Below are 60,556 nucleotides of genomic sequence, written 5' to 3' on the forward strand. Positions count from 1 at the left end.
CCAAATCCTTGAGGCCATCTCCATGGCCAGTACATGGTTTTCTATCTTTCATGAGAGTCCAGCTGTGTTGGGGCATGTGTGTGTTTTGCATGTCTATGGTTAGAACTATACTTTCCTAATCCATCTCCCCAGACCCTAGTTGGGCCAAGAGAGGATACTGTTCCATGGAGAGTGTTCTGTTGGCTTTGGGGCAGGCCCATTTTATACCATGACGTAGGGGCAATGGTAGTCTTTCTTCTGACTCACACAGAATTCTTACTTTTAAGTCTATAGGACCCACTCAGCAAGTCCCAGGACTGCAGGATGTTTACACTGGCCAGGATTTCAAAGACCTTGTCATCTAGCCCATGACACAGGGAGCCAAAGAGCCCCAGAGGGAGACCCTAATGAGGCCAGAGCCTCTTGCTACCTCCTATTTAATGTATTTCCTTCTTGCAGGGATGGGAGAGCTTAAATAAACTGCAATTGGGTCTTTACCTAAAGTTGCCCTTTCTGTAAGGCACTGAGGAAGAGTAAATGACACACACAAATCCCTTGCCCAGAGCTCTTTTGACATAAATATTCCAACAACTAATGAAAGCAAGGTCTTGTTTTTATCTCCCAAAGGAAAAGTCTAACAGGAGATATGACTGGCTAAAATCTGGGCACTGGGGAAGACCACTGTTATGATCAAACGGTCATAACACCTGGTCTCTTGGCTTGAATGGTGGCCAGGAAAAGTCTTAGGAGGAGCTGGGCTCTGGATTGGGCACCTGCTTTCACTCCTTTCTTACTGACTGCCAATCACAGAGAGCAGAGCCAGTGTCTGGGACAGGACCTTTGGTATGATTGAAAGTTCTTATCTTCACATGGATGCAGGACATCTAGGCATGGCTACATATCACTAAATACTACCTTAGATAAAGCGTAAAGGGTGGGTGGAAATATTTGACTGGCTTAATTCCTTGGAGTCCTGGCGTTCCCATTTTTCACAATGACCGGGATCCAATTGTGACAGGGGCAGAGAAGAGCCTCTAATGTGGCGGGTCTTAAAGGCAACCAGACTCACGGGGCTGCTGGTCACCCCCAGCCCTCAGGGAAGAGCCCATCAGCTCCCTGGGTTCCAGAGGAGGAGCTTGATATGCTGAAGGGTTCCACACTGGGCCATGTTCACAGCCTCACTTTGCCCCTCTGGGATGATACAGCAGGCTGAGTCAGGAGGAACCCTGGAGGGCAGGGCCCTCCCAAAGTGCAAAAGCCTTGGGGTTATTAGGCTGCCCTTCTGGGGGCTGCACTCTTAGCTCTCCACTGCCCTCTGAGCCTTCTCCTCCCTGCAGCCAGAGTAAACTTTTAAAGAACACATATTGGATCCTGACGCCATTCCACCTCAAAGAAACCTAGATAACACTCAGCAGAGAGGTCAGAAGTTTTCGATGGCTTCCAAGAGCGTAAGTGGTCAAACCTCCCCTCTTGTGTGATTTTTTTTTTTTTTTTTTTAGGTACTGGGGATCAAACTCAGGACCTTGTGCTTGCCAGGCAGGCGTGGTGCCACTGAACTAAATCCCTGGCCCAAACCTCCACTCTCAGAGCTCATTCAGAAGGATTTGGTGTGGTACTAATGAATCTGTGGAAATACTCAGTATCCTTCCCTGGACAGAAACATAGTGCCTCATTTCTCTTCTATTCCACTCCACCCTTCTTTTGAGATAGGATCTAAATTGTCCAGGCTGGCCTTGGATTCCTGGGCTCAAGTGATCCTCCCACCTCGGCTTCCTAAGTAGCTGGGACTACAGGCACACATTATGATGTTTTCCGCTTGAATCCTTGATCAACCCTTGCTTACTGGGGGCAACAAACCAGGTCTTTGTTCTAAGGGAGAAAGCAGGTATTGCTTCTAAAGTAACCTGGCTGGCTTTATCTTCTTATCTCCTGGGCCTTGCCCTCTCTCCCTCTGCTTCAGAAGATCTGTGGCCACCACCCTGTTTCCAGTTTCCACCTTCCATTCTTGCAACCTCGAAATCCCCACCATCTGCCTGCTAACTTCTATCCCCAGCCCAGCTGGCCAGGCCACCCCTTCTATACTATACCCTAAAGAGCTCCAGAGTGAGCTCACCTTCTCCAGGCCTCCCACTCTGCAGTTCCCAGGGTCCTCCCTTCCCTGCCACTCTCAGGCAGAGTCTTTGGGACCACATTGTCTTGTCTATCTGGTCTGTGACTAGCTCTCAAAGTTCGTTGGCTATGTGGTACCACTTTGAGGTATGATTCTCCAAAAGAGAGTGGCTTTACATGTCTGTGTGGCTAAAAGGCCCCAAGGGATGAACGTAGCTAAAACTTTAAGGCTTTGGATGATGAAATTGCCCTTGCTAAGAGCCATCAGTGAAAGGAGGCATCAGAGTGCAAACTTATGCTCAGCTGATCTGGCTAAGGGTTTAAAGTTTTGCAAAATGAGGAGCTGAATAGGCAGATGTCATTAAACCCTTCCATCTCTGACCTCCTTCAATGCTAGTGGAGCCCTAGGGGGCCCTGACCGTCCAAGCCTGGGTGAAGGAGGAGGGAGGCAGGGTGAGTGGGAGGGGCAGAGGGAGCCAAGGTGCCTGCAGTGAGCTACATCTGCTCCAGCACTGCCTGGCCACCACCAGACGGTTCAGAGCCTCTGGCAGCTTGTAGCAGCTGGATGAGAGGAGGAGGGAGTGGACAGGAGGCTGCCGGTGCACCCAGGTAAGTGGGCACCGCACATCTGGCTGCATGTCCAGGCCAGGAAGAGCAGAGATGGAGACACTGACCTGTTCTCTAACTTTTCTAGTCATGGAAAGGGCAGACAAGAGGCATAAGAGCAGCCCCAGAAACATTCTCTGGCTGGCTGATCACGCACTGGGGTGCATCTGTGTTCCTCATAGATAACTCTGCAGGATATTTAGAGGAGAGATTTTAATGAAGCCTGTCTGGGTGATTCTTCCCTGGCTCTGATTTTCCAGGCACTACTTGGTTTAGAGTGATGACCAGATTACAGAGCTCACTAGCAGTCCGGGATAGACACCTCAGGGCTGGGACTTGTAATATCTTGATTAATAACATGATCAGAGCAGTTGTGAGAAACCCCATTTGGCTCTTCCTACCAAATGAAAAGTTGGAGGTAGCAGGGACCTGAATTTGCAGAACACAGCAGCAGTTGGGGCCCAGGGTGAGAGAGCTGAGCCATGGGTCTTTGAGAGCAGCCGAGGACAGAGCCTGGGGTCCAGGCTGAGAGATGTGTTGGGATGGGCTGAAGGGAGGCCACAAGCTACTGTGTTTGCTGTAAGGAATTAAGAATCTTCTCAGATGTGGGGATGAACCATCGAGGAAAGAATTCATTTCCTTTCCTGTCCCCTCTAATTCAGCCTACATCATTTTAGTCTCCCACCAAACCGACCTCTTATCTGTTGCCACCAACCTTGTACCCGATCTAGTGAGTTTTTGGATTTTTTTTTGTGGTACCAGGGATTGAACTTAGGACCTTGCACTTTCAAGGCAGGTGCGGTGCCAGTGAGCTAAATCCTCAGCCCTCTAGCATATTCTTGAAGAAGGTAGAAGTCCAGAGGGTGAATTAGATTCCAATCAGACCCTGAGCTCCTTCTTCTGGTTCTCCAGCTTCTCAACTTGACCTGTAGGCAGGAAGCTAAGGAGAGGCGCTGGCATTTACCTTATATTTCTTGTGTGACAAACAGCCCAGGCATCTGCTGATCCCTAGCTGGTCGTGATGATGATGAAGAGGGTCACTAAGACAGTTGTGTTGAACTCAAACTACTTCAGGGTGGGGGTCATGGCTGTCTAGGGATCGGGGGGGGGGGATGGAGACCTTGGTGTCTCTCCCCTCAGGGTGGTCCATTGGGTCCTCCTCATGAGCAGCTGTCCTCCCTCCATATCCTTTCTCATGACTTCTTTCAGCATGGGGGCTGTGGTCCATGGTGCCTGTGACTGCTCCAGAATGCGGCTGGTACACAGTGGCATTCCAATATGCTGAAGGGCAAGTGGCAGGGCTGTAGAGGGGATGCACTGGGTCCAGAAGTACCAGGGGGTGGGCAGTTGTGAAATGGAAGTGTATCAGTTGGAGTGAGGAATTCTCTCTGTTATCTGTGATTCTATATTGACTGCCGGGCTCTTTGGGCAGGAAATGGAGTCTCCTAAATGGAAATGCTTGGCCATGGGCCAACCACACAGGAGGTGGGTTTTCTGGAGAGTTCTTTCAAGTTTCCTCCAACCCATTGATGGCTCACATCCTGTCCCAGAGCCAACTCTGCTCCCTCTCTTGTGTGAGACTCCCCATTGGGCATAAGAGATGGATGCAATTAAGAGGACAACGAGAGAGATACTGGTGGTGGTGGCAAGAAACTGAGTGAGGCTGAGAAACATATGTGTTCACTTGTCACTATAATTTGCTGCCTCAGAGGAGAGTAGACAGATTTATGGTGATCCCATTGGCCTGGGCATGGAAGAGTTCATGAGCTGCCAAGTCATGGACTCTCCTCCTCCACAGACCTTGAGAAGTGAAGGATTCCAGATAGGTTGAGGATGGGAGGTAGGGAGATGCCAGGCTGTAGAAAATCTCAGAGTTGGGGAGGAGTCAGGAGGCCGAAGAATTTCCTTGGAGGATTCACACTCCAAAGTCAAGAGGTCAAGGCTGTTAAACAGCTGGAAGAACCCTGAATGAGATCTGGAAAAGCTGTGACTCACTCTCTTGGGGGTCACAGGCCTAGGTCCCGCCAGAAGGCTGGGTCACCAGTCCAGTAGGCAGGCTCAACATTGTGTTTCCTTTACCAGGGAAAGGTAAATTGGGCAGCAATCTACCCCCTGCCTTGTGTCTGGAAAGCTGGTGTGCTGGAGCCAGGGAATTGTGGGAGACTGCTAGTGTCTACTTAGGGTTAGACAAGCTCTGGGGACGGCAGCTTTTCCCAATGTGTTCATCTAAGATATTGGCCGGGGTGAAGGGCGCACAGGGAATGGGGAAAAATAAGAACCAAGATACATCATGTACAGGTACAAGCACCCAATGATAAATGTAAACGTATTGTATACCTTAAATGTACCCATAAAAGAACTGAAGCAAAAAAAAAAAAAAAAAAAGGGATATTGGCCAGGGCACTGATGGTGTGGGATGGGTGGGCAAACCACCCTGGACCTCTCCTCAGCAACTTATCTTCCATCCTCAGGAGATCAATTTCTACCTTCAGAGGAGCCAAAGAGGAGCCAGAACAATGGCGGGTGAGAGAACTGATCACCCCTCCAGTCCCAGGCCTGTGGTTCTCCTTATGAGGGGGAGAGGGAGGAGGGGTGGAACCCACCCACGTCTTTGCTTTGGGTTTTGATTTGTTTTCCTGAGTAAAGGGTGCAGGGCTCCCACATGGGTTCCAGCTTCCTGGGAAGGAGCAATTGCTCTCTCCTTCTGCAGCGTTTCCTCAGTGACACACTGAGAGTTTTCCCAGGGTGCCCCCTGCCATTTCTGGGGGCTCCATTCAGACCACCAGATTCCCACTGGAAAGTTAAGAAGCAATATTCCCAGGCAGGAGGGAGGCTGGACAGCCCTGCTCCAACAATGGGAGAGGGAAGGAGCTTTGCTCCTTGCTTGAGTTGGTAGGTGCTCCAGTCTGAGTTGGTAGGTGCTCCAGTCTACTGACGCGTATCCAAGAGAGGGGAGGCGGGCAATCTCTCTCTCTCCCGCCTTCCCCAGGGAAGCCTGTGAAGAAGTCCTCCATCCCTGGGGTGAGCATCCGGCAGCTGGTGCAGGAGATCCCTGAAGGCTGCAGCACGCCGGACTTTGAGCAGAAGCCCATCACCTTGGCTCTGCCGGAGGGTGAGCCTTGGGCGGCGCTGCTGAGGGAAGGCATGATCCCTGCTCTCCTACCTCCCAGCATGCACAGAGAGAGCCTGGGCACCCACCTTCCTGGGGATCCTCCCTACATCCATCACCAGGCTGAGTCTTATCTCCCTCGTATGCTTGACGGGTGTCTGCCTGCCTGGATCCCTATAAGGGGCAGGGAGCCTGTGAGAAGAATGGGCAAAGGGCATGTAAGAAATGCCAGACAAGGACGGGGAAATGAAGGACTGGGGAGCAGGGAGAGGTGGTAGTGTTTCCTAGTCCTCCCTTCCCCTGGCTGCCTCAAAGCCATTGTTGCAAAGAGGCCTAGTCAAAATCTCTCCTCTCAAACTGTCCTCCAGTCGGCCATGCCCAGTGGCTCGGGGCAAGGCTCAGGAAGGCCGTTCTAGAAGGCCCCAGGAAAAAAGTGCAGGGAGGATGACATACATGAAAATCTCAGTATACTGCGAAGCCACCCCCACCCTTTCGGTCTCCCCACCTGCCTCTTCTGGCTGCAGGGAAAAATGCCATCTTCCGGGCTGTGGTCTGCGGGGAGCCCAGACCCGAGGTGCGTTGGCTGAGCACCAAAGGAGGCCTCAGCAACTCCAGCAAGTACCAGATCTCCTCGGCCCCAGGCAGCAAGGAGCACGTGCTGCAGGTGAGTGCTGCAGCTCTTCTCTCCTCTTCTTGGTCTCCCCAGCAGCCTCCAGTCCCCGGACAAGTAAGAGATAGCAGTTAAGTCCATTTGGTGCTTTCCCCTGGCTCAAGGTTGCCTGAGCCAGGAGTGGATCTGGGGGCTCAAAGATGCATTTCCTGATCGCCGGGGGCTGGGGGCTTGGCTGGAGCAGAAGGGCTGCAGCTGTGGAGCCACACTGCCCAGTTACGATCACAGTCCACCCGCTAGGCTTCGGAAAGTTGCTGACCTCTTTCTACCTCTGTCTCCTCATCTGGGAAATGGGGCGATATTACAATACCTACACTAAGGAGTTTTTATGAGGATTAAAGGTTTACCTAAAGTGTCCAGCCAGTGGTTGGTTCTATGGCAAGTACGGACTGTCCTCAGGTTGGGATGGTTTGACTTGGCAATTTTTGGCTTTATGATGGTGCAATAGTGAAGTGCATTGGGTAAAAAATGTACTTTGAATTTTGCATTTTGGTCTTTCCCTGGGCGGTATGCAGTGTGGTCATGTGATGGTGAGGGAAGACACGAATTCTGTACTCTACAGTATATTCTGGTCAGTGAATGACACAACACACCCAGTGCCTCGTTAGAAAACAGGCTTTGTGTTAGATGATTTTGTCCAACTCTAGTGCTCTAAGCACTCTTTTGTGTTTCTTTCTTCACAATTTCATATTATTTGTTTTTTTAAATCAATGAATGTTTATTAGTATGCACTTTTGGTAGTAATGATACATTCATCATGGAAGTCGGTGTGTCTACATATCACATCATAACCCTTTTCACTTCCCCTCTGCTCTTTTTCCTCCCTTCTCCTGCCATCTCTAGATCCCTTCTCATCTGCAAAAGGTCTACCTCCCTGCTCCCTATCGTCTGTCTTTTAATTTACTCTTTAAATTATTTATACTTTGGGTTTCTCATATAAAAGTAACCATGCAACTTTTAACTTTTGGTGCCTGATATGAGCACATTTAAGGTAGGCTTAGTTGAGTGGTGAAGCCCAGTAGGTTAGGTATATATTTTTGTTGTTGTTGTTAAATTCTTTTATTGGTACATTTTAGGTATACAACACAATTACATTTGTCATTGGGAAACTTGTAAAAGGGGGAACAATTTTTTTTTTTTTTCCGGTACTGGGGATCGAACTTGGGTCCTTCCTTTTGTGAGGCATGTGGTGGAACCACTGAGCTAAATCGCCAGCCCTAGGTTAGGTATATTAAGTGCACTTTATTTTATGATACTTTAAATTCATAGCAGGTTTATTGGGACATCACTAGCAAGTCAAGGAGCATCTGTCCTCAAGCAACGTTGGTTAATATTAGTAGTGGTATACATACCAACCATGCAACACCTACGTGCTGGGGCATGGGCTAAATACTTGACATAGATTACATGATTTACTCCTTAGCAGTCATTACTTTCTGAGCACTATTGTCCCCATCTTACAAGTGAAGAAACTAAAGTTCAGAGAGGTTGGGTAACTTGCCCCAGGTCCCACAGCTAGTAATACAGGACAGAGGTGTTTTCTGTCCCATATCCACCTGACCCACAGAGCCAGCTCTTTCTGCTACTCCACATTTCTTCTGGTAGCAGAGACAGCCACCTTCTGTCCCAGTTTTTGGTTTATTGGGGTGGGGGCTGCTGTCTGCATTTCTTAATGAAAAGTGAGGGCTCCTGTGGGCAAGGACTGTGTGCCATTCATTCATCTTTACGTGACCGATGCACAACCATGTCTGGAAATGAGGGAAGGGGAAGTGCTACCCTTTCTCCCTTGTCCTTGGTCTCTCCTGCAGATTAACAAGCTGACGGGCGAGGACACCGATCTGTACCACTGCACAGCTGTGAACAAGTACGGAGAGGCCACATGCTCAGCGAGGCTCACTGTCATTGAGGGTGCGCTTTCCACGGAGGGTCTCGTCGGGCATGGGCCCCTCCTAGGAGCCGGGGCCCACGTGTCTGGTGAGGGAGGGGAGGCTGCTGCTGCCTCACCTGGTGCCGGAGTCCCGGGCTTCCTCCCCTGTCCGTGAAATCTGCTGGTAAGGCAGAGGCACAATCCTCTGCAGACACCCTGCTGCAGATGTCCTGAAAGACACTCTATTGGCCTAACAGGACCAGACCAGAACCTGAAGTTAGTTTCTAGTCTTCTCTGGGCCTCAGGTTCCCAGATGTACAGGCCTACATCAGAGGTAAAAACAGACAACACAAAGCGAAAATCCCGTCTCAGACATATTTTGTTTGGTTTGCATGGTGTTTGCTCTTTTTAAAGTTAATTGTCAGCTCGTAATATTTGGGAAGTAGATAGATACCTCCTGAGGAAGCAGATCCTGTCTCTCAATTAGTTATGCTTACCATTGGTTTGCCAACAAGTACTAAAAAGTCCTACTAAGATAATCCCAAGGAATAAAGATATTAATTACTTCACATGGTAAGAAGTTCTGAGATGGGAGTCCAGGGCTCATTCTGCAGCTCAGGGCTGGCACCAGGGGGAAAGAGGTGGTTCCAGGTACATCTGCCCCTCTTATCAAGGAAGGAGCAGCTTTCTCAGGAATTCCTGGGGGCTTCCGCTTGGGCTTTATTGGCCAGAACTGTGTCACAGGGCTATGGCTAGTCAGTTGAAAGGGGAGTTGGGAAGGCAAGCATTTAGTTTTTCCAGCCTATCCAGTGGAAGCAGGTGATGGAGAAGAGGATTACAAGTGACTGCGGGAACAGCCAAACAGCAGGGCCGAACATATTTGGCAACAGTGGGCCCTTTCCCTGGTGCACAGCTCTCAGCACAGTGAAGGAGCAGCTGTCCCTCTAGATGCCCTTCAGTCCTCTGTGGTTGCCAGTGCTACTTCACTCACTTGTACCACCTCCCTGGCCCCTGTGAACATGTGAGTGGACCTCTGCTTCACCAGGCCATACACCCGCTGGTTTCCCTGGGTCATGCGAGGCTCTGCAGTACCACAGCCCCTGATGGGCATCCTTTTGTCCTGTTTTATCCCTCCTGCCGGGAGGCTGCTGTGCTTTAGAGCAGCGGGCAGGTCAGGGCTGTGGGGCTCATTTTGTTTCTCAGGCAGATCACTGACGTGTCTCGCCTCTCTCCCTGCCTGTCTGCATCAATGCCCTCCTCGCCTCCCGGATGGTCCAGTTGGCTTTCGGAAGAACCGGAAGAGGCAAAAGGAACCCCAGGAGGGTAAATGAACTCATCCGAAAGCTCCTTGGAGCCTGTGGGGGGAGAAGCCACTCCTTGCCTGGTATTCCCACCTGATCACCCATCCCACCTGCAAAGGGCTCTCATTCCTTCTCCTTCTCTAGACCTCAGGAAGGAAATCATGGACTTCAGAAAGATGCTGAAAAAGAGGTGAGTCTGGGCCTGTCCCAGGGGCAGTTTGGACCCTTTGCTCCTCCCATAAATAAACTGCACTCAGGCCCTGTCTCCCCTTCCAGCACAGGCAGGGAGCTAGGCTGCAACTAGCAGATGGGAGGATGGGATGAGCGCTGAGCTGAGATTGTGGCTCCAGCTTAGTCACTTTAAAACGCTCCTTGAGTTAGTCATCTCATCTCTCTGGGTCCTGACCTCATTTGCAAAAGGGGGTGGACCACTAAAACAGTGTTTTCCAAAAAGAAAAATTTAAAGCAACAGAACAATTCAATCCCGCCCGTGTCCCTGCTCAAAAACATCTTGCTCAGAAATCAACAATTCAAGTTATTAGGAGCCGAGTTTCTCCTGGAAGCTGGAGCTATGGCCTGAGGTTGGGTCCTTCAATGTCCAGGTCCTTCCAGTCTGGACAGTGGTCAGTCCCAGAGATTTCAGTCCCTGTGTTTGCTTCCACAAGAGTACATAGAGCAGCTTCCCTGGGCTACTTGGAATGGCAGGGCCAGGTGGCCAGCACCTGGGGCTCCTCTTGGCTCTGACCTGCCAGCCCTGCTCCCCAGGTCCCCACCTCCAGCTCCTGAAAACAAGATGGAGTCTGATCAGGTGTGGCAGCTGCTGATGAATGCAGACCGGAAGGATTATGAGAAGATCTGCTTAAAGTACGGTATTGTGGACTTCCGGGGAATGCTGCGCAAGCTGCAGGAGATGAAGAAGGAGCAGGAGGATGAGATGGCAAAGGTACCGTCGCCCGGCCCCATCCATACACCTGGCACTCGGGGACCTGGAGGGGCACCTGGAGTTGGGCCTTGGGGAAACTAACACGGTTGGGGTCTTCCTCCATCTGGCCCCTAGTGAGGTGTCCCACCAAGGGCCCAGGCTTCCAAATTGACATCTTGGCTTTGAAACCTGGTTCTGATAAAAAGTCTAAGGCTTTGGAAAAGTTAGTATCTCTGTGTCTTGTTTCCTTCACCTGTAAAATGGGGATTATAGTCACACCTAATTCGTACAGTTAATGAGAGCACAAATACAAGAATGTACTTAAAGCAATTAGCCTAGTGCCCAACTCATCATGAGGCCAGATGTCAGCTATCATCAGCATCAGCCTCATCGCCAGACAGGGTGTACATACTTTATTTCTCAAGGTTTCCAGGAAAGAGAATTTCACAGTTGCTGTTAGTACTTCGATTCCAGTGTCCTCTAGACTGCATAGGAAGGGAAATTCTTTCCTGTATCTAACATAACTGTAAGTCTAATTTTTCTTCTGGAAATGGAAAACAGGTAGTTTTCATTATCCTGAGAACAGCATTTTATCCCTTTGAAGGTGATTCCTCAAAGCTCCCAGGTAGGGCCTCAACCCTCTGAGCTTTCTCATCTGCTTTAACACAGGACTCAGCACAGAGCTCTTCGTACCCGAGCTGTTCAACTGAGGTTCATTAGCTGGAAGGACAGATGAATGGGAACCCCTAGCATGTTCTCAGAGCACCTGGGCATCTGGGGTCCTTTCCTGTCTGCCTTTAGACCTGATCTGTCATTTAGAGAACTTCCTTCACTGGGGGCTAAAGTCTCCCTGCTTGAGAGACGGGCAAAGGCTTGCTCAGCTGGAACACTGTGGCCAGAGAAAGGACCAGGATCCCTAAGGGTTTGGAGGGCCCCAAAGAGAGAGTTCTGAGAGCTGCCCTGATGGGTTTGTCTGCCCCTTAGTATGTCAACGCTGTCTCCAACTTGAGACACATCAGGGTCACCAAGGAAGGAGTCGCCACGTTTGACCTGGAGCTCGATCTCAAGGACCTTGAGAGCAAGATTCACTTGTATAAGGTGAGGCTGGGTCGGCCGTGGGGCAGGGACACTAGAGGGAGACTGCAAGTCCTAGGAGGGAAAACAGTGGATCCCATGGGTCCCCCATGGAACACCAGAGCACCCCATGGAGCTCTTGCTTGGAATTAAGTCAGACTCTGGTGTGGACTGTCCACAGGAACTTCTCTCTCACCGAATAACCGGGCTTTCTAGCTGGGCCTGTTCACTCCATAAACTGTGCCTACAGGGGTCTAAAAGGCAAGTTATGAGAAAGTGCATTCCCTTCCTGCTGAGCTCCTGCTGCAGACTTGACACATTCCTACCTGGGCTTGAGGAACCATTCCCTGGCAACCATGTGGCAACAAGCGTATGAGGCTGTGGGGCAAAAAAGGGTAACAGTTCTGTAGACAAACTCATCCTGGCCCCATCATTTACCAAGCTGTGTGACGCAGACAAGATGCTTATCTTCCCAGCGCCTCAGTTGCCTCATTTGAGAAGTGCAGGTAACACAGGAGCTGTCTCCTGACATATGGAAATGCAAATGGATCAGGCAGGAGTTGCTTCTCCCCTCCCCTCTCTCCTTACTACTCCTCCTCCTCTTCCCCTTGCTCCTCCATTCCTTCCACTCAGGCCTCATCTCAGTTCCTTTGCTCCAGGTGCGCCCTGGGCCTGGCCTGCTCTTCCCCGACATCCACAAGGCAACTCCCTCACCTGCGGTGATGCTTCCCTTGATGGCCCCATGCGATTCTGCTGTGTTCTCTTAGCTCCACCCTGGCATCCCTGAACCCTTACCCTCTTGCTCCTCTTTGTTTTTCTTAGTACTCTGTTTTTAAACATAAATTATTGCTTATTTATAATGTTTATAATTTGTCATAGGATTTAGGCCCCTGAGGACAGGAATCGTTGTCCGTTTTATTTACCTATGCCCAACACACAGTGGGCACCTGTAAAGCATTAGCTATTGTTAATATTCAGCAAAGAATGAATCTATGTAGGGCTTAGTAAAAGTGGGTATATGTATAAATTACTGGGTTTTGTAGAGCCTTAAATATATTCTCTGAAGGTTCCCCTTGGTTAATGAAGGAGCTGGTGCCCCCAGGGACACCAGGGTCCCTCTTGCCTCCCCTGCTAACATGGTAGGGCTGTTCTGGTAGTAGCTCTCCTCCTAGCCTGAGCCGGATCAACAACCCAGGTGCCTCTTGGCATAACACTTGCAGATATTCCACGGTGAGAGGCATGGACACACTTAGAACACATTCCCACCCACCTCCACCGGGCCCTGCTCTCTGCCCGGCCCCTCTATGTACCAGGACTGTTGTCTGAGGCCTGGGCCAAAGGGAGAAAACTGCTGGCTAAAGCCAGAGTAGGGCTGAGGCAGGAGGCTCTGGGGATCCTGGAAGCCCTGAAGCACCCTTTTCCTTTCCTGACCTCAGGATGGTGAGATGGTCCCCTATGGCTTCAATAACCAGAACAAGCACTGCCTTCGGCGGCTGGGGAAACGGTACCACTTCCAGGTCCAGGACCTACGCCCAGAGGATGCTGGCCTTTACCAGGTCAAGGTGGAGGACACTGTGGTCTTCTCCACAGAACTGGAGGCTGGTGGTGAGTGGTGCTCGCTGCTGAAGCTTGAAGGGGGAGATCTGTTAAGTGTGGGGTTCCTGCTGCTGCTATGTTGGGAGGGTAAGTGTGACATGGCTCCATTGCAAAGATAATGGGGGAGAAGGACACACACCCAGGCTCTGTCTTCTACTGGGGCCAAGCTGGGCAGCACTAGATCACAGTCATGGCGAACATAATAACTGTCATGCTCCTGCCCATAGATCTGCTGCCACACCTGGTTGTTTTCAGATCAGATCCAAACTAATGTCACAGCCTCTTGCTGTAACTTGGCTCCCTTCTGATGCATGGCCTCATGGCTCACACCCCCTAGCCAGAATCTCCACGTAGGTTGGGCACACTTGTACCTTGCACAAGCCTCACCCTACCCAGCTTCCCCTGTGTCTTCCCCACCTAGGAGCTGCCCCGCCTCCCTCATTAGACTCTGCCCCATACCCACAAGGACTTGTGTCTACATCACCCACAGCAGCTTGAAAGGGCTCCTAGAAATGCCTTGGGAGAGAAGGTTTTAGGCAGATAAGTCATAAAGAACATGGCTGGCTCAAGGTTGACAAAAGAGAAGGGAGTGGGCTCTGAAAAGCCTGAAATCAGTGTGGGCAAAGTGTGAGTTCTGCACTGGCCCTTGGTTTACTGGTTTCCTTCATGTAGCCCTCTTGTCCCTAGATAGGACTCTTGAGTTTAGAATTATGGAATTCCAGGGCTGAAAATGGCCCTGGTGAGCACAATCTCACTATAACTCTCGTTCTTTGGCTGATAGCCTGAGTAAGGGAATGACCCATCCAAGGGCACACAGGGAGTCTGTGGCCAAGTGGAGCAGAACCTGGGATTTCTGATCTCCCAGCCCCACTGCATTAGTTCCCACTGTCATGGCACCCAACTGATGACCACACTTCTGCTTTCTTGCAGCCATCCCCCCCAGAGTTGTGGTTCCGCTGGCCGAGGCCCACTGTGAGGAGCAGGGAGATGCAATATTTGAATGTACTCTTTCCAAACCCTGCCCCAATGCTACTTGGTATTTCCAGCACCGGCCACTCAGGCTCAGTGACAAATATGAAGCAATTGTGTCACCTGATGGGCTAACCCATCGGCTGCTGGTGAGGGGGGCCCACCTCTCAGACAGGGGCCTCTATTCGCTGGGCACAGGGCTCCATGCCTCCAGTGCCTGGCTGGTGGTTGAAGGTAAGTGTCACACCCTTGTCTTTCCACTGGCTTCCCAAGGCAAGGCCTCAGGGCTGAGGCAGTGGGGTTTCCCTGTGGTCAGTCATTTGCTCTTTTTTTTTTTTTTTTTTTGGTACTGGGGATCGAACTTGGGTCCTTGCACTTATGCAGCAGGTGGCGAAACCACTGAGCTAAATCCCTGGCCCTGTCATCTGTTTTTAAATAAATCCTTACTCAGAGAGAACAGGAGGGCTCCTAGCTCCAGACCTGATCCACTTCAATGCAGTCTGCGTAGCCAACCAGACCTTCCCAGGTACATCTGGGCCACTGGGCCTCCTGGAGCTACTCTGGGGTCATAGATCCAAATGGCCCAAGGGTTCTGAACAGGGCTTGGGACCAGAGAGCACCCTTGAACCTCCCTGGGGACTGGAATCTGGGTTCAGTATGAACCCAGGAAACTATAAATGTAAGGCTGGCAGTAGGGCAAGTGGACCTTTTAAAAACCATGAAACTGCCGATGGCAGTTTGGTAAGCAAATGACTTTTGGCTTATGCAGTTATGGGTCAAGATACTCAAGAATCAGCTAGGTATTGTGGCACACACCTGTAACCCCAGATACCCTGGAGGCAGAGATAAGAGGATCTTAAATTAGAGGTCAACCAGGACAATTTAGTGAGACTCTTTGTCTCAAAATTGAAATAAGGGCTGAGGATGGAGCTCAGTGAAAACATCCTCTGAGTTCAATCCCTATACTGCAAAATCCCCAAACAAACAAAAAACCCCACCAAAACTCATGAACCATGTAGCAGGTAGAGTGGGATTGGGGGAAATAATGGTGGGATGTATCGACCAGTCCCCTGGAACATCCTGGCTTCCTTCCTAGATGGTCAGCTTGCTTCTCTACTGGGGAAACTGTGGGTCAGATAAAGCAGTCCGGTCAGGCAGTTGCCTTGGCCTGATTTAACAGGGTTCTGGTCTTTTTTCTTGTCTGTCTATGGGGGCATTGACCTCCACGTAAATAACACCTCATCGAAGCTGGGAAGGAGAAAGGCCTTCAGACCACAAGTGCTGACTGCCAGCTGCAGACACAAGGAGCTCAGGCCTCAGATGCAGAAGACTCCGAGGGCATCAGTGGCAAGGGAGGGGAATCCAGAGAGGAGGGCCCCATAGAGGGCTCCCTTGAGAGGACTTCTGGTCTCCAGCTCACTGTGGGCCCAGATAGTGGTGGCCTTGGCAGGCATGGTTATTCCTTGATGGGGGATAAGTGGGCAGCTGACTCAGCCTGGGGCCCTGGGCAGGAGAGAGAGGACTTTCTAGAAGCAGAAGAGGACAGAGCCATTCTTCTGGGGGAAAATCAGCCCCACCCAGGAGACTGGGATGGGAGCCTCCTAGGGAGGTCTTATCTGCAGGGACAAGGCCCAGAATCAGGCTTGGGCTTCATGGAAAGACAACAGCAAGGCAGAGGCAGAGAAGGCCATGGGGACAGAAGCTGGGGGACAGAAGGAAGCTGGGAGGCTGGGTCCAGTCACCCTCAGGCTGGAGGACTGGGGAGCAGCAGGGAAGGAAGGAGTCCCAGAGAAGACAATGGCAGCCAACTGAACAGACACAGCCAGGAACAACTCTGGGATGCTCAGCTGGGACCTGGGACAGGGAACAGGGCCCCGTGGGGATCCCAGTCTGATCCTGAGAGATCTTGGCCAAAAGGAGAGGGAACCAGAAGGATTCTACAAGGCAATAGCCTAGATGAGCTGGAGGGAGGAGATGGCCTGAGCCGGGAAGTGGGGAGGGGAGCAGCAGGGGCAGTGTGGGCTAGAGGGGCTAGCCTTGAGGAAGCTGGAGACAGCAGTGGGGTAGAAGATCATGGTATCCTGCAGTTTCCCAGAGGAAGGGGTTCCAGTTCCAAGGCAGGCACAGGCCCTGAGTCCCGGGCCTCTCAGGGAGGTGGAGATGCTGATCATGGGGAAGCTAGGGCCTACGGGAGGCCAGGGGAGTATTCAGGCGAGACACCTAGAGACAGGCGCCTCCAGGAACCCTCACTATCCAGAGGTGGGAAGTTTCTCCCAGGGGACAGGAGTCTTGAGACCAAAGCTGAGGACTCACTGCAGGAGGCCGATGACCTAGGGCCCAGAAAGATAGCAGTTAGGGGAAGGGGCTGTAACACTGATCCTGGGGGGCCAGGAGGTCCCAGGGACTGGGCAGGTGGCCTGCAAGAACTCCAGGGAGGGGATGGCCCGTTCACAGCTGGGGCCTTGGGTAAGACAGAGGATGTATCCAGAAGTCCCCAGTGTCCCCAGGGCTGGACAGCGGGGCAGAAGGGAGCAGGGGGTCCAGGAAGCATAGAGCCGGAGAGCCCAGGTTCTCAGGATGACTCAGGGTCCCACCTCAGAAGGACTGGGGCCTGCCTTGGGCCTGGAATTCTGGGGCCCAGCGGGGAGGAGGGGGGCAGTGCAAAGGCAGCCGGGTTAGTGCAGCCCGGTCAGGCGGGAGATGTCAGAAGTCCCAGGCTGGTTGGGGCTCCAGGCACGGGTGCTCAGGGGCCTGCAAGGGCACGAGGAGATCCAGAAGGATTAAGAGAGCCAGGGGCAGTAGGGCCCAGACCAGATTCCTGGAATGGGGCAGGAAGCGTCAGAGAAGGACCCAGAGGACAGATGGACTACGAGGATGGCCTAGAAGGCCTGGGACGAGTGGACTCTAGGTATGGGGATGGCTCGGAGTATTCTAGGGGAACAGGTTCTGGAAATGGAGTTGCTTATAGTGATGGCACAGGGCTGCCAGGAGAAATGAGGTCTGGTCATGATGCTGGGCGTAGATTTGCCTCTGGGGCACATGTTGGAAGAGAGTCGGAGGAAGGGGATGCTTACAGGGATGGATCAAAGGTGCCCGGGGGAATGTGGTCTGGAAACAAAGATCACTGTGCTCCTGCAGGAAGGGGGTCTGGAAGAGCTGCCAGACTCAACAGTGGCTCAGGGGCCCCCATTGAGATGCCCATAGGTGAAGCCTGGAATCAGGATCCATCCAGAGCCCAGGAACAAACAGGCCCTGAAGGAGGGCACCATTCTGGGACAGTGGGGTCAGTGGGTGGAGGAAGTCTCGAGGTCCCTGGCACAGCAGAGACTACTGGGGAGGGATGTGTGGAAGCAGAACAAGGGGGTTCTTCAAGAATGAGGCCTTGGGGTCAGAGTAGAGATTCTGGGGACTTCAGAGCCTCGGGTGCTCTGGGGACGTTTGGGGAAGGTGGCTGTGAAGATGCCACAGGGGGGCCAAGAGCCATGGAGCCAGGGTCTCTGAGGGCAGGAGACAAAGATGGTGATGGAGATAGGACCAGGTTCCTTGGTGCCAGGGCCTCTGGAGCTAGAATTGGGCATCAGGGCAATAACCAGGGTCTGGAAGCGCGAGCTACTCATGCTGGGGCTGCTTCCCAGAGCCAGGGGGCTGAGGGCTCTGGCAATGTGCTGGGTTATGGGGATGGAGACGAAACTCCAGAGCCTCAAGGAACTGGGGACAGAAGAGCTTATGGAGGAGGGCCATGGGAGCTGGGGCCTGGGAAAGCACGGCCAAGGGGGGAGGCAGGCTGCAGAGATGGCTCAGGAAGCCTCAGAGGAATGGGACCTGCGGATGATACAGGTTATAGGAATGGTACAGGGGGCTCTGGGGAAATGCGGACAGCAGGTGAGGCAGGCTATAGAAATGTTTTAGGGGGCCCTGGAACGATTCCATTAGGGAGTGAGGCAGCTCTTAGGGATGGTTTTGGGGGAGTGGGGGAAAGGGGGTCAGGAAATGAGGTTGGTTGTAGGGGAAGCTCAGGAGGGTCTGGGGAAATAGTTCCAGAGGGCGAGATGTACTACGGAGGTGGTTCTGGGAGGCTTGGAGTATCAGGATCCCTGGCCAGGATGGGACACGAAGCCGAGGAACATGGGTCAGGACACTGGGCAGCATCTGAGGGTGGCACAAGCTCCAAGGGTGGTCCAGAGAGAAGCAGAGGAAAGGGGCTCACCCATGGGACAGGGCCTGGAGTAGGCTCTGGGATGGCTGGAATGCCTCATAAGGTTGGCGCAGCAAGCATGGACAGCCCCACATACCCAGGGATGCTGGGGACAGAGGGAGGGCCACAGCTGCTTTCAGATGGAGGGGGTCCCCAAAACAGTCTTGGGGGCTGCAGAACCTCGGGGATCTCTGATTCCTTGGGGACTGTTGGTTCCAAGGGAAAATCAGGTGCCAGAGAATGGCGAGATGGTCCTGGGAGGAGGTCCCAAGGGGGAGGAGCTCCCGGTGGGCAGGGTGGGTCTGCAGAGGAAGCAGGGAGGATGGGAGCTTCCAGGTTTCCTAATGATAGGGGGGCAGTGAAGGGTGAGACCCGGACAGGCACTGCTGCTCTGGAGTCTGGACACAAACAGGACTTTTGGAGAAAAGGCTCAGGGACGACAGACGAGGCCAGATCTGCTGATCAGGGGGCAGTGGCACCTCAGGGAGGTGGAGACTCACAGGTGGGAGGAAGAGGGATGGGAGCAGGCTCTGAAAGCTTATCAGGGGCAGGACGAGGTGTGGACAGCAGCTCTGTGCCTAGGGGAAAGGGTAAGTCAACATCAGGCCCAGCCAATGAGCAAGGGGGGAGCCATGCTTGGGAGCCAGGGTGGGAAGACCAGGGCTGTGGCCAGGGCACCATGAGTGCTGGGAACCAACTCTCAGGCTCCAGGGCCTCCAGTTCTCCAGAGGAGAAAGGTGCTACTATCAGGAGAACCCACGAGAGGCCAGGGGGCTCTAGAGGCAGGGGAGTTGTGCCAGGCCAAGAAGCTCCTGGTGAACGTCCAAGTCCATGGTCCCAGCGGAGTAATGGATCAGGTCCCAGGAGGGGAAGGTCTAGCGGTGCAGAGGACTCGGGTGACCCAGGCAGGGGGGATTCCACTGAGTCAAAGGATGGCCTCACCCCAAAACCTGGGGAGTCAGGACCCCAGGGATCCTGGGATGGCTTAGATGTTTCCTTTGGCAGAAAATTCTCTAAAGGTGGATCAGGAGGGATCCAGGGCCCTGGCTGTCAGCCAGGGGGTCAGGGGCCATGTGGGGAGCAGGGGTCCCTAGAGGCCAAGAATGGCAAGGCCCAAGGTCCTGGGGCCCTAAAAGAGTACAAGGGGCAGGGCACAGAGGAGTTTGGCAGGTCAGGCCTGAGGTCTGGTCCCCTCAGGAGTAAGGGTCAGGCACAGTCGGGGGCTGAGGTTGGACCAGCTAGGAGAAGGGGTGCAAAGGAGGCCAGAGGCATGGGACACCGGCCTGGCAGGGAAGATGAAGGGCACCTGGAGGAGACCTGGAGTGAAGACGGGAGCTGGGGGCCCCCCAGGCATCTTGGCAGCAGGAGAGGTGCCAAAGAGGGCAGGTCGGATGTCTGTGATGAGGGGCGGGATGCCAGCCAGAGCCCCAGATCCAGATACCAGGCCGGCACTGGCAGTTTCTCCACGGAGGCCCGAGGTAGGTCTTCCCAGCTGGGCTGCTTCCGTGGGGTGGAGCCCAGGGGAGCTCCCTGGCCACTGGGGTGCCTGGTTCAGTCCCAATTCCACCTCCAGCCCCAGGAGTTTGTCCCTACCAGTTGCCCATTCCTCTCGCAAGTTCAGGAAGCAGCCTCTTCCTCCTGTGCATGCAGGATCCAGGCTGCATGAGGCTCAGAGGGCTCCTGAGTACCTGGTCTTGGAATCCTATGTCCAAAGCACCAGCATTGTTGGCGTAACTCTGTGTGGGTGACCCAGACCTCCATCTGTGTGGCTTGGGGCCTCTTCATGTACCTTATACCCCAGAGCTCCTGCTTAGAAAAACACGAGGCGTGGCTTCTCTGGCACTGGTTGAGTCCAGTTGGCAGTACCATGGTGGCCTTCAGAATTCAGTGCAGGCAATGACCTGGGAGGCTGGCCTTTGAGGACTCTCTGTGTCTCTCCAGGACCCAAGAGCCACTTCTCTCAGGGCCTGGCTGACACCGAGGCGCAGCAGGGTGAGGCTGCCACGCTCTCCTGTACCCTCACCAATGACCTGGGACCCGGTGCCTGGTTTAAGGATGGAGTTAAGGTACCAGCCCCTCACATCTTCTCTTTACCACCAATGTGAGCTGGCAGTGTGGTGATAGCAGCAAAGCAGAGAGGAAGGAGGTGGTAGAGGATGTGTAAGAAAGACTTTACTCTTTATTTTACTAAGGTAGCCACTTGGAGGAGAAATTTAAATAGCCAGCAACTTAGTGTGTTTGAAACAAGGATTTTTAAATGAATGCATATCCTATTTCCTCCTCCCTTGACCTATCTCTTATCCTTCTACCATCTGAAATGCCTGTGCCATACCCACCTCTGCTGAATTCCAACCATCTTTCAAGGCCTTGAACAAACCAGGCAGGCTGGCTGGCACCGTTATAGTGGTTATGTCAGGAAGAGCAGTTCAGAGCACTGGCCATGTCATCAGTGTGATCTGGCTCCAGACCCAGCTCTACTGCCACCACTTAGCTGACCTTGGATGAGGTCCTCACCTATCAGATGGAACTAAAGTAGTCCCTACTGCATAAGGTTGTTGTACAGTTAAACGAGGTGCTATGCACAGAGAGTGTCAGCACGGCCAGCATGAGATAAGCACCCCTTCCATGCAGCTGTAATGATTCCAGCTCGTGCACCAGCAGAGGACTTAGTTAGCAGCTAGAGGAGCAGGGTGGGGATGGGAATGACCGTCCACTGTGGCCTTTGTCTCCAGCTCACCACCCAGGATGGCATCATTGTGGAGCAAGACGGGCTTGTGCACAGACTCCGTATTGCCCACATGCAGGAGGCCCAGGCTGGGAAGTACACATTCATAGCGGGCAACCACCAGAGCGAGGCCACCCTGACCGTCCAGGGTGAGGACGCCCTGCCCCGCCCCGTCCTGCAGTCTCTGCATCAGCTGATTCATTCCATCTTAAAGCCCCTACTGTGTAGCTGTCTTACCTCTTTCCTTGTCGGGAAGTCCTTGGTGAGGTCTAACCTTGGTCCCTCCTGCTATAGCCTGAGCCATTTCCCTTGTTAGTCCTCCTTGTTAGTAGGGTAGGGAGCTCCCTACTCTCAGCCCAACCTTCCTTCTGGTCCTTCCTGTGGTCCCTAGGGGCCTTGTGGTTGGTCTTCTTTGACCTCCTTGTCCTGTTTTTTTCTCCAGATCCCCCCACCATATCTCCAGATGTGACAGAGAAACTGAGAGAGCCACTGGTGGTCAAGGCTGGACAGCCAGTGACCATGAAGATCCCCTTCCAGAGTCGCCTCCCTGCTCAGGCTACCTGGAGGAAGGACGGAGCTGAGGTGGTGGGCAGCAGCCACGGGGGGCCCCAGGTGGCCCTGGGAGATGGCTACACACAGCTGTGCCTCCCCAGCACCACCAGGAAGGACAGTGGCCAGTACAGCGTGACACTGAGGAGTGAGGGAGGCTCTGTGGAGGTGGATGTCACCCTGCAAGTCATAGGTGCCAGCCCCACCTTCTCCCCAACAGAGACCCGAGAGTCCCCATGGCTCCAGGCCCTGCCTCCCAGCAGGGCCAGGTCTGGGATCTGGGCATGGTCTCTGCCAGCTTGGTCCTCATTTGCATGCCGTTCACATCCCAAGCCACAGTCCCTCTTCCTCTCTCCCCTGCCCAGGCTGAGTGGGGAGAAGGAGTTGGGATAAAGAAGGGCTGGGCTCCAGCTTCTGTGAGCCCAACACACTGGCCCTGGGGAAACTGTCAGGTGGGATGGTGGCCCCAGCTCCAGTGGTGCCTGCATCCAGAGGGCTGAGCAGATGTCCTGTGCCGGGAGCCATGTGCACCTGTGTGTGACTCGGGAAGCTCTCTGGGCAGCGCCCCCCACTGCAGTCTTATCTGCTGAGGGGCAGGGGTGGGGATCAGCACTGCTCCCCTCTAGCTTCTCTGACCTGGTTCTCCTCCTGTTCCTCCCCGTGGGTCCGCAGACAAGCCTCAGCCCCCACAGGGCCCCCTGGAGGTGCAGGACTGCCGCAGGGCTGGTGTCTGCCTCTGCTGGCGACCCCCAAGGGAAGACGGGGGCCAGGCCATGGAGCGCTACATGGTGGAGAGGCGACAGGCTGGCAGGAGCACTTGGTTGAAGGTGGGCAAGTCCCCCCCCAGCCGCACTACCTTCACAGATGTTGATGTGGAGCAGGGCAGGAAGTACACCTACCGTGTGCGGGCTGTGACCTCGGAGGGGCCCGGGGAGGCTCTGGAGTCTGAGGAGGTGCTGGTGGCTCCTGAGGGTAAGAGAAAAGCTGGGGCTGGGGTGGGGGACACTCGGGCTCCCCCCTGGGCCCAGGAGACAGGCAGGTCTGCCTTGGGGGCTGAGGGCAATCAGCTTGTGCCTGGGGACCTTGAGGACTCCTACTTAGATTCATTAGGGATCTGGTGCCCAGTCAGGATCTGAGATTTATGGAGTCTCAGCAGTGGACACAGAAAGCCCACTCTCCCAGGATGCTGCTGAAGGGCAGCATCTTTGTCCGCCAGATGTCCCAGCTTTGAAACCTTCTATCCGGGCAACTGAGGCTGAGGGACTTCGGGACTGGCTCTAGAGTATGAGGTCGAAATGACTTCTCTGACCCATCATTCCTGCCCCGACAGAGCCAGACCACTGCCTCAGCCCTGATAAATCCTAGCAAAAGGCAGTGCGTGGCCCTGACCCATGTCTTTTACTCAGAACTTCCCCGTGGACTGGCACCTTTCTGCAGCCACTGGCTGACCAGCACCTTCTCTGTCCCCAGACCTCCCAGGGCCCCCTTCTGCCCCAGCCATTTTGTCAGCTTCTAGCCAGGGCATCACTATAACATGGACAGCACCTCAGGGCCGTGGCAGTGCCCACATCCTGGGTTACCTGGTGGAGAAGAGCAAGATGGGGAGCAACTCCTGGGTAGCTGTGAACGACCAGCTGGTGTCTGGTAAGCACACCTGTGCGATGGATGTTCCTTGAGGTCCTGGCTCCGAGCTGCCTTAGTGCCTTAGACCTCTTCCTGGTGCCAAGATCCCTCGGTATTGTCAGGCCAGATTGACCTAATGTAGTAGGTCTCATCTGGAGTGGTTTTGTCCCCATAGGGGGATCTATTTGTCAGTTGCCTATTGCTGGGACAAAATACCTGACATATACAACTTTAAGGGAGGAAAGCTTTATTTTGGCTCACAGCTTCGGAGGTTCAGTCCATGGTCAGCTGGTTCCAAGGTAGAAACAACGTGGTAGAAGGCCATAGTGGAAGAAAGCTGTTCACTTTATGGCAGTCAGGAGAAAGACAGAGAGCAAGAGATCCAGAGAGAAAAGGGGCTGGGAACAGGATGTACCCTTCAAAGGAACACTCCTGTGACCTACTTTCTTCAACTGAGTCCCACTTAGCTATGAGTTCATCAATGGCTTAATCCCTCAACACAACCCCTTAATACATGAGTCTTTGAGGGATAATTTATATTTAAACCATAGCAGGACATTTGGCAATGTCTTGAACTATTTTTATGTGTTACAAGTGGATGGGGAATAGATGCTCTCAGGATCTAGTGTGAAAAGGCCAGGGATGCTGCTAACCACTCTATATTCATTAAAAAAAAAAAAAAATCCGGGATTTAGCTCAGTGGTTCCACTGCCTGCCTCGCAAGTGCAAGGACCTGAGTTCGATCCCCGGTACTGCCCCCCCCCAACCAAAGGAATAATCTGGTACATGGGGGAGGGATGAGCTTGGACTTGTTCTGAACTCGGAGGCACCAAGCTGTCTCCACAGTACCTGCCCTGCTCAGGGTGGGACTGATGGGGAGTGGGATCTTCACAGAGAGGAGATGCACTGTGGCTGACGTGCAGCAGGGCTGTCAATATCAGTTCCGGGTCACAGCCGTGGCTCCCTCAGGGCCTGGAGAGCCTGGGCCTCCATCAGATGCTGTCTTTGCCCGGGGCCCCATGAGTAAGTAGGGCACCAACCCAGGATGGGGTGGGGTGGGTGGTGGGGATGGGATAGCTCTGAAACTAGCTGGGACAGGACAGAAAGTCCCGGGTCAGGGAACAGTCCTGAAGGAAATGCTCAGGAAGGCAGGAGGGTAAGCATTGAGCAGCCCCTGGGGTGAGACATATTTTAGAGGCTCCAAATCAAAATCAAACAGGTCCAGAGGCCAGGCAGTGGGGATTGGAAGACTCCTTCCTAAAATTATGTCACTCTGGGCCTCTGGGCCCCAGGTGGCACTTGTCTCAGTCTTATAACCATCTACTCATCCCAGAGGGGGAGTGTCACCCTTGAGGGGCAGATTGTCTATCCAGGGAATGTGCTCATCATCCACTAGACAGCGGGCATCGTGTAAGGGACTCAGTACCCCCAGCCTGTTCTCTGCCCTTGAGAACCTGACAGCCTAGAGCAGCACTGCCCTATCTGTGGTCTCAAAACATCAGAGAGGCGCCAAGTAGACATTCCCAGGACAACAGGAACAGCACAGAGGGCTGGGCACGGTAGTGCATGCCTGTAATTCCACCACTCAGGAGGCTGAGCCAGGGGGATTGAGAATTTGAGGCTAGCTTGGGTTGCATAGCAAGACCTTGTCTCAAAAAAGCCAAAGAAAACAAATTCAAAATTGAGAAGCACCGCTCTAAATCCGTGGTTTTCAGACTTCACTGCATATTTAGAAACCTCTGGGGAGCTCTCACACAAATGCTGATGCCTTGGCTATACCCCAGATTGACTGAATCAGAATCTGCAGCTGGTGTTTGGGTACCAGGATTTTTAAGCTCCCCAGATGAGTCCAAACTGCAGCCAGACTTGAGAACTGGAGTTCCAGGCTGATGTGCAATTTCTAAAGCCCTTTCCCACTCACCACACTGTGCCTTTTGCCTGTTCCAAAACCTCTGTGGGTGTGTAGGGTGCTACTGTCCCCATTGGACAAGTGAGGACCAGAAGCCTTCGCTAGTGCCCCAGATGGAGTCTCCACTAAGAGCTTACAGTTCAGAATAGAGAGACAGAATTCTAGTCTTCAGGGATAAAGGAGTCTAGGTCATCAACTAAAATACCAGTTTTCAAGAATTGCAAAGGATGCTTAGGGGAAGGGGTGGAGTGAGGTGGGGAGGCTTCCTGGAGGAGGTGGCCTGGGATCTGCATGAGCATAGCCAAAGTGAAGTACTAGCTAGAAGAAGAGTTTGGTTCCAAGTCGGTGCTTTGGGAACTGCTAAGTGAAAGGAATTCTGCCTCCTGTGGGAAGACTGAGGCCTTTCCCTCAGGAGGGGCCGATGCCTTTCCTGACATTCTCCTGGTGCTTGGCCAGGACCCCCAGGGCCAGTGCGGGATCTCCAGGTCACAGAAACGTCGAACACCAGCATCACCCTAAGCTGGATGGGGCCGGATCCTGGGGATGGAGACCGTGCCCAGGGGTACCTGGTGGAGCTGTGTGGCCCGGACAGTCTCCAGTGGACCCGGTGCCATGGAGGCACTGTGTCAGGCACCACCTTCACCGCCAAGGGCCTTCGACCCCAAGAGGGCTATTTCGTGCGGGTGACATCAGTTAACGACAGGGGCTGCAGCCAGCCCACTGCCCTGGACACTTTGGTGCGTGCCATGCCTCTTACTGGTGAGTGTGCCTTCCTCTCCCCACAAGTGCGGTGGCCCTTCCTGAAAGGGGCCACTTGCTGAGTCAGGATGCCCTTCCCCAGCTTAGCAAAGTAAGCATCACCCTCATGCGGGGCACTGGACTGAGAAGACCCTCTGAAGAAACATGTTCTCATTACAATCCACATCAATCCACCAAGTTAATTTTTTCGGTTCCCAGTTTGGAAAGAAGGAAACTGAGATCTAAAGTACCTTCCCCACTGTCCCACTGGTGGTCTGAGGCACAGCCAGGATTTAAAACAGGCGACTTCAAGGCACAATGCTGCTGGGCTCAGGCAGTACTTGCTCCGGGGAGAACACGCCCCCGCCCATCCTCACCGGCTGGGGGTGGACGGTCTTTCCCTTCTGACCTTCATTGCTAGAAGCCGCTGAACTGTCTTTGACCCAAGCTGACACTGGGCCATCCCAAACAACCTAACTGTCACTATGACAATAAGGAGACACGTACAGTGGGAAAATACACAGAGTCCAGGATCTCAGGAATCCTCCTGTCCCTAACCTAACTGCCTGCATCCCCAGGCAAGTCAGGCACTTCCTGTCTCTGACCTAATTGCCTCCTCTGTAGAACGGAAGCGCTGGGTTATTGGTCACCTTCCTAGTTCCCCCGCCTCAGCCCAGCCTCTGCTCCTGTCTCTGTCCTACCAGCATGTCCCCCAGCTCCTGGGGTTCTCCCCTCAGCTCTTCCTCCCAGGCCCTGCTGCAGACCCCGACCCGTGTGATCTCAACATCAGTCAGTCTCCCGTCTGCCCTGCTGGTGACCTGGGCCTGAGGCCCAACTGCGGGAGACGGGGCTGATGAGACTTCTTGTGTGTTCCAGTCTGTCCTAAGTTCCTCATGGACTCCAGCACAAAGGACTCGCTGACAGTCAGAGCGGGGGACACCCTGCGCGTGCCAGTCTCCTTTGAAGTGAGTGGACTTAGAAGCGCGTGGGGGAGGGGAGCCCAGAGTGGCCAAGGGAGCTGGCCCGACAGCCCGTGGTTCTCTTTTCTTCCTTGTTGTTTTTGGAGCTGACGGGCCAGATACAAGGAAGAAAGGAGGAGGGTCCTCCTGGAAGGTACAGCCCTTGGGAAGCCATTCGGCTCCCCGTCCTCAGCACGCATCACCCCCTAGTGGTCGCTTCCGGTACTGCACCTCCAAGCCGCGGCTTTCACTTTTTCTCACCTGTCATTGGGAATTCAAGGGCCTGCAATGTGGATAATGCGCTTTGACTTCAGAATGTCTTTTTGTGCAAGTGCATCACCTACATTTGACTCAGGATGATCTTCATCCACCACCAACACCTGACTATGGACAGCATAATTGTAGTGTGTTGGTTAGAAGGACAGACTGCCTGGGCCCTAACTCTGACGTCTTCACTCATTAGCTGTTTCATTCTGGACAAGTATCTTCACCTCTCTGTGTCTCAACTTCTTTACCTCTCAAATGGGGATAATAATGGTAACTTATCTCAAAGGGTTGTTCTGAGGAGTCAAGGAACTAACCCACAGGAAGAATGTAAGCCGAGCCTGGTATAGGGTAAGCACCCAATATGTATTACTTTAATTATTGCTGTCATTATTAAAATCATCATCACCACCTGTGGGGGAAACGCACAGCTGGCCCAGCCAGATTCAAACCCACGTCTGTCTACTCTGAACTTCATGATCTTAACTGTTAGATCGTAGGACAATGATTGTGATGACGAAACTCACCCACACTGAGTGTGTGCTGTGTCTGGGCTATGTTCTCTGTGTGTTCCGTGTGTAGGCAGCTCCTTAAGTCCTCAGAACATTCCCGTGTGGTAAGCTACTGTGAGTGCCCGCGCTGTGCCCGATCCCGAGGTCCCCCAGGCAGTTGGCAGTGTGGTCAGCAGCAGGACTGGCCTTTTCCACCCCGCTCAGGATAACCATGGTTCCAGGCCAGGCTATCTCACCTCCCTCCTGCAGTCTCTCCGTGTCACAGGACTTCCGAGTCACCCTGAGCTGGTCTGGGCCCTTCTCACTCCCAGCCAGCACCGCATCCCAGCCTGGCCCAAGAGAATCAGGCCAGTTACGTTTCCTGCTCAGTACCTTAGCGGCATGTTATTCCTTACAGAACAGACCCAGGCACCCGTCTGCAGGGCTGCAGTTTGGCCCAGCCTCCCTGTCCAGCTCCCTGTCCTATGCCACCAGCCCCTCTCGCCACCACCTGGTCACCAGCCTGTTCCTGGACGGCGCTGCCGCCTCCGCCTCCGTGTGATGTTTCCCTCCCACATTGCTCTTCTCACCTCTCCTACCCTCAGGCCCAGCTCCAACCCAGTCACCTCCACAAAATTCCCCTTCTAGACTTTTCCTTCTGCTCCCTTCCCAGGCTGCCCCCATGCCCGAGGTGACCTGGCTGAAGGATGGCCTGCCCTTGCCCAAAAGAAGTGTGGCCACCACCCAGGATGGCTTCACCCAGCTTCTGATTCCCGTGGCCAGCCTCTCGGACAGCGGCCGCTACGCCGTGGTGCTGAGGGACTTTCAGGGCAAGGAGTGCACCTACAGTTTCCTCGTCAGGGTGGCAGGTGAGGCAGGCGTGGCTCTGGGCTCTGGATTGCAGATCTTTGCCAAGCATGGAGGTTCCACATGCCTGGGCACAGGCCTTAGCCATGGCACCAGGCCTGGGTGTCAAGGTGACCCAGCAGCCACCCTTCCCCTGTGCTTAAAGACAGAGATGGGGAAGGGGGTGGTGGAGTACTTGTCAGGCACGTGTTTGAAGCCCCCAGCTTTGATCCCCAGCACAAAAAAGGAAACAAAGGACGGAAGGGAGGAATGAAAGAAGGGGTTGGGGAAGAGAAGGAGAAAAGAAAGAAAGAAAGAAAGAAAGAAAGAAAGAAAGAAAGAAAGAAAGAAAGAAAGAAAGAAAAAAAGGATAGGCCAAAAGGGGGGGGCAGAGGGGGGAAGAGAGAGAGGGAGAGAGGGAGAGAGGGAGAGAGAGAGAGAGAGAGAGAGGGAGAGAGGGAGAGAGAGCCTCAGAGGGTGTCACCGTTCCTGCTCAGAAACTCCGGGACAGTCCACCACCTCCCCCAGACCTGCTAGTCTTCCCTTGGAATCAACAAACAAAGGCAGCCACTCCCATTATAGCACAGAAAAGACCCCGGGGGAAGTATGGTTTGTGTCTCTTTTATGAAACAAAGGCAGGAACTCCCCACCAGCCCCTACCCTGGTGGAGTCCCTGCATATTCAAATGATGGAACAGGCTAACAGTGGGAGAGATCTGCAACTTGATTTTTGAAAGCCCCTACCATGTTGTATCTTTATACCTAAAAATAAGTTGAATTAAAATATTCTTTTGGAGCCTGGCACGGCAGTGCATGCCTATAACCCCAGCACTCTGGGAGGTTAAGGCAGCAGGATCACAAGCTTGAGCCCCGTCTAGGCAACTTAGTGAGCCTGTCTCAAAAATTAAAAAATATAAAGGGGGCTGGGGAGGTAGCTCAGTGTAAAAGTTCCAGGTTCAATCCCCAGTACTGCCAAAATAAAAAGTATTCTTCTGTGAGAGGTTTTCTAGCCTCTAAAGATAACTATACACCTGACTGAGATCCCTCTGGCCCCAGTTGCCTGCCTGGCAAGGCTGTAATCCCGAGGGCCCCGGCTTCTGAGAAGACCTAGGGATTGGATGGGGGACCATGGCAGGGCCCCTGCTCTGTCCCCTACAGCATAGGATCCCTCTGCCCTCTCTCCCACAGCATGGCCGCAGGCCCCTGGGCCCATCCACCTGGAGGAAAATGTGCCTGGGACGGTGACAGTGCAGTGGGAGCCTTCTCCAGACGAGGCCCAGGGTGTCCCCCTGCACTACACTGTGCTGACGCGTTCCTCGTCACACGGCTCCTGGCAGGAGGTGGCTGACTGCATCCACACCAACCGCTTCACTCTGCTGGGCGTCCTCCCTGGCCACGAGTACTACTTCCGGGTGGTGGCCAAGAGTGAGCTGGGTGCCAGCACACCCTCAGACACCACTGAACCCTGGTGCCTCCCTCGGCAGCAGCGAGGTGAGGGTCCCCTGGGGAGGGAGGCGCTTAGGGGGCTCCCCTCTGGGTGGCAGCCATAACCCCCAGGGACGGAGTGCGTGGACTGGACCAAGCAGTAGCTATGGCAGAGATGGGTTGGAGCACATCCAAACAACCGCCTGGACCTTGGGTCCAAACGAGCCGTTGCTTGGTCTTCTCACTTCCTCCTGATGCCCACCTCTCCCGAAGTCCTCTATGTCCCAGCTCAGGGCCTATGGCCCGGTGTCTGGGATGCCTTCTCAGAAGCAGTGGTGGGCAGGAAGGAAAAGAGAAGCTAAGTTTCTCTGACGACAGAGTGTACTTTACAATCAAATAGATGTGGAGGTTAAAGAAAGTGACTGGTAAAAGCAGATTATAAAATCAGAGTTGATTTCACTTCTATAAAACACAAAAATATCTAGACCTCACTACACCAAAAAGTTAGCTGCAGTCAATTATAGGTAGTGAGAGTACAGTTGGTTTTTATTCTTACTCCTTTTGATTCTCTCTCTTATGTGTCCCGACTGATCCACAGGGAATGTACCAAACAAAGAAAGAAAAATCCCAAAATAATTTTAGCCAAAAAATAAAAACAAAGAGTCATAATGTAGAGCTAAGATGTGGCGGGGGCCCAGGAAATGCCTCTCCAGCACCAAGATCTAGACTGGCCCTGCCCGGCCTTCCTTGATTTCTTACTCCAGCCCTGTTGCCCGGTCTTCACCACAGACAGGTTCACAGTGAAGACGCCGTGCTACCGGGACCCCAATCTGAGCCAGAAGCCCCGGTTCCTAGTGGGCCTTCGGTCACACCTGCTGCCTCGGGGCTGTGAGTGCCGCATGACCTGCGCTGTGCAGGGTTCTCCCCGGCCCCACGTCACCTGGTTCAAGAACAACCAGAGCCTGGAAGGACACGAGACTGCGTACAGCACTGACATGCTGGGCGTGTGCTCCCTGGTCATCCCCAGCGTCTCCCCTGAGGACGGGGGCCAGTACAAGGTGGTGGCCGAGAACCTGCTGGGCCAGGCAGTCAGCACTGCCACCCTCATTGTCATAGGTAACAGCGGCTGTGCTGGAGTGGGCTGAGCTAGCAGGGGCAGGGAGCAGATGAGCCACTCCTGACTAGTGGGGCTGCGTGCTGCTCACCCAAGCTCCCCACTTGCCATGGGCCTCAGCCTGAGAGATGAGTGGCTTCTTCTAGGTGGCCTGTCATAAACATGCCCAGATGTCGACATGGCCTGGAAAGCCAAGCTGGTGGGCTCCTTTTCAATAAGGCAAATAATTAAGGGGTGAGCAAAATATATGGTGAATGTTAAATTAAAATTTTTATTACAGGGCTGGAGATTTAGCTCAGTGACACTGTACCTGCCTGGCAAGCACAAGGTCCTGAGTTCAATCCCCAGTACCAAAAAAATATATATATATATATATATATTACAGTAAGAGATACATTGCCACAAATCCCCCTCAGAATACTCTCCCTCACTTTGAACACACCTATCCCATCATTCTTTCCTATTCATGAAGCACTTCTGCAAGTTCTCTTTCATGAGTGTCTTTACAAGGTGATCAAAAAGGTGGTGAATACTGTTGCTGCATACTATCTCACAAAAAGACAGGCTTGTAACAACACTAGGGTGTCTCCTCATCCGCCTTATTCACCAGGTCTGGCACCATGTGACTTCTGGCTTCTCCCCAATGTCAAAATGACCATGAAAGATAAATGTTTTGAATCAAATCAGGGCTTCAAGGTAGCCATGATAGCTCAACTAAAGACATTCACAAAAGAGGATTTCCAGAACTGCTTCAGAAGGTGGCACGAATGATGGGATAGATAGGTTTGAAGTGAGGGGAAATATTTTTATTGTATGAATCTTTAAGATTTAAACATTTGCCATATTTCTTGATCTTAGCTGGTATACACAGTCCTGGAAAGAAGCAGGCATTTGGGGGTAGTTACTGTTGCTGAAAGGGACTTGGAGGGACTTTGGCCAAGCTCAGGAAATATGTGGTGGCTCTGGGTTTGAGCCCATGCCCACTGACACAGCCTACAAGGCTAATGCTGAGCTGTATTGCCTTTACCATGGAACAGGTGTGGGAGGCATGGCCAGCCTTAGCTGCCCTTTCTGAACCAGCTGCAATATCCCATGTCTTGCAGAACCCAGCTCCTAGGCCCGCCTTACCCGGGATGGCCCTCCCTGGACCCATGGCCTCGGAATGGATGACAGATCACTGAAGCTTCACTCCTGACACAGATCCCAGCTCAGAGAGCCAGCCCCAGAGGATGCAGGCTGTGCTCAGAGGCTCAGGAAGACAGCAGTGAGGGGCCCTCTGGGGAGGCTTGGCCTGGAGGACATGGAATCCTTGGGGGAAAAAAAGCATGGGCAAAGTAGCCCCAAGCTAAATCACTGCACAGGATGGCCGCACACTCCAGGCCCTGGCCACGTGGATTTCTTCTGCATTTTGGGAGCTCTGGACAGAACTATCTGCAGGAGCGGGGCAGGCCCTCGTTTGCTGGGTCCCTTGGAGGGAGGACAAGAACAGCCGAGCCTGCTGTGACCACAGAGAGGGAAAGTGAAGAACGTCAGAAGACCTGGCATCGTGGGCATTGAGGATGTGTGTGAGCGGGCTGTGCTCTGTATTTGCCTTCATTAAAGCATCAGACTAAGAAAGGCCGATACTTTGCAGATTAATTTGGGCTTGGTGTGTTGGAGGGAAGATCCCAAAGCAAAAGTTGTTTTATACCAGGTTCCTGTTGAGAGGCTGGGTGGGCTCTGGCTGAAGGAAGAATGGAGTCAGAATCAGGCCTTCCTGCAGCCCAGGCCACACAGCAGATTGCAAGACAGGAAGCTAAGAAAGGTGAGAAGTGTGACAGAGGCCTCCCCTTGTCCTGGCTCATGCTTTCTCTGTGCCACTGCCCTGCAGAAATCCTGGGACAGCAGGGCTAGAGGCTTTCCCAGCTGTTATATGTGTGGGGACCACAGAGTTGGTTGCCTAGGACTGCCATGCACCTGTCTTCCCGGGGCCAGAAGCAGTCTGGGCCGGGAGAATCTTGCTTGAGAACTGCTCTGTCGGCCCCTGCCACGGGGGATGAGAGACACCAACTAGTGCATGAAGACTTGGCTCCCACTCAAGGCTCTGTGGGGCCTTCTCACCTTTTCTGCAGCCCCATTGCCAGAAAACACATCTCTTACACCTACCACCACCTCCAGAACACTTGCCTTCCTTCATCCTCAGGGTGTGGCCCCTATACCTTCAGGGCTCTCAGGAAAAGTTCTGGAGTTTGCAGAGGCCAGAAGAAGGAGGGACCCTGGGGGAGGGCAAGTCCAACCTCCCCTAGGATGTCAGCTCCCGGGTCTAGCAGGTCACCATTTGCTCTTTATTCCTTCTGCTAGGACCTTGGCTATTACAGAAATTACAGACTTTTGGCCAAATGATAAAGGAAAACATTCCTGGTGTAAGTGAATTTACAGGTGTGTGTGTGTTTGTATCTGTGTATGTGTGTGCCTGTGTTTACATTGTGGAACAACTATCCATGAGGAGTTCTTGCCCTCAGAGCCTGGGATAATGGAAAACCATGGTCTGCTTTGGGCATAATCAGCAGAGACCTTAAAATCAATCTCCTGGGGCAAGTGGGTGTGTGTTCTTGGGAGAGGTTTGCATTCCTCCATAACTGGGATAGCATATGGAGACAAAGGGAGCATCTCACCATTGCCACATAAAGCCCTTGCCAGTCAAGTACATGGAATCTGGCCATGAATTTAAGGGTTAGAAGACCAGTTCTGCTGCTAAATAATTGTGTGTTCTCCAGGAAGATCTTTAACCTATCAACAGCTGCTTTCTCATTTATAAATTAAGAGTTTCCTGATCCAAGGTCACAATGGTTTCCTTTAGAAATTTTATCATTTTAATTCATACATTTTGGTATATCCATTTTGAGTTAATTTTTGTTTGTGGTATGAGATAAGCATTGACAGTTTTTGCTTTCATTTTGAATATCCAGTTGGTCCAGCACCATTTAAAAAAAGGATTTTCCCTTTTTCCATTTAATTACTTTGGAATGTTTGTTGAAAATTAACCATGTATGTATGAGTGCACTTGGGATGTTTTATTCCTTACTCTTCTATTTTCTGGAAAAGGTTGTATACAATCGATGGTATATCTCCTTTAAATGTTTGGTAGAAATTACCAATAAAGTCATGGGGTCTGGAGTTCTCTTTGTGGGAAGGATTTGGCCACAAATTCCATTTTTTTCAATAGCTATATAAGATTATCCAAACCATAAATGTCTTCTTAAATGATCTTTGATAATTTGTGACTTGCAGAGAATTTGTCCACTTCACCTAAATTGTTGAATTAATGTGCATGCAGTTTTTCATAATATTCCTTTACAGCCCTTTCACTATCTGTAGGATCTGTAGTGATGTCACCTCTTTCGTCCCTGAGGTTGCTAGCCTTTGTCTCTTATGTTTAGTCACTTTGACTATAGGGTTATCCTTTCTATCAATCTTGTAAAAGAATCAGCTTTTGGTTTCAGTGATTTTCTGTGTTGTTTTTCTGCTTTTGATTTCATTGTTTTCTGCTTTTAACTTTGTTGCCAGGGATGTAGCTCAGTGGTTCCGGCGCCTGCTTTGCAAGCGCAAGGACCCAAGTTCCATCCCCGGTACCAAAACATAAAAACCACCAAAACTTTGCTATTTCTTTCCTTCTGCTTCTATTGATTTTAATTTGCTGTTTCCCCCTCCTACTTTGTTAAGACAAAAGTTTAGACCATTGGTTTTAGGTCTTTATTCCTTTTCCAATATAAGCATTTAGTACTACAAATTTTCCTTTAAACACCATTTTAGCTACATCCCAGATATTTTTATATATGTGTCTTCAATTTTCATTCAGTTCAAGGTATTTTCTAGTTTGTGTTATTATTTTTTATTTTACCCATGGGTTGTATAGAATTACATTTATAAATATTGAAGTAGGTATGATTTTCCAGATATTCCTTGTTGATTTCTACTTTAATTCTAGTGTGGCTTGAGAAAATACATTTATGATCTTAATCTTTCCCCCAAAAAGAAACTTGTTTCATGGCCCAAAGGGTTTATCTTATTTAGTGTTCTCTCTGATGCTACGGGGAGGGTTCTGCAAAGGTCAACGAGGTCAAGTTGGTTAATAGTGTTGTACAAATCTTCTATATCCTTACTGATTTTCTTTCCAGGCCCAAATAAAAACAAATATCCTGATATCACTACATCCATATCAACTAAAACAATCTTTAAAGCAAATACAATTACTACAAATAAGTGAAATCATTATAAGAGTTTAAAGTGTTTACTTCACCAGAAAAAATATAGTGATTATGAACTGACATACAACTAAAAATATGGCTCCAAAGTATCTAAAGCAGAAACGTCACAGAATTATAAGAGAAATCAACAAATAAGCTATGTGACATCAGATCAATCTTGCCTCAGTAATTAATGTATCAAGTAGGAAAAAATAGTAACAAGGTTGTAGAAGATGTGACAGCACAGTGAATGGGTGGAGCTAATGGATGGATATGGACTGCTGTGCTGTACTACTGGGGAATGGGATTCTTTTGAACCCCATGTAACAGTAACATGTTTACGACACCTGCCAGGCATGAGGTCATAAAGGTACCTGAAAAGTTTCAAATGATTAGTGTCATGTAGACTACACTGTTTGACCACAAATGCAACTGTACTGGAAATCAATAATGAAAGATATATAGGGGAAAAGTGCATATATCTGTTAATTTTGAAAGGTACCTTTAAATAATTATTCAAGGAAAAAACAATGGAAAAGAAGAAAATATTTAGAACTGAATGATAATTTTTTAAACTGTATATCAAAACTTATAGAATCAAAAAAACTCTAAGAAAAATTTTACACTCATATACTTATTCTGAAAAAGAAAAAAAAGCTCAATATTTATGTGCTGAGGATCTATGTCAGAGACACTTTCCCATCTCCCACAGGTGAGTAGTGAAGAATGATCAGATGACCGAGTTCTGGCCAATGGAATGTGGGCAGAAGTAATGGAATAACTTCCTAGTCTGATCCTAAAACTTCCTGTGCAAATGTATCCACCCACCTTCCCTCATCTACCATTTCCAAAGAATCCTGTGTAGGACCCAATAGTCCAGAGTGGGGTGATACTGATACAAGGAATTTACAAAGCTCTTCTGCCAACCTATTTTGAACTGTGATGAGACAAGTAAATCATAGCTATTAGACTACAGAGACTGGAGGTTGTTATGGCATCCAACCTCTCCTGACCAATGCAGCAAATCACTTTTTTCAAGTGAAAAACAAAAGCTGAATAAAGTAAAGAATTTGAAAGAAAATAACAAAGGTAAGAAATAAATTAAAAGTGCAAGGACCTGAGTTCGATCCCCAGTACCAAAAAAAAAAAAAAAAGAAATAAATTAAAATACAGTAGAGAAAGTATAGTCAAATTCAAATGTTTAAAAAGTAGCTATTGATATTGACAAATCTCATGATTAATCAAGAGAAATGTCAAAAATAAACATTATTAAGAATAAAAAAACACATTAAGGATTCAGCAGAGACAAAGAATGGTATTTAAAACTGTATATTAATGCTTTAGAAATTTTTGATGGGATTTGTAAATTCCTAGAAAAAATCATTTATCAAAACAGACTAAAGAAGGGATAGAAAACATGAACAATCTTATATCAAATTAAATTGGTAATTTAGAATTTTCCCACTAAGAAAACACCACTCAGAAGTGTGACAGGTGAGAGGATCTTCCAGGTATTTGGGGAACATTTACAATAGTCACAGACTTCTGCAATAGTACAGAAAAAGAGGATGCACTTCATAGTACCCTCCACTGTAGACTGAGTGCTTGGTCCCCCAGTGCACAAACGTGGACCCCCTAAGTCCCCAGGTGATAGTATGGAGCCAGTGAGCACACAGTGAGAAGGCAGCCATCTGTAAGCCTAGGAGAACCATCACTGGGAACCTCACTGATCAGCACCTTGGTCTTGGACTTCTCAGCCTTTTTGAGAATTAAATTTCTGATGCTCATGCCACCCCAAGTCTATGGTATTTTGTTATAGCCACTAAGCTGATTAAAATACTCTTTAATTAATTAAATGAGTGTAGTGTAACCCTGATACTACAATCACAAGGACAATACAAAAGAGGAAATTGAAGCCAGGGATGATGATGCACACCTGTAACCCCAGTACTCAGGAGGCTAAGGAAGGAAGATTGTGAGTTCAAGGCCAGCCTGGACTACCTAACTATACCCTGTCTCACACAAACAAACAAACACACAAAAATAGAATAAATGTATTGGCCAATCTAACTTATTAGCACAGATGCCAGATTCAGCTCACAAACATTTGCTAAGGATTTTCTAAGGAGAGAAAATATTCATCCATCAGGACCAACATAGATTTACTGGCTCAATACTGGACAATGATTAAAGTACCCACAACATTGTTAAATTCAAAGAGAAAAGCCATGCTATCATCCCAATAGGTGAGCATCAATAAACTTCACCCTCCAACCAGCAGTGGTAGACAGGGTTACATTGTGGACTCTGGAGCCAGACTGCTGATTTTGAACACTGACTCTTCCAATATAAGATTCATGCTCTCAGCAAGCTGTTCCAGCTCTAGGGGGTTCAGTTTCCTTCTTTATCCAAAAAGATGAAGATAATAATGATTCCTTCTGTATCCTTTTTTTGTAATATATTTGGAACTATCCTTCCATGTAGTAACACATGATTGCTATTATTATATTAGTGATTAAAAACTCCTAGAAAACTAGGAAAAGAAAGAAATGCCCATAAGCTGGTATTTATTAGCATCCTTCTGACCACTTGCAGGGTTCCCCTCACTAGGATGTTGGAGCAAGGGAAACAAAATTACTATCCAGAGAGGGGACTTGATCCTCTTGCTTTACAAACACCAGAAATGCCATCAGAATTATAGAGTGGTAGGGCTGGAAGTCTACCTCACGACCAGTGCGCCTTTGCTGACTGGGAAGGCTGTCGAGATGCTGTGTCCCCAGCAGCTAATGCAGAAACACCTCAAGGTCCCCACAAGTCACCTGGGAAGAACAGGGACTGAAAGGGGCGTGGTGGGGAATCGCTTCTCTAGGGAGAAATCAGCTGAAAGAAGAGAAACGAATAGGAATGGCAATGGCAAGGTCCTCTTGGGCAGAGGTGGCATGGGAGGAAATGCCACAGAGGGCCTGACATTTGGGGCCAGGAACTTGAGTACACTCACATCTGATTGCTTCTATTTTAGGGGGAACAAAGAGGTCTGCTGCAGAGGGAGCGAGGCCCAGGGTCAGTAAGGGAGGGACAGGGTGCGGGCACGGTGCTGGAGGAGAAAGCAGGCTGGGGTTCTGTCTTCAGTGCCCTCTGGGCCCTGCCTCAACCATCCTTGGAGGAGTGGCTTGTTGCATGTGTATGTGTGTGCACATGTGTGTAGAATGGTGACAAGGAGGTGTTTCCTGGTGCTTTTGCTCTTTCTACCTCTGTATCACCCACTGGATGTTCCCAGAGGCATGTTTCCTGAGCAAGATCACGGGATTTCTTTCTCTCTACCTATTTGAGGACAGGGATGGGGGTGGGGGTTCTGCTCCCCACCTCCTGCTATTTTCCTTCCTTTCTTTCTTTCTAGCTTGTGGTACAGGGGTTAAATCCAGGGTCTTTGCACTGAGCCACATCTCCAGCCTTTTCTTTTCTTTTCTTTTTTCTTTTCTTTCTTCTCTCTCTCTCTCTCCCCCTCTCTCTCTCCTCTCTTTCTCTCTGTCTTTCTGTCTCTTTCTTTCTTGTCCAAGTCTTGCTAAGTCACTAGGTTGCTTTGGCTGGGCTGGAACTTGTAATCTTCCTATCTGGGTCTCCCAGAGTGCTGGATGACAAGTGTATGTCACAATCCCTGGGTTTCCCCTTCTCCTTTCATGCCTAGAAGGATCTGTACTAATTTTTTTGGAGCATTGTTCTTCCTAGAGCCCATTATATCACAGTGTTCAGAAATAGGCCCGTGTGCCTCCACACCACTAGGGGGCTGACTCGTGTGCACCCAGGGATCATTTGCATCTGCTCCTTGGGGCACGTAGAGAAGGCCTGGGGGTCGGAGGCGCTGGGGTGATGTCCTTTGCAAGGGGCTCAGGCTCTGGGCACAGCTGTCTCCCAGGGGCTGCCCCTGCAAGGACTCAAAGTCACCAAAGGAACAGCTCGAGCTCTGATTTCAGACTTCCCTTTCTGGAGCCTATATCATGAGTGCAAATTCCAACACCCTGTGCCCTCTTTCCTCCTCCTTCTTGTGACACAGAAAGGAAGGGAGGTTGCTGTCAGGCTGGACCTGCTGGGCAGGCTGATCACTCAGCTCCAGTGCATTCTTCTTTCTTGGCCTCAGTGTGTTCTTCCATTCCCCATCCTACCCTTCCCTCCAGGCACCATCATATCCAAACGTTTGTATCACACAGGGGACACAGTGGCCGGGGGCACCTCTACCTTGCTTCTATGCTCTACTGTTATCCAACCAGATTCAGAAGCCTCCCTTCAAAACTGTACCAATAGCTCCCTATAAAAAGAGCAGCCTAAATCTCTTACTGGAGAGTGACTTCAAATCTCAGATCCCTCTCCTGCCATGAGAGCTGGGTTTGGATTGCTTGGAACTGGAGGGGCACAAACACAGGGACTGATGTTTACACACACCTGCTGGGCTGATCCATCCCCTGCCACCCTATGCTCACCTCAATGTGTCCTGTGCATTGCCTTCCACCTACTCCTGCAGCCACCTTGTCCCTACCCACCTCTGTGGCCTCCACTGCCATCTACTTGCTGGGACCCCAGGTGTCTGTTTCTCTTTCCAGATCAGCTACCCAGAAATCTCCAGTCAGAGGCCAGGGGATTGAACTCTCCTCCTAGACCTGCTGCCCACTTGTCACATCATTCTGGGGACCTGAGCCTCCCCCACGATACCTCCCTCACATTCGCTGCCCACTTCTGTCACCAAGTCCATCACTCTACCTTCTACCTGTATCTCAATGGCATCCTTACATCTGTGCCCACCTCTGCTACCATGGAGAAAAGTCCTCATTGTCCTGCTGTCTGTAATGAACAATGTTCTTATTGTACTGTTATCCACATGTTCCTCTAGACACTGCTGTGGTCTTTGTGTCCTGTCCCTCTGACTATAGCTGCACCCCTTCCTGAAATCCTTTGCAGGTGCCCTGTCATCCTCAGGATGAAGCACAAAGTCTTTTGTGGTATTTGAGAACTTTTCCTGGGTCAGCCTCTTGCTCTAGTAGCTTCTTTCCCACACACCTGGGCTCCTCCAGATCTCTATGATGTAACTCTGTACCCAGTGTCATGGAAGAAGTGTACAAGTTCTCTACTCCATTCCTGGTACAAGACTCCTAAAACTCTTGGAAATTCCCAAGCAGTAGGAATGTGTTCTGTTACTCATAAGAGACAATCTTTCAGGACATCTTACAAATGGCCTTTCATACAAAGATAAAGAATCCTTATTCTTTCTAGAAATCAACATTGATCTTCATTCTGAAACATATTGAAAGCCTCTTATAGAACTTTGTTTTCACAATTTTTATTTTTTATCAATACATGCTTGCAGTACCTAATGATCACATTCCCCTTGGGGAGTTGGCACATGTATATAACATATCTTAATTCGTTTTCATCCCCTTATCCTGTCCCCTCCCTCTGTCACTTGGTCTCCTTCCCAGCAGACTTGACTGGCATCTAGAACAGGGGCCATCTTGTGGGGCTGAGCCCTCAACCTGTGGGATCTGAGGCAACTCCAGGGTGGGGGACTTCAGGATGAGATTGTTGCAGAATTCCAAGAGTCAGGAGAGACCAGTGGGATTCAGGAGGATTTATTTTAAGGTGTACACCAGCTCAACGGACTCCTGTCCAAAGGAAGAGCATTGAACAAAGAAAAGTTCCAGTTTTATACATTTGATGTGGCAGTAGGGGGTGTCTTTTTAGTAATGTAGCAAGTGAGTTTACCGGAACAGGACAAGGGCAGGCAGTTGAGTAATTTAACCTTGTAAGAAGACAGTTTTGTATGAATCAGATGAGAACAGAGTGCCATAAACTTTGTTTGCAGGACATAGTTGTCAATTTCATCTGTACCAGAGCAAGGAGTTATAGTTACTAGGGAGGGGGAATCATGGAGGGAGCCTGCCCAAGGCTGGGAAGGAATTGTTTTTCTTTAAGTCCTGCTTCAAGATGTCTTCATTCTTTTTGTTGTTGTTGTTTTTTGGGTTATTTTTGGTGCCAGGGATTGAACTCAGGACCTTGGGCTTGCAAACCAGGCAGCAGAACCACTGAGCTAAATCCCCAGCCCAAAATGTCTTCATTCTTGATGGACAAACACTTGGTGGTTTATGAGCCAAGTGGTGACACATCTGTCCCATGCCATGGTTTGAGTGTTCCCTGCTCAACTCATGTGGAAATGTCATTGCCACTGTGATGGAATTAAGAGACAGGTCCATGATGGAGTGTGACTGGAGAATGCTGCTATCTGGGGAGTGATTCCTGATAGGAGGATAAGTTGGGCCCCATCCTCTTGTAACTGAGAGAGCAAAATGGTTGAAAATTAGGAATTTTTTCCCATTAGAGATAAGCTGCTTCTCTACCTTCCTCAAGTGGAGAGTGTTAATGATGACTCCCTCCTCTCCTCAGCTCACATGAAAGGATGAGGAAACCAGCACCTCTGTCAGAAAACTAGCAGTGGGTCTAGAAGGAGCACGCACCTTTCCACAATGGAGGAGGGACCTGAGAGTGGCCAGGGGGTGAAAAGCATCAAAATCTCCTTGTTTATTGACTCATTATGTTCTTCCCCTCTCTCCCTCACAATAAAAGCCCTTGCACACCTGACAAAGAGGTACAGAAACTTGAGGCAAAGGCCTCCCTGTCTCTTCCAGAGCTACCAAAATAAATCACCTCCTTGCAGAGGGGAAAGGATGCCCAGGTAGAGGAAGAGTGGAGGGAGGGAAAGGGAAGTAAAACGGACTAAGGTGAGCTAAGTATGTATACCAGCTCCCACAGTGAATGTACTCACTATATATGGCAAGTATTTACTAAGAAAAATAAATAATAATTGCCTCCCATGTTTCCTGGGGAGCAAAGGGCCCCATGGACCTTAGTGGTCAGGCACAGGTTTGGTGAGCCAGCCAGGAGAGTCCTGGCCCAGAAGTGGTACAGGTCCCTCCATTCCCACTAGGAGACCCTGGCCCAAGAAGGTGAGGCTGGAATGAGGCCTCACACCTGCTGCCCCGCAGCCCCCATGCAGTGTGACCCCACCAGCAGAGCCCTGGGGATCCAGGACCCAGTCCCGTCCCCATTTGTCCCCAGAGTTCCAGGGCCTCTGTTTCCTGGTGACAGCAAGCAGAACACTTCTGGTGCTCAGTGCACGGGCTGCACCTGGTTACAGACCTTGGGCTGCCCCTCGCCCCTCTCTCACTTTGTCTCTCCCTTACTCACCACTGTCCCCTGTTACTCCAGAACCCTCGCTCTCAGTGTCTCACCCTGTCCCTATCCCACCCCCGAGTGACCCCGTAGCCGGTCTCCATCTGCAGCAGGTCACCCTCTTGGGTGCAGCCCTGGATATGGGGGTGTTGCCTCTCCCAGCCCAGCAGATGCTGGCCCCTGGGATCCCCATCGTGGGCCTGGGTGGGATCAGCACTGAAGTCCGCAGAGCTGGTGCTGCCTCCCCACAGGGTGTAAGTGGCTGTGGTGTCTGTGGTGGCTCAGTCCCCTCCCCTGGCCACAGAGGCCCCCTGCTCAGCTTAGTATTGGGGTTCTTCCCATGGCCAGCACGGGGGTTCCAAGCCAATTGCAGGTCTGGGGGTGGTCAGAGTTGGGCGTGGCAAGCTATGTGGACATGAAGGTTTGGCTCAGTCTACACCGCACGTTGGGGGCTGGGGTAGAAAGTTGAGGCTGGGGGCCTTCAGCCTGAGCTGCTCCCTGGCCCTTGGGTGTCCGGCTGGTGTGGATGTGGGCGTGGGCATGGCATCCTCTCTGCTGAAGTGCCTGCCTGTAAGGGGCACCCAGCTCTTACCAGCTGCCAGCTTTCTCTGTAATCGACTTTGGGCTCTGTGATCAGTCTGAGCTTCGCTCATCACTATTTGTGATTGGGCCTCTGTTGCTAATTTTACTCGTCTGTCTCAAGAAGCAGGCACTCTGAATGTATCTAGAACTGTTAAACACGTAAGATTGAATTTAGAAAGGATCTGGATGTTTCAAGTTGAATAAAACCTCATTTATCACAAATTTGGGGTCATCAGAAAGGAAACACCTCAGGCATCCAGTTTATCTTTCTTGCGCTTTCTTTTATTAGAACATGTCTGCCACACATGGAGTGTACTTTCGTCTTAGGGAACGGGTGCACGTACGCAGCACATCTTGATTCTTTTTTGTTCCCCCTCCGGTCTTCACCACCTTCCTCTCTGTCTCTAGATCCCCCTGCCCCATTTTTATTATTGCTGTTATTATTATCGTTTTAGTTCAGATTTAGGATGCATAATGTTGACATTCACTGTGGGCATGTGGTACATGTACGTGAGACACTGTAAATCTTTTTATTTCTGCTTCCCTTCCTTCCTTCCCCTCACTCTCAGTCTCTGGGACCCCTTCTCATTTGCAAAAGATCTCTCTCTCTTTTTCCTTCTGTCAAACCTTTGTTTTGCTCTTTATTGATATTTTGCCTTACTGAAGTGAGAGGTACTATACAGTATTTAAACTTGTGTGTCTGATTTTATTTTACTTAACATTACATTTTCCAAGAGTATCCATTTTCTTACAAATGTCTTTCATTTATCCTTCTTTATAGGCAAGTAGTATTCCATTGTGCGTGGATACCACATTTTCTGTCTCCATTTGTCTCTTGATGGACAGCTATAAACATTGGTGTGCATGTTTTGCTGTAATATAATTCCTTTAACTCTTTTGTATTTTTTTTTTTTTGGTGCTGGGGATCGAACTCAGGATCTTGTGCTTGCGAGGCAGGCGGCAGAACCACTGAGCTAAATCCTCGGCCCCTCCTTTAACTCTTTTGGGAAGATATCTAGAAGAGGAATAGCTGCATCAAACAGAATTTCTAATTTTAGCTCTTTGGGAAATCTCCATACTGTCTCCATAATGGTTGTACTAAGTTACATTCCCACCAACAATGAGCAAAGGTTCCTCCTTCACTGCAGTCATGCCAGCATTTGTTATTTGATTTGATTTCTTGATGATTACCACAGTAAGATGAAATTGTACTGGTGTTTTAATTTGCATTTTTTCAATACCCAGAGATACTGAACATTTTTTCATACGTTTATTGGCCGTTGGTACTTCTTCTGAGAAGAGTCTATTCATTTCACTTGCTTATTTTTTGATTGGGTCTTTTATTTTGGGTGGTTTAATTTTTTTTTTTTAATATCAGGAATCGAACTCGGGACCTTGCGCTTACAAGGCAGGCGCTGGAACCTGGGTGGTTTAATTCTTTGAGCTCTTTATATATTCTAGATATTAGGCCTCTGAGGAAAACTTTGCGAAAGTATTTTCCCAACCTCTAGGTTTTCTCTTCACTCTGCTGATTGTTAGTTTTTGCTGGGCAGAAGCTTTTTCACTTGACATCTTCCCATTTGTTGACTCTTGCTGTTATATCTTGTGCAACTGGGGCTCTGTTCAGAAACTCCTTGCCTACACCTACGACTTCAAGTGTTTTACCTCTTTTTTGTTCATTGTTTCTGTTTTAATGATTAGATCTTTGACCATTTTGATTTATTTTAATACATGGTGAGGGATGGGTCCAGCTTCAACCTTCTGCATAGAGGTAGCAGTTTTCCCAGCACCAATTGTAAAATAGGCTATCTTTCCTCCATTGTATACTTGCCGCCCTTTTGTTGAAGATCAAATAGCTCAATGTGTCTGGGGATGTTTCCACATCCTCTATTATTATTTTTTTTTTTGTAACATGGATTGAACACAGTACCTTCTGCTTGTGAGGCAGGCGGTAGAACTACTAAGCTAAATCCCCAGCCCTGCATCCTCTATTCTGTTCCATTGATTCACATGTTTGTTTTTGTGCAAATACCATACTGTTTTTATCACTGTTGCTTTGTAGTATAACTTGAAATCAGGTATTGTGATGCCTCCTGATTTGCTCTTGTTGCCCAGGATTGCTTTTACTATTCTGGGTCTCGTCTGGTTCCACATGAATTTTAGGATGGCTTCTGTAGTTTTGTGAGGAATGCTGTCTGTATTTTGACTGGGGTTGTGTTAAATCTGTATATCAGTTTTGGGAGCATGGGCATTTTGACAATATTGGCTATGCCTATCCAGGAGCAGGGGACATCTGTCCATTTTCTGATTTCCTCTTCAATCCAGTTATCTTATATTCATATATCACTTTAAAAAGGAAAATAATTTTTAAATTGTAGAAATGCATCTGTTTTGAAGAAGGGACTCACCAATGCATAAATATTGTAATTTAAAATGAAATTTTAAGGTTGATTACATGTACACGTAAGACTCAAGTCACCATTCACTTAGCTTTACCTGGCTTCCTCCCATTTACTTGACCGCCCCAAGTCTGATCCTTCCCTGAAGCCCAGTCTGGGACCATCTTGCCTATGGAATAGAGTAGAGCCTACCTGAGGGTGTTTGCGGCTGAAAATGACCATCCGAGCTGGCCTCAGCATCGGACCTGACACACAATAAGTGATGCTAATGGTTGTGAGGGTGCTTTTCCCAGATACTGCAGACAGCCTTTGGCCTCTTTATTCTGTGACCATACAAAGCATTACCTATATCTTTTTTTTTTTACATTTACTCTTCTATTTTAGATTCTGTGGTTTTATAGCCATGATGAAATAGTAGTGTCCTTAATAGGCAATACAAAACTTGTCAAGTTGGATTAGAATATCAACCTCTGCTTTTCTTACAAGCAATCTGGCCTTCATTTTGACTTTATTCTCAGCAGAAAAAGAAAATGCCAGCAGGAGTGAGGAGGAGTTCACCGTCTCTTCTCGGAGATGAAGCCCTTGAAAACCAGGGTGGTCCCAGGAGAGCGCAAAACCTTGAGAGCTCATCTGGTGCCTGCTTGGAGCTTTCTCTCAGAGGAGGACGTTTTCAGATCACACAGTCCTTTGTGTGGGGGTGATCAGCACCGAATTTCTTTGCTTAATAGTAGAAAATATGACTTCTGTTATCATCACACAACCTTTAGAGCTGGGATGTGTGCTCGGTTGCTTTAAAACTAACCGAAAAATGAATCTTACATCACATATTGCACTGACATGCAGGTCCCACATTTGTCAAAATTTGTTGGTAGAAATAGCCACGATACTGAAGTGTGAATGTTTGGTTATGCAGAAATAGTTGCATATTTTTTAATAACAATGTGATGTACCTATGTGGATGATGCAAGTTTTGTATCAAGTTTTGATGTGAAGAAAGATGTCTATATTAAGATCTTTTTTAAAATAAAATAAAGACTTTGTAGGGATTATTAGCTAATTAGCAAAAAGTGAAGAGAGGAAACAGACTAAACATCTATAATGGCCATTTCATCTGCTGAGGCTGAGTACTGCTTCACTGGACATTTCCAGAAAGCCTTTTCTCATGGCAGAAATTGAATAGATATGTGCTAATTAAACAAAATATCTTAGATGAATGGTAGTTTTTCAGTCCCCAAAAGAAACTCCTTATCTTAATTCCAAACAGTAAAACTGATCAAAATACTTAGGTGCTCTCTTCCCAGTTCTCTGACTCAGTCCTCTTTCCAACCTGTGTCCCAAAGACGTATCTTTAGTCAACAGTTTGATCAGGAAAGTGAAGTTACTTTTAATAGATGCTGAATCAAAACTTAATTGGGAAGATATTCTGTCAAGTAAAAATGCAGCAATACATTTCAGAGTCATGTGTCAAAGATTTTTGGATTTTTTGCTTTCTGTGCCTTTGCACTAGTGTGTAGAAGACAGTGGTTCTATCCTCATTTTGTACCTTGATTGCCTAGAAAATACCAGAGGAAAGTATTTTTTAGGGGAGATGGATGCAGAGAGGAGGCAGAATTGCCAGTGCAACTGTCTTTAATTCTCTACTGTATGTGTAAGGATAAGTTTGTTTGTTTATTTATTTATTTATTTATGGTACCAAGGATCGAACTACGGTACTTGCACTTGCATAGCAGGTGGCGAAACCACTGAGCTAAATCCCCGGACGATAACTTTATTTTTAATGATTTAAATAGATACAGTTTTGAGTGAAATTTCTTATTAAAGCTTCTAAATTAGAAGTGTACTAGGGTGTGTCAGTCAGTGCTCACTAGGCAAACAGATTTAATGCGAGACATACAAGTATAAAAGAATTTACGAGATTGGCTTACAGTGGCTGCCCGCAGAGTCAGGTGCAGAAAAATGCAAAGGGGCTGCACTGGGGATCCGAAGGGTCCAGTCGAAGGCCTGGAGCTCACTGTAGTGCCCTGCGCAAATCCGTATCAGGAGGCCGAAGGGTCTGCGATGGAGGCTGAAGGAGGCTGGAGTCTGCGCTGGAAGCCAGGAGACGACGTCCAAGGTGAAGGTGAAGGTGAAGACTGGAGCTCCTCCGAAGAAACAGAAGCAGCCTTCCTTCTTTGCTTTCCTTTTTCCCGGGCAGGCGGCAAGCCTACTGGTAGTTGGTGCCACCCACACCCAGGGTGAGGCTTCTGTCTGCAGTAAATCCCTGCGGCCACACCCGGAAGCACGCTGATCAGTCTGGTTGGGTGTTTCTTACTCAAGGAGACACAGTGAGTTCACTGTCACATAGGGATTCAGCGAAAGGGGTCCTCACCTCAGAGAAACTTTAGCCTGAGCTCGGATCCATAGTCACCGCCCCCGCCCAAGACAAAAACCTCTAATAGGACTCACGTAGGCAGACACTGACCAAGCCCCTCCGGTCACCTACAGGCTTGGGGTTCCCGACGACGCGGCACTGACCGCTAGAGGGCACTGTGGGACTGAGCGGAGCTCCGAGTTTTCAGCAGTGATTTCGTGGACGTGGCCAGAGGTGCTGGGCCCCACATAAAGCCCAGTAAAGAATTGTGCACTTATGGCAGAGCGCTTGAATGCCCCGAGTGACATATTTGTGAAGGGGAAAACACTTGTACTTAATTATCTATCCCTATAACCCATTTTACATATGAACAGAAAGTATTGTTATACATTTTAATAAACACTAAATTTTCTTTAACTTGGAGATGAAGTCCTATTACAATAAACAATTCAAAGTCCTTGGGTTTTGTCCACCTTTGTATAACGTACGTACCTTAACGGCTATGTATTTCTGGTGTCTATTATGAATGGACTTGCTATTTAAAGGAAATCTTGGCAGCCGAGCCGGGCGCCATCGGCAGGGGCGGGGCTGCTGAGAGCTTTTATGAGGCCCTGGGTGGCCCGAGACCCCAGGACCCTGAGCTGTGATTCACCCGCCCCTGCTTGTGTCCCCCACCCCAGGATGCTTGGACCAGACAGATCTCCATCCCTGAGATCGTCATCCGGGCCACCGAGGGCGACAGCTCACTCACCACGTCCAGCTTCGCCTGGGGCTGCATAGCTGCAGGACACCATCGCGCAGCTGCAGGAGGCTCCAGGCCCAGGCGAACAGCCCTACAGGCGGGGCGGGATCTGCTTCTTTTAAAAACCCTGTCTTCGTGGCTCAGCAGGCCAGGCCTGGCTGGAGGCCTCGGGACTCGGCTGTGGCGCGCTGAGAGTCGGCGTGCTCCACGGGCAGCAGCCAAGGCCACGATGACAGACTACAGCGAGGAGCAGCGAAACAAACTGGAGGCGCTGGAGTCCATCTACCCTGACTGCTTCACAGTATTATCAGAAAATCCACCCAGCTTCACCGTCACTGTGACCTCTGAGGCTGGAGAAAATGATGAAACTGTCCAGACTACCCTCAAGTTTACATAGAGTGAAAAACACCCAGATGAAGCTCCTCTTTATGAAATATTTTCCCAGGAAAACCTAGAAGATAATGATGTCATAGACATTTAAAAATTATTAGCGTTATAGGCTGAGGAAAATCTTGGTGTGGTCGTGATCTTTACTCTAGTGACAGCAGTACAAGAAAAATTAAATGATATAGTAGATCAGATAACAACGAGAAGAGAGGAAGAAAAGAAACTAAAAGAAAAAGAAGCAGAAGAAGCAGAGAAGCAATTATTCCACGGCACCTCTGTTACAATTGAGAATTTCTTATGTTGGAAAGCCAAGTTTGATGCAGAACTCTTGGAAATTAAAAAGAAACGGATAAAAGAAGAGCAAGCAGGAAACAATAAATTAAGTGGCAAACAGCTGTTTGAAACCGATCATAATCTTGACAGGTCTGACATCCAGTTCTTGGAGGATGCTGGAAATAATGTGGAAGTAGGTGAGTCTTTGTTCCGGGAACTGGGTGACTTGGAGCTGGAGGATGTTGAGGACGGCCCAGACTACAACCCTGGGGCCCAGGGAGTGACTCAGAGGACTGATGCACCATCTCCGGAGAGCTCCACAGCCACAGCATCTGTGGCTGTGCTGAGAGGTTTTTAATTTTCCTTTCTTTTTTTTTCTAAGAAAAAATAACTCTCAGGAGAATATTCTTCTGATAACTTTCACCATTGAACTTAATAAACTGACCATAAAACTTCAGAAAAAAAAAAAGCCTGTCTTTTCTCAAGGCACCTCTAAAGATTTTTAAATTGTCTCATATCAGTCAAGTTGAGATTTGTAAGAGCTTCATTTTTAATTTGTAATACAACTTTAAACCTGATTTTTCCTCAAAAAGTCAACAAACAATGGCCAGGGGTTTAGCTCAGTGGTTCTGCCACCTGGCCAGCAAGCACAAGGACCTGAGTTCAATCCCCGGTACCAAAAAGAAAAACAAGTCACCAAACTGCAAGCACCCGTTAAGAAAACTTTTAATAAAAAAGAGAGGAAGAAAGAAAGCTCACTCAGACCTCAGACCTTCTGCCACTCCTTCATGTTTTAAGCTGTCTTTCAAATTTTCTAGATATATGCACTTTTTTCCTTTTTTTTTTTTTTTGGTACTGGGGATCGAACTCCTGTCCTTGCACCTGCGCAGCAGGCCGTGAAACCACTGAGCTAAATCCCTGGCCCCTTCCTATATGTTTTTTATTACTGATTTCCAACCCAGTTGCCTTTGTAGTCAAACAGTGCAGTCTACACGACACCAGCTATGAAACTTTTCCGGCACCTTTATGACCTCGTGCCTGGCAGGTGTCATAAACGTGTCACGTGGGCTCCAGGAGAATCCCATTGCCCCGTGGGGGACACAGCGGTCGGTATCTGTCCATTAGCTCGGCCCATTCGCTGTGCTGTCACGTCTTCTACAGCCTTGTTATTATTTTTTCCTACTTGATACATTAATTACTGAGGCAAGAGTGGTCCAATATCACACGGCTTATTTGTTAATTTCTCTTATAATTCTGGAAGTTCAGGTCAGAATTGTTTTTTTCTGGTGAAATAAGCATTTTAACTTCATAATGATTTCGCCTATTTGTAGTGAAGATATTTGCTTTAAAGATTATTTTATGTGATATCAATGTGGTTATAGCAGGATTTCTGGTTCCGTTTGGGACTAGAAAGAACATCTGTAAGGACGCAGATGTGCATCTCCATTAGCTCGGCCCGTTCACTGTGGACTGCACTGATTTAGAGCTCGCGGAGCACCTTGCTGGACCTCGCTGACCTTTGCCGAACCCTCCCCGTAGCAGCGGAGAGAACACCGAATAAGACAAACCCTATCGGGCCATGAAACAGGTGTCTTCTTTTGAAGGATTTAAGTCATAAAAGTGTTTTCTCAAGCGACAATAGAATGAAACTAGAACTCAATAGGATCGAGGATGACTCTGTCCCCACCTGCCACACGGGGGCGCTGGCTGGGCGGCACCCGGCTTCCCGGCCGCGCGAGTCGGCCTCACGCCGCGTCCCCCGCGCTCCAACCCCGCGCGCCCAGCGGAGCCGCCCAGCTTCCCCCGCCTCTCCTCGGCCGAGCGACGGCGTCGGGAGCCAGCCTCGCCCCCGCTTCCCCGCGTCGCCGCCCCGCGCCAGGCCCAGAGGAGGGCGCTGTGCCCCCGGAAGGCGTGTTGACCTTCTCCAGGGCTGCTGCTCCCCGCCCTCGCGCCCCTTCTGTCCTCTTCCGCTCTGTCCTGTCCCTGTCCCACGCGGAGTCCAGACTGGGCCACCACCTCCGCAGCTCCCAGGAGGGGTCGGCAAGGGGTCACTTAGGGAGGTAAATGCTGCTCCAGGAATTAAAACCTCACCTCAGCTAAGGGTGGCAGAGGTGTTAACCAGGAGGACCGAACTTTGTCCCCCAAGTAAGTGACCCAGACTTCGTGGCTGGGAGGCCAGCCTGTGAGTGGCCCGGAATGCGGCTGTGGAGGCAGCATTTGCTCTGTCTCCTTCGCTGCCCCCTGCCCCGTGCTCTCCCCGCTGCTGGGGGCCCCAGTGTCTCAGCTGAGGCGGGGCCGCCCGGCATCCTCGGGGTCTCGCCGTGTGGGTCAGGAGCCCCATCCCACCGCAGCCTTGAAAAGCCCGGCAGAGAATGGAGGAAACCGGAGGAGGAGCACACTGGGGAGAGGCAGGGCCTGCTGGCGGCCCCGCAGAGCCCCACTTGGAAGGGCGCCTCTGCTGTTGCCATCTTCGAGTTCTTAGGCATTCTTTAACGGAAAGGAGCTGTGTGTTTTCGTCTTGCACAGACCTCAAACATTTTCTAGTTGGTCCTGGGGAAGAGGAGGGACGCCGCGGAGCAGTAGTGCCAGGATTCGATGCACATCAATATTACTCTGGGTGCTTAACATTCATTTATCACCAATGATGATCGCAACCCTCTGGCAAGTGCTTATTAGCTCAGAGTGAGCCTTGAGAATCGAATTTTCCCAGAGAATCCCCCTTCACTCCAGCTGGTTCTAGAAAGGCTAAACCATCACATAGGAACCACCTGGATTGGCCATGGCTGATTCTACCAGGTAGGAAACAGGCCCAGAGACCAGAAGGGTCTTGCCCAAGTCACACAGCTAGGTTAGTAGCTGTGTCCTGGACCCTACTCATGGATCCTGGCTAATCCCCTGTGAATGTCAGGGGACAAGGGGCACTTCACTAGCATCTCTCCTCAGTCCTGACTCTGCCAGGCCACCCTGAAAAGACACAGCTTGTCTTGAAGTCCTTGCAGCACCAGTGACAGATGGGACCTGTGGCTCGTGGCCTCCATAGGGTTGGGGTTCGTGTTTGGGTTACAGTTGGGGAGGGTTAGGGGTAGGGTTGTTGGTCCCTGGTCCTCCTGCTGTGCCTAGAAGAGGGGTTGGTCCTCCCAGGAGCCTCCTCCCTTACTGCCTGCCCTCTGGCTGTGGCACCTTCCTGAGCCCGTTTGCATATCTCTAAGACTTGTGCCCAATGTGGGAGAGCTGCTCAGGAAGGAGGGTGCTTCCGCGTGCAGATGAACTTATGACTGCTGCCCCCTGCAAACAAGAAAGAGGATCAACCCCTTCTCAGTCTTCTCCTGCCCCACCCCAAGCCCGGAAGAGCCAGAGGAACGGATCATCCTCAGGGGATTCACTCTTTACTTCCACACAGAAGCAGAAGCCTTCATGGAGCATTCTAGAAATAGGAAGGAACCTGGTTCTCAGACGGCAAGATTCTAAGTTTTCTGCCTTTGTTCTTCCACTGACTTAGCTGAACGGCCGAGCAAGTTTGTGTCTGTTTCCTCCTCCCGTAGTAGAGCGGGCAATCCCTCCCTTGCCTTCCACTTACCATGGCTGAAGCAACTTGGTGGGTGAGGAGTTCCAGCCCGCTCACAGTCAACTCCCTTTGTTCCAGGCCCAGCGGTTTCCTTGTCCTCCTGTCCGAAACACTCTTCCCTGGATACCTGCATGGCTCACTCCTACATCTCCTTAGGTCAGCGCTAGTCTGGCAACTTCTCTGTCAGGCTTTTTCTAGCTCTAATCTAAAATGGCAGGCCCCTCCCTCCCTAATTTATCACAGTCTGATGTTTATTTCACTGGTTTGCCTTGTATCCGTTCCCCCAATGAGAAGGACATTTTTTGTCTTTTATGTTCATTGTTCTATTCTCAGGGCAAAACTAGTGCCTGGCATGCATTAGATTCTCAAATGTTGATCATGAAAGAGGTAGTAATTCAAGTTGGAGTGAGACTGATGTCTCAACTCAATAAATTCACCAGCTGTGTGATGCCGGGCAAGTTATTCACCTTTGAACTTTGGCTTCCTTGTCAGTAAACTAAGCACAAAACAGGACTCCTTTCAATGAGGTGTGAGAACTACAAGTGCATAGAATGCCCTCCATAGGGGCAAGAGGATGTAAAGTGTCTAAGTTTATAACCACAAATGACTAGGAATGGAGCAATAGAAAGGGAGACTTTCTCAGATGGGAAAGTAGCACCTGCTTGGTTGGGTCCAGAGCAATGGTCTGCATGACCTGCAGTAGGAGCTGCTGAGTGTCCGATGGTGCAGGCCCCGCTCCAGCTGAAGTTCTGAGAAGCCACAGGGTTGGCCAAGCAGATGCTGTCCGAAGCCCCCAGTGAGAGACTGTTCCTGGTGCGCCTGGCCAGGAAGGAGCTTGGGCCAGCTGGCTGTGTGCAGGAGAGGCTAGGGCTCTTGTCCAGTGACCCTTAGAGTTGGACAAGGCTGGGCGGCTCTCTCAGGCTTTGCAGCAACAGTCTGGCAGGAGCCAGTGCGAGCTGAGGAAGGTGGCAAGGATGTGGCAGAACAGGTGAGCAGTGGCCCTGGGATGCCGGCTGGACAATGTCCAGTGAGAACCTGGGTGGGTGAGGAAACGGCGCTTGGGGTGTGAAGGCCACCCTGCCCTGCCGGGCATCCCCGTGAACCTCACCTAACCCTGCTCATTAGGCCGGGCCTCCCTAAGCACAGTGCTGCCTGCTTCCCCGGGTTCTGAGGACTAACACGCTTGGAGCAGCACTGCGGCCTGGTGATGCTACACGGCTTCCCCTCTGGTTCCCCTGCGTTGTCCTGCAGATGCCAGCTGATGGCAGTGGAATCCTGCGAGAAGCAGGAGAGCACTGATGCACACAGGAAACCTCAGGCTTCTTCCCAGCCTCAAGGCCCCAGGATTTCCCAAGCATTAGCCGCATGGCTGTGTCACTGTCATCACCCAGTAGCTACAGATCTCCGGCACCAGTGGGTGCTCAGAGAGCACAGTGCCTCCGGGGCATTGGCTGCCTCATAGCCAGATAAGTGCAGGCAGCCAGGGGGGGCGTGAGTGGGCATTTGGGGTGATGAGGAGGAGATGTGGACGGGTCTTCATGACGGGATGTCAGCTGCAAGGAGCCACGGCTTTCCTCCCTCAGAGAGGCTATTTGGACACAACCTGTTGCATGCCTGAAACATCCAAGTGGCAAGGCCTGTGAGGAGCAGGTGGGAGAACAGGGTTGTAGATGCACCTTTGGGGTTCACCGTGTCCCTGTTGGAGAGTGGAGGGCGTGAGGGCCCCTGGGGTGGAGGGTAGACTGAGAAAAGGGCTCAGAGACGAATGGGCCTTGGCACAGTCCGGCAGCCCTTTAGTGGCAGAGCGTTCCCAGCTCGCTCTTTCTTCTCTCCCCCTGCAGGACGAGTACTTGACCTCAGAGTGAGCCATGCAGCCCACAGGTAGCCCCAGGGGAGCTCTGGCTTCTGGGATGTGTGGGTCAATCCCAGCCCTGTCATTCACCAGTGGTGTAGCACTGGGCAAGCCATTTAGCATCCGTGTGCCTGGCTCCTCGTGTGTAAGTGGACATAATAGGACCCCCCCCGCCTGAGATTGCTGTGAGGGGTCACTGTCACTATATCATGGCACTGCCATTATTTCTAAGTCCTCACCCCCAGTAGGAAGCCAGTGTGGCCTGCCCTCCAACACCCTTGGGAGCAGCTATGGGCACCACAGCTGGGGCTGCAGCAGGTGGCACACGACCAGCGCAAAAGATCAGCAATGTAAGGTCCAGAAGCCCTGGGGGGTGCAACAGAGTGGAAAGGGTAGGCAGAGCAAGGAACAAAAGGCACCTGGGGCCCTCTAAGAACTAGGAGGGGCACAGGGCCTCGTGACTGTCCGACGGCCATCCCAGATGCACCATTAGGTGGCGCCTAGACCTTGCAGCAGGGCTCAATAACCCCTGGGGCCCAAGGTGGCAGGAGAGGAGACCCTTTGAGAAGATGGCGACAGCGTGGGGGTGGGGAGGAGCAGAGGGGTGTGGAGGTGGGACTGGAGCTTGGGCTGAAGTTGTGGGATTGACTAGCAGACTGTTGGCCTCCTCCCCATCCCAGCTCAGGTCTCTCTGGGCAGAGCTGCCTGCTGGCCCCAGGAGCCCTGTCCCTGGCCTGGTTAAAGGGTGTCTCCCTCCCCAGCCACTCCCCTGGCTGCCTTCCATGATCCTTTGCCTGAGCAGACACCCTGGGGGCTTCTGGAGGTTGGGGCTTGGGCATTGGGTGCCACTGAGAAGAGCTTCAGAGCAGGCCCCGGGAGATCCCGGCATCTTGGAGCTGCAGATCCAAGTGAGACCCAGCCAGGGGCCGTCTTCTTCCTCCTGCTGTTCCTGGGCCTGCCTGGACCTCATATCTGTTCTTCACAGCCCCTCTTTCTGCTTCCTTCTTTCCCAGATCCTGGGCAGGATTCCAGATTTCCGGTTCCTCTACCCTTGCTGGACCCTGGGGAGATGGGGTTTACAGCAGAGCCCAGGCCCTCGCATCAGACTCTCCTCTCCTCTGTCCTGGGCCCAAAGCTGGGGTCTCTCTGAGGATCAAGGAGGAGCCCTTGAGCCCTCTCAGAACCTCAGCTCAGATGGCCCGGATGGGACAGCACTGTCTCATCAAGGCTGGGCTGGGCGTGGACAGGGCAGGAGATAAAGAAACCTGAGGCCAGGCTTAACCAGGGGCTAAGCTTGTCATCCTGACATTGGGCTCCCTGGCAAGACATCCTCCCGGGAGATGGAGCCTGGGCCCTTTCTTCCTGTCTTGCCCACCTGCGGTGGTGGAGGGAGCTGGCAGGCTGGTCAGGAGGGAGAAGAGTCACCTCAGGGGTGCGGCCTTGGCTGCTGACAGCTTCGTGGCACTTCTAGGACATGGTGTCCTGGGTGAGGTGCCTGAGATGTGGAGCACAGGCTGGGCACAGGCTTGGCGAGGGTGGGGACCCGAGGGAGGGGCCGGGAGCGTCTCCACCACAATTGCCTGCAGTTGCTTCAGTGGAGCATCAGGCAGAGCAGCCTGGAAGCTGTGGGCAGAGCTGCTCCCAGTGCAGAGTGCCCTTCCCTGCCCCTCGGGCTGCGCCTACCACATCTCCAGCCTCCCTTTCTTTGCCCAGGAAAACTCCAGACTCCTCTGACAAGGGCTGAGCCCTGCAGCCTGGGCCCCCGCCCATAGCTGCTCTCTGTGCAGCTACCCCTGAATGTCTCCTCGTCCAGAAAGCCTGGCTCTGCCCCTCTGCCCCACCTCCTCTCCCCAATCCCAGGGGCCTATTCTCCAGTTTGAGGTCATGTGTTACCCTATAGCTCATTCTGGGCTATGGAGATGCATCGTACACAGGAACCCACCCTGCCTCGAGCTGTGTCTAGTTCAGTCACCTAGAGTCCTGGTGGAGGAGCAATTCCCCATCCACGAGGCCATGGACCTTGGGAGCTCCTGCTGGCATTTCGTGCCCACCCCTACCCCATCTCCAATGGCTCTCTTGGCCCCCTCCCAGGCCCAAAGCTGGCATAAATGTGTCACCCGGGAACGGTGGGCATTGGGTAAGGGACAGGGACAGTGCTGGACAGAGTGTCCCACACATGCAGAAAAGGCCCCATTGTGTTTCTCCCTGTTCCTTGTCTTGTTGTTCCTTGCTCTCCTCTGGGGAGAGGAAAGGGCCAATTTTGCAGAGCTGACGGTTTTCAGACCCTTCCTTCCTGAGAGGTGTGAGTTTGGATGTTGGTGAGCAGGGGCTGCTCCGAGTTGCAATCCAGGGGCATCACAGGCTCTGTGAGCTCCCTAAGCAGCCTGAACTGGGGCCCCCACTGCCCAACACCTGTGCTTCCCGGGTGGTTTCGCCGTGGGGTAGCGCTGGCCTCCCTCCTGGAGCTGGGGGACCTGGGCTCCCTGCTGTTACCAGGACAGCTCAGCAGGGGGCAGATGGCAGGGGCCACTGACGACATCACCATCAGGACATCCCAGCAGCTATGGGAGGTTAGGGAGGGCAGAGGTGGGGCTTGGCCCCGGGAGGACAGGATGAGGGAAGCTCTCATCTGTTCCAGGTAAGAAAGGTGTGGCTTGGTTGTTTCCTGGGGGCTGCAGCTAGTGATACACACCCCTCTCCAGCCCTGGCCCCTCCCAGGGAGGTGACACCGCAGGGGAGCCCTCTGCTGCAGAGCCAGGAAAAGCTGTGCTTTCCCCAGTGGGAGGCCAGGCCCAGGGTCCACCTGGGCCCAGACGCCCAAGAAAGTGCCCCGGGTACAGGAGGTATGCACTCTAGTGCTTCCCCTTCCCCTAACTGGGGAGGCTCCAGGTAGGGGCTGGTGGGGCAGCTGGACCAGAGTCCCCCACGCCCCACCTGCGTCAGGGGAGCTGTCTGCGCTTGCACCTGGCTTCCCAGCTATGAGACACAGCTCCCAGCCTGCCTCCTCAAGCTTCTGGCAGCTCATGCCCTGCCATTTGGGGCAACTGCACTTCCAGGAGCCCCACTCTGTCCTTGCCCTTAACTGCCCCCAAACTCCTCAGGGGCCAGTGACCCAGGCCCTGTCCCTCAGCAGGAGGGAGGCCAGTGGGTAGACTACAGAGACTTGACGATGCCAGCAGATAAATTCTCCTGTAGCGTGGGGGTTCTCCGGCCTCCCTGAGGGTGGGGTGGAGGACAGAAAGGGATATGAGAGAGTTGGCCTGGGCCGGCAGGGCTCCAGGTCTTGGTGCAGCCTCCTGACTGAAGTGGGGCGGTGCAGAGGGCAGAGGCTGGTGTAAATGTGCATGAACCTGGGTGAGTCTGGCCTTGGCTTCTGGACAGAAAATCCATCCCAGGGCTCCCAGCTGGGACAAGGAGCCACACCCATCTCTGTCCTCTCTCCTCCGGCCCTGGTACTAGAACATGTACCTGCCTGGTGGCTCCAATTCCTAATTTCCCTCCTTCTGAGTCTTTCTCCCTCAGATGATTCTTTAAGCCATTGAGGTTGGTTGTATAGACAGTGAGATGCACAGGACTTTAGCGCACACACTGATGCATTTTGATACCTATGTGCAAAGCAAACAGAGCACATCCAATCACACCCCTCCCCTTGAGGAATAACCTTCCTGCAGGGCCTGTGTCGGGGCCACCTCTGTCCCTGGCACCAGGTGACAGTTTGAACACAGCCCACCTGCCTCCTTGCACACAGGAGACCTTCACACTCTCTCTTTAGAGGGAGTCTCTGGGTGCTCCCGCTCCTAGGGTACAGGCTGGACCCACTCTCCAAGCCTCAGGGGTCCTTGTCTCTGGGCCCCTCAACCTGGCTGAGCTGCTTCCTGGGGCCACGGAATCAGGAAAGTATGGGGGTGGGAGCCAGGAGCTGAATGCCCTGCCTGCTTCAGGCACTGCAGCTGAGGATCCAGTCTGAGTGGGTCCCAGGGATCCTGCGGGGTTCTGACCCCCGAGTGTGAGCTGCTCCCTGCTCCCAGGCCTCAGTCAGCCTACACTGGCTTCATCGTTAGGCTCCACACCTCAATCCCTCTGTAATCTTGGGCATGACTCCATCTCCCCAGTCATATCATGTGAGATTAGAGATAAATGACTTCAAACTTTTGGAACACCAAAATTTTCCTTCTACTGTTTGAAAAGAGCAGAGAAAAGTGGAGCTGCTGAGGTAGAATTGGGCAACAGGAGCCCAGATCCCGCCCCACAGAAACACCCCACAAAATCCTGTGGTTCCATGACACACACTTTGGGATACCCCTTCCCTTGCTGTGCCCGGGGATCACGGCCACTAAGCTGGCCCTGCAGGTAACCCACTAGCATTAACGGGGAGGAGCAAGTGACCAGCTATTGAGCCAGCACTTCCTGTGTGCTGCTTCTTTATAGCCATGACCTCGCCTGATTCTCAGGACCATCCTCAAAGCAGGTGTCACCACCCCACTTCCTGGATGAGGAAGTCTGCTTGGGGAGCAGAGAGGGACCTGCCCAGGATGACACAACCTCGAGTGACAGAAACCCCGCTCCCTGGAGAAGTCGGGTCATGGTGAGGAGTCCGACAGGGTGGGAGAATCCTGGTCCAGATGGGCGTCACTGTTGCGTTGGGAGATTTACATCACCGGACAGTCACTCAGCAAGCATGCCAGGCATGCAGTGGGGAGTCTGCATCATGGTGGGAACGGGGAGTCTGGGTCCCGAAACTGTTTTCACCGGGAGGCTCCACTGCTGTGCTTTCCCATCCTCAGGGCAACAGAACTTGGCAACTTCTCTTCCTTCAGGAAGTCTCTACCAGGGAGACCAGCCGGAAACGGGCAGGAGATGGGCCCTGGGGCCCTGGTGAAGGCCCAGTGTCACCACGAGTGGCAGGTGGGACGGGTTCCTGAGTGGAACCGAGTTCCCACAGGCACCTCTGGAGCTTCAAGGGAGAGGGGGAAGGTTGCTCTGGTGGTGAGGTCAGGGCCCCTCATGACCAATTCTGCCTCAGTGGCTCCCTTTTGTAGGGTACCAGAGATTGAACCCAAGGCCTTCACACTGAGCCACACCCCCAGCACTTTTTAAAATTTTTTCTTTTAGCACAAGTTCTTACTAAGTCACTAAGCTGCTGGCCTTCAACTTGCCTCAGACTCCCAGAGTGCCGGGATTACAGCAGTCACCTCCACACCTGACTAGTGGCTCCCCTTTTCTATGCTGGAAAGTGAGGAGCTCCTCGGGTCACTGAGGCCTCCAGGTGGCAGGCTCTCCCAGCCTCCTGCGAAGCTGGTCAGCACCCTGTCAGCTGCCTCTGAAGTGAAGCCCGAGGGGCACAGCTTGCCTGGCCCACTCACCACTGTGCCCAGGGTCCGTCTGTCCCAGCCGACTACTGCAGTGCTGTGTTGGGTGAAATTGTAGGAAGGGGGCTTGACTAGGCCTTTCGTTCCCCAGTTCCTCAGGAACAGGATCCTTTCCTCTGCCCCTCTGCTTCCCTCCCCTGCACACACAGGGGACCTGCTGAGTGCAGTTGGTGGGAAGGGACCCAGGCTGCTGCCTCACATGTAGCCTGGAGCTGCCCTGGGCATGGAGAAGCAGGGCCAGGGGAGCTGGGAGTGCGGAGGGACCACTGTGGCTGGGGTGACAGGGAAGGGGACTTGGGGGTGAATGGGAGGAAGGAGCTCATGGTGTTGAATGAATGAGCAATGTTCCGCTGTGTTTCCTGGCCCAGAGCAGGCTCTTCGCTTTGATACTCTTGCCTGCTCTGAGAATCTGTACTGTCTGACTCACACATGGCTGCAGAGCATGGATTTCAAATACTTACAGGAGAAAACTGAATGTTTCTCTTTTTTTTGGTACTGGGGATCGAACTCGGAACCTTGAGCTTGCGAGGCGGGTGGTGGGACCACTGAGCTAAATT

General features: G+C 51.2%; 2 protein-coding genes across 2 annotated transcripts; both read left to right on the forward strand.

The window, feature by feature from the left end:
* The first annotated feature begins 5,210 nt into the window (after positions 1 to 5,210).
* Positions 5,211 to 32,660, forward strand: Igfn1 (immunoglobulin like and fibronectin type III domain containing 1). Its single transcript, XM_087194354.1, has 24 exons — positions 5,211 to 5,217; positions 5,684 to 5,806; positions 6,328 to 6,467; positions 8,282 to 8,381; positions 9,619 to 9,663; positions 9,786 to 9,831; positions 10,407 to 10,584; positions 11,548 to 11,661; positions 13,074 to 13,242; positions 14,164 to 14,436; positions 15,451 to 15,500; positions 19,758 to 19,875; positions 20,339 to 20,463; positions 21,130 to 21,271; positions 21,565 to 21,864; positions 22,344 to 22,643; positions 23,142 to 23,315; positions 24,189 to 24,317; positions 25,660 to 25,962; positions 26,818 to 26,906; positions 28,329 to 28,524; positions 29,689 to 29,991; positions 30,715 to 31,041; positions 32,143 to 32,660. Exons 1-24 carry the CDS (start codon positions 5,211 to 5,213, stop codon positions 32,154 to 32,156), a joined length of 3,765 nt encoding a protein of 1,254 aa, XP_087050480.1. The 3' UTR covers positions 32,157 to 32,660.
* A 16,122-nt stretch (positions 32,661 to 48,782) lies between these two features.
* Positions 48,783 to 50,033, forward strand: LOC147823181 (RWD domain-containing protein 1-like). The gene is made up of 2 exons (XM_087194355.1): positions 48,783 to 48,890; positions 49,053 to 50,033. Exons 1-2 carry the CDS (start codon positions 48,783 to 48,785, stop codon positions 49,569 to 49,571), a joined length of 627 nt encoding a protein of 208 aa, XP_087050481.1. The 3' UTR covers positions 49,572 to 50,033.
* The last annotated feature ends 10,523 nt before the right edge of the window (positions 50,034 to 60,556 follow it).

The sequence above is a fragment of the Heterocephalus glaber genome, unplaced genomic scaffold (genome assembly GCF_053883595.1).
Source record: "Heterocephalus glaber isolate CG9 unplaced genomic scaffold, H.glaber_assembly_v1.0 deba00001600, whole genome shotgun sequence".
Lineage (NCBI taxonomy): Eukaryota > Metazoa > Chordata > Mammalia > Rodentia > Bathyergidae > Heterocephalus > Heterocephalus glaber.

Excerpts from the sequence above, each read along its gene's own strand:
- Igfn1 (XM_087194354.1), top strand. Across the intron at positions 14,437-15,450 it reads TGCCTGGCTGGTGGTTGAAG|CTGGGAAGGAGAAAGGCCTT; the intron begins GTAAGTGTCACA and ends ACCTCATCGAAG. Across the intron at positions 19,876-20,338 it reads TTTCTCCACGGAGGCCCGAG|GACCCAAGAGCCACTTCTCT; the intron begins GTAGGTCTTCCC and ends GTGTCTCTCCAG.
- LOC147823181 (XM_087194355.1), top strand. The coding sequence starts at position 48,783 with ATGACAGACTACAGCGAGGAGCAGCGAAACAAACTGGAGGCGCTGGAG. Across the intron at positions 48,891-49,052 it reads CACCCAGCTTCACCGTCACT|GCTGAGGAAAATCTTGGTGT; the intron begins GTGACCTCTGAG and ends TTAGCGTTATAG.